Source organism: Hemitrygon akajei, chromosome 22 (genome assembly GCF_048418815.1).
Source record: "Hemitrygon akajei chromosome 22, sHemAka1.3, whole genome shotgun sequence".
NCBI lineage: Eukaryota > Metazoa > Chordata > Chondrichthyes > Myliobatiformes > Dasyatidae > Hemitrygon > Hemitrygon akajei.
In genome coordinates, this window is record NC_133145.1 from 65,443,366 (window position 1) to 65,515,454 (window position 72,089).

A 72,089-nucleotide genomic window follows, 5' to 3' on the forward strand; every position below is an offset into this window, starting at 1 on the left:
AACTACCTAATGTATTTATATTTGTTGTATTTTTTATTACTGTGTTCTTTATCTTTCATGATTTTGTGCTGCATTGGATCTGGAGTAACAACTATTTTGTTCTCCTTTGCATTTGTGTACAGGATAATCTTAAACATCAGTGGGCTAAGGAGGAATCCCCCTTGTGTCCTGACTGGCACTGATCCATTCCACATCCCCCCCCCCCCCCACCAGTTTCCTGAGCTCACTGTTCCTGCTCCAGCACCAGACCCTTCACTGGCTCCCGCCCTGACTCATTCCTCTCCCATTCCAATGTCGTCTTATTCCCAAGGCTATGATCTAGTTTTATAAAGAACATAGAGCATTACAGAACAGTATTGAAAGTTTTGTCATGAGAAGTGTTTGATGGCTCTGGGCCTCTACTCACTGAAATTCATAAGAATGAGGGGTGACCTCATTGAAATCTATCAAATGGTGAAAGGCCTTGATAGAGTGGATGTGGAGAGGATACTTCCTGTATGGGGGAGTCTAAGACCAGAGGACACAGATAGAGTGGATGTGGAGAGGATACTTCCTGTATGGGGGAGTCTAAGACCAGAGGACACAGATAGAGTGGATGTGGAGAGGATACTTCCTGTATGGGGGAGTCTAAGACCAGAGGACACAGATAGAGTGGATGTGGAGAGGATACTTCCTGTATGGGGGAGTCTAAGACCAGAGGACACAGATAGAGTGGATGTGGAGAGGATACTTCCTGTATGGGGGAGTCTAAGACCAGAGGACACAGATAGAGTGGATGTGGAGAGGATACTTCCTGTATGGGGGAGTCTAAGACCAGAGGACACAGATAGAGTGGATGTGGAGAGGATACTTCCTGTGTGGGGGAGTCTAAGACCAGAGGACACAGATAGAGTGGATGTGGAGAGGATACTTCCTGTATGGGGGAGTCTAAGACCAGAGGACACAGATAGAGTGGATGTGGAGAGGATACTTCCTGTATGGGGGAGTCTAGGACCAGAGGACACAGATAGAGTGGATGTGGAGAGGATACTTCCTGTATGGGGGAGTCTAAGACCAGAGGACACAGATAGAGTGGATGTGGAGAGGATACTTCCTGTATGGGGGAGTCTAAGACAAGAGGACACAGATAGAGTGGATGTGGAGAGGATACTTCCTGTATGGGGGAGTCTAAGACAAGAGGACACAGATAGAGTGGATGTGGAGAGGATACTTCCTGTATGGGGGAGTCTAAGACCAGAGGACACAGATAGAGTGGATGTGGAGAGGATACTTCCTGTAGTGGGGGAGTCTAAGACCAGAGGACACAGATAGAGTGGATGTGGAGAGGATACTTCCTGTATGGGGGAGTCTAAGACCAGAGGACACAGATAGAGTGGATGTGGAGAGGATGTTTCCTGTGGTGGGAGAGTCTAAGACCAGAGGGCACAGATAGAGTGGATGTGGAGAGGATACTTCCTGTATGGGGGAGTCTAGGACCAGAGGACACAGATAGAGTGGATGTGGAGAGGATACTTCCTGTATGGGGGAGTCTAGGACCAGAGGACACAGATAGAGTGGATGTGGAGAGGATACTTCCTGTATGGGGGAGTCTAAGACCACAGGGCACAGATAGAGTGGATGTGGAGAGGATACTTCCTGTATGGGGGAGTCTAGGACCAGAGGACACAGATAGAGTGGATGTGGAGAGGATACTTCCTGTATGGGGGAGTCTAGGACCAGAGGACACAGATAGAGTGGATGTGGAGAGGATACTTCCTGTATGGGGGAGTCTAAGACCAGAGGGCACAGATAGAGTGGATGTGGAGAGGATACTTCCTGTATGGGGGAGTCTAGGACCAGAGGACACAGATAGAGTGGATGTGGAGAGGATACTTCCTGTATGGGGGAGTCTAAGACCAGAGGACACAGCATCAGAATAGAGGGGCGTCCTTTTAGAACAGAGATGAGGAGGAACTTCTTTAGCCAGAGAGAGGTGACTGTGGAATTTGATGCCACAGGCAGCTGTGCTGGCCAAGTTTTTGGGTATATTTAAGGCAGAGATGATAGATTCTTAATTAGTCAGGACATGAAGGGATATGAGGAGAAGGCAGGAGATTGGGGCTGAGAGGGAAAATGGATCAGCCATGATGAAATGGCGGAGCAGACTTGATGGGGCCAAATGGCCTAATTCTGCTCCTATATGTTATGGTCAATAGCACAAGCCCTTAAGCCCATGACGTGGTGCCAGCCTTATAATTTACTATAAGATCAACTGACATACCCTCTACTTTTCTTTCATTAATATGCCTATCTCAGACTCTCTTAAATGTCCCTAATGTATCTGCCTCTACCATCACCCCTGTAGCATGTTCCATGCACCCACCACTCTCTGTGTAAGAACCCTACCTCTAACGTCCCCCCTGTACATTCCTCCAATCACCTTAAAATTATGACCCTCGTATTGGCCATTTCCACTGCGGGAAGCAGGCACTGGCTGCCCATTCGATCTCTGCCTCTTACACACCTCTATTAAGTCACCTCTCATCCTCCTTCACTCCAAAGAGAAAAGTCCTAGCTCACTCAGTGGAGACGGCAGATGCTGGAATCTGCAAGGACAAAACCTCCTTGAAAGCCAGGCATACTGTACCTAGAAGAGACTTCAGTGCAGAGCCCTGATCCAATGTTTCAGCCAAAAATGCCATTATTTCCTTTTCCCTTCTAAATGCTGCTCGACCTACCAGAAGATCATTTGCTGCTGTAATTTTACAACTCTTATAATTGTTCATTTGATAACTCAAATAATATAATTATTCTTATAGTTATTAATAATTATTCAGCCCTTTGGCCAAGAAAGCACTGCAGTGTCTCCTCTTCCTGAGGAGATTGGGTTCTTCCCCCCTCCCCCCATTATAACCAATCTTTTACGGGAGAACCATTGGGTGTGTCCTGACCTGGTACATCACCTTCTGGTAGGAGAATTGCAAAAACATTTGACTGCAAGCCCCTACAATGGATTGAGAGGACTGCTGAAAGGATCATCTGGGTCTCTCTTTAACCTATCATAGATATTTGTAAGCAGGGCCCTCAGCATTGTCAATGATCCCTTCCACCCGTCCAACAACCTCTTTGATCTCCTACCATCAGGAAGGAGATACCATAGCATTAGGACAAGAATGTTAGGATGGAAAACAGCTTCTCCCCCCAGGCCATGAGATGACTGAACACCCTGCCACCATCCGAGTCTAATCACACATGAAGTGCCAGTGTATTATACTGTTTACTTTTAACTTGTGTCGTAAATGCAGTTTATTATTTGTTAATTTATTTGTGGTAATATTACTTTTTGTGTTATACAGTATGTGTGAGTTATATGTACTGTTATGCATCTTGGTCTGAGGAACATTGTTTCATTGGGTGCATGTGTATGGTTGAGTTATAATAAACTTGCTTGCTTGAATCATTATCATCCCAGCTGCATTATTCACCCCCACATGTACCCACCAAGAAATAACATGGTGGGGGGCACCAATTTGGGGTAGAGGTTGATTTCGAGTGTCAGAGATAAAGGTGTGGATTAGTGGTGAGCCAAAGAGGAAGGGGTGGAACTGAAGGGGAGGGGGTTAAGTAGGAGGGGGAGGGGCAGGCCCAGCAGGGGGAGGGGGAGTCAGAGTCTGCCCAGGGTGGAGACGGCTGGATCGAGGGAAAGGTGTGTTATGAGGTAGGAGAAGCTTGAAATGGGAGGGGAGAGGAGCAAATGTTGGCCTGATTGTGGGGATAAGGGAGGGAGCCTGGTCAAGGGGTAGAAATTCTGCAAATCAGAACAGTAGAGGGCTGAACACACCATTCGGTTCAAGATGTTTCGCCAATCTTGATCCCAATTTATTCTAAATGTTCTCCTTCTGTGTATCATCCATTCCCCACATATTCTCCAGCCCTCACTGCCATCATATCTACGAACAAGGTAACACTACCTTGTTAGTCCTCTATATTGCACTATCTACTTTTGTAACTTATTATGTTGTGCATTGTACCGCTGCCGCAAAAACATTTCACAACAACTGTTAGTGGTGTTGATAAACCTAATTCTGATATGTCTATCTAAGAATGTCGGGGAGGAGGTACAGAAGCCTGAAGATACACACTCAGCGATTCAGAAACAGTTTCTTCCCCTCTGCCATCCGATTCCTAAATGGACATTGAACCCATGAACACTACCTCACTTTAACAACATATATTATTTTGTTTTTTGCACAATTTTTAATCTATTCAATATACATATACAGTATTGATTGATTGATTTATTTATTTTTTTTCTTCTTAACTATTATGTATTGAATTGAACTGCTGCTGCTAAATTAACAAACTTCACAACACGTGCCGGTGATAATTAATCTGATTCTGATCCAACACTTTCCCTTGACATCGCCTTTCAACTCCCCCTCTATATAAGGAGAAGGTGGGAGTGGAGGATGCTATCACGTATTTGCTGCACAAATCCCTCTCTCACCTGGATGGGGTCAGTGGTGCTGTGAGGATTACATTCCTGGACTTCTCTAGTGCCTTTAACACCATCCAGCCCAAGATCTTAAGGCACAAACTAACGGAGATGGGAGTAGACTCTCACATGGTGGATTGGATAGTGGACTACTTGACAGATAGACCTCAGTATGTGCGGTTGGGAGACTGTAGGTCTGACACAGTGGTCAGCAGCACAGGAGCGCCGCAGGGGACCGTGCTCTCTCCGGTCCTGTTCACCTTGTACACATCAGACTTCCAATATAACTCGGAGTCCTGCCATGTGCAGAAGTTCACTGATGACACGGCCATAGTGGGGTGTGTCAGGAATGGACAGGAGGAAGAGTATAGGAAACTGATACAGGACTTTGTGATATGGTGCAACTCAAACTACCTGCGTCTCAATATCACCAAGACCAAGGAGATGGTGGTGGACTTTAGGAGATCTAGGCCTCATATGGAGCCAGTGATCATTAATGGAGAATGTGTGGAGCAGGTTAAGACCTACAAGTATCTGGGAGTACAGTTAGACGAGAAGCTAGACTGGACTGCCAACACAGATGCCTTGTTCAGGAAGGCACAGAGTCGACTGTACTTCCTTAGAAGGTTGGCGTCATTCAATGTTTGTAGTGAGATGCTGAAGATGTTCTATAGGTCAGTTGTGGAGAGCGCCCTCTTCTTTGTGGTGGCGTGTTGGGGAGGCAGCATTAAGAAGAGGGACGCCTCACGTCTTAATAAGCTGGTAAGGAAGGCGGGCTCTGTCGTGGGCAAAGTACTGGAGAGTATAACATCGGTAGCAGAGCGAAGGGCGCTGAGTAGGCTACGGTCAATTATGGAAAACCCTGAACATCCTCTACATAGCACCATCCAGAGACAGAGAAGCAGTTTCAGCGACAGGTTGCTATCGATGCAATGCTCCTCAGACAGGATGAAGAGATCAATACTCCCCAATGCCATTCGGCTTTACAATTCAACCGCCAGGAGTAAGATATGTTAAAGTGCCGGGGTTAGGACTCAATGTATTTAAGTAAACTACTTAAGAACTTTTAAAAAGCTATTATTAATGCTTTTTGAGAGGGTGATTTTAGATGCATATCATATTTTTACTGAGTTAAGTATTGTATGTAATTAGTTTTGCTACAATAAGTGTATGGGCCATTGGAAAAAATGTTGAATTTCCCCATGGGGATGAATAAAGTATCTATCTATCTATCTAACCTTAAAAGTTTGTCCTGTGGTGGTAGCCATTTCTACTTATCTGTGCCTCGCATAACTTTAAAAACCTCTCGGAGGTCTCTCCTCAGCCTCTGTCGCTCTGTTCACATTTTGCAGATGTTGAAAACGAGACGTGAAAGCCGAGGCGCGGGGGCATTCGGCCCGTCGGGCGTTTACTGGATCATGGTGAAACAGAAAAGGGGGCACGCGCCACTCTTGATCACATGACACAACATATTTGACGCGTTGCTGAGCAACCGGGCATGCGCGTGGCAGGGGCAGGCGCAGGCGCCGTGTGGCTGGCTTGAGGCGCGCGGCAGGGCGGGACGGGCAGTGCAGTGTGGGAGCTTGCTAGACGCATCGCCATTTTACGGCGCCAACATGTTGTCGAACGCGCAGCTACTGGACGAGTTGATGGGCCGCGACCGCAACTTGGCCCCGGACGAGAAGAGGCAGAACGTCCGCTGGGATGACGACAGTGTGAGTTCCCCGGACGGTACCGGGCGGGAGGTGGTTAACGGACGTCCGGCCGCGTCTCGGGCCTGGGCCCGGGCCCGGGCCCGGGCCCTCGGGGCGGAGGGATGCCTGGAGTGGAACCGGGGTCGCGTCCGAGAGAGCGAGGATGGAGTATTAAGAAGACGGTCTGGCCTGGGACATTTGTTCCACTGAATCCCGGGCCGCGGGAGCCTTTGTGTGGAGCCAGTCCCTCATACTTGGGACGAGGGTGGATTGGGCGGGTGGTGGGGGGAGAGAAGTCATTAACACGGCGGCCCGGGGTGGGGTTGTTGACCGTTGTCCCTATTCCGCCTTCAGTGAGTTCCTTATTGATCCGTTCAACCGGCGGATTTAAAAACAACCGCAGAAACTCGACAGCTCCATCGGGAATTAAAGGAAAGTAAACTTCCTACTAGGGAATGTTTGATTCATTCATAAAAAAGAACCTATGTTCGCAACCTCCAGCTTGTATTCCTCATGGGATTTCTGATGTATTGGTTTGATTTTGAAACTTGTGTAATTTTCGAGACCTCATGTGGACCTGAGTTGACTTGTTCCTAGTAGTGCCTTGATCTAAATTGGGGGCGGTGGGTAGTACTGTCATTTGAACAACAGCAGAAAAGTTTATCACTATAACGATGAGCCCCACAAACCTGTGGCTAAACAGCATTTATGTAAAGTGACACCATTAATTTTTGAAATTGGTGACATTTCATCATACTGTTCTGAAGGTTAGTAATCTCAAAAGTGATCTATTCACAGATACTATTGCATGTAATTAGGGACGGGACTTCCTAGCCTACTCAATGCCTTAACATTGTTCTCTCCATATCTATCTCCTATCAGTTTTGTTTTTGTCTGAGTGAAGAAATTTCTCAATACTCCCCATGGCTTACCCCCATGTCTGAAGGCTGTGAAGTGATCCTAACCTCTGCTGCAGAAATCATCTGGAAACAACTACTGGCATCTTCTTTGTCTAATTGTTTTTCCCCCATTAGCTGCATTTTTTTTGCTTATTGATCAATGCAAACTTAGCTTCTCCTCTGATAGCAGATTTCTGAATGGTCAGTGAACACTACCTCATTGTTTTGCTGTTTTCTGAACATTTTTATATATATTCTTTTTGTAACACACTATTTTTATGTTTGCACTGCTGCTGCAAAGCAGCAAATTTCATGACATATGTTAGTAATGATAAGCCTGATTCTAGCTTTCTTTTAGTGCTTGGAGTAAGTCCAGGTGAATAAATTACAGAATACTGCAGATTCTGTGTGGTTTACCTTTTAATCTGTTAAATGTCTTGTCAGCATCATGACAGTGTTATGGTGTAACACCATAAAATACAGGAGCAGAAAGAGGCCACTCAGCCCATCAAGTCTGCTTTGCAATTCATTCATGGCTGATTTATTTTTAAAAAACCTCTTTCACCTGCCTTTCCCTGTAACCCTCAACTCACTTGCCAACCTCTACCTTAATTTCAAACTATGACTTGACCGCCAGCCTTCCATGACAACAAATTCGGCAGATCCACATGCATGTCATCTCTGCACTTCAATTGGGTGGCAGAGTGGAGGTACAAGGAGGTGTAAGGCATTCCTTCCCATGGGCAAGGTGTATCACATGCTTGTCTCTCCCAAACTTCCCTTGGATCAGGGTCACTTGAAGCCATGGGGGCAGGTGGTGCATATCACAGGTTCTGGTTATGCAACCACTGACGTCAGTCAGTCTCTGAAGAGTATTGATAATGGCTGGAGTCACCTGACTTGCAAAGAGACTGCCCAGAAGATGGCAATGGCAAACTGCTTCTGTTGAATTTGCCAAGAGCAATCACAATCATGGACTATTATCACCCACATCATACAACATGGCACATATAATGGTGATACTTTACTAGCTCACCCACAGCCTCTCTCTCAGCTTGTTATCAGTGTAGGCCTGCTCAGGAGCTGGGTGTGAACAGGGATCATAAGCAAGTTCTGTTAAACTAAGTTTCTTGCATTGGCACATCATTGTAACTTTGCTTTTATGTTGCAAGGCTTTTCGTTCAGTAACCTTCAGGGATGAGAGTTCTGTTTTCTGTTGATTTTCAGTCACTTCACTTGTCTTTACAACTGTATTTGTGTGTTCAGGGTATAAAACCTTTGAGAGATGACTAGTGGGTTAGGTGGTACCTGAAAATTCTTTAACTCACTTAGTTCCTGCAGCCGTTAATCTTTGAGCTTTAGTGAGAAGTTCCAGTGGATAGAAGTTACTGCCTCATTTGATAAACATCTTGGATATTTTGCACCACACAGTGTTAGATTAGATCTTATTCAATTTGCTGAATGATTCTGGCCTCTTACAACTTATAAACAATTATAAACTGGTACTTGGACACTTAAAGGGTGACAGTTGCTGGAGGGACGCAGCAGGCCAGGCAGCATGTATGGCGGGAAAACCAATTAGGGAACTTGATAAACACAAGAAATTCTGCAGAAGCTGGAAATACTGAGCAACGCACACAGTGCAGGAGGAAGAGGAATCCTATCAGATGCTACTTGACTTCCAAAGAGAAACTGATTTTTTTTCATTTATTGGGGATCATAGGGCCTGGGATTAAAATGTATCATTTACTGAGGACTCTTGATAGGGTGGATGTTACTGTTTAAAACAGGTCAGGCAGATGAGGAATTTATTTTGGTTCAATGTGCAGATCCTTGTAACTCTCCTGAAGGCGTGCTGTGAGGAAAGTCTTTGGAAAAAATAGATTCTGCATAAGCAAGAGGGGGAAAGGTTATGTGGCTAGACATCCCAGTGTGATCAGCCTTTAGAAATTCCTTCCTAGCTGATAGCTGTTCACTGCATTGGCTTTTGGTCCAGACTGGACAGCCTGGCTAGAATTGGCCAGGGTTTTCCATGAGGACCTTTCCTAGAACTAGTCATTCTATAGTTCAGATCTTGAATGTTTCTTCTCTCTTTGGACCTTTTATCATGGAGTTGTTGAGTGACTTGAGAAGGACAGTAGGACAGTTTACAGAGATGGGATGGGCAGCAGTGCAGAAAGTGAACACAAACTTACTGAGGCATGTCTTATCTTTACAGGTGTGTAAATACTTCCTGTGTGGATTCTGTCCAGCTGAATTATTTACTAATACACGTTCTGATCTGGGTAAGATTGCTTAATTTAGTAACTATTTTGTGAATGTTTAATGCTGAGGAAGTGTGTGGCTGACCTGCAATTTAAAACTAGCCATGGATTGGAGTGCGATAAGAGAATGCTGTGGGAACTGTATTGATAATTGGCACCAGTCCTGACCAATGTGTAGCAAAGCCCTGAGCGCTTGCGAGCTGCTGCTGCTCCCAGATGGACTGCATCAAAATTAAAGTTCCCAAAAAGTTTTACCTCCCCTTGTGATGAGCAACTATTGTCACTGTGGTGGGCTTCTTCTAGGTAGGTGTGAGGGGGTGTTTCCCTTGGGGAGGTTTGGTGTCTTCCTAAACTATAGAGCAGGGATTTGCAACCTGGGGTGCAAATCACAGATCCCTTGCTTAATAGTATTGGTTCAAGGCATTAAAAAATGTTGGGAACCTCTGGGAGCAAAGTTTTAGAATGAGGGATTTCCTACTTCAGACCAGGATGCAGGGAATTTCTTCCCGGATCACCGAGAATCTTTGAAATCCGCTACTTCAACAAGTGGAGACTGAATTACTGAATATATTCAGCACCGAAATAGACAGACCTTTGGCAGCCAACAACAAAGTGAGGCCTAGGTAAACGAACCTTGTGGTTGATGTCTTCTTCTGTGGGGCATCCCAGTGATGTATTGTCCACATCTCGGTCTTGAAACCAGTCCTTATTTTAACTTTGTTCTCTTTACTAGTTTGCTTACATTACAAAGATGTACGGTGTAAATAAGTTGTGAGGAAGCGATTCTTGTGGACGGTCCCCATTCATTCATCTTATTTGATCGGCATGTGCTTACTATCTGGTAGCAGAAGGATATGAAGCACATATTTGGATTGTGGTCATGAATGCAAACAGCACATTTTATTGTATGTTTTGTTCAAGTGACAAAGCTAATCTTTAATATTCACATCTTTCAGACATATGTAATACTTTAATTAAATTCTTCTCATTTTGCCAATTTATCTGTGTTTAGGGTGTCTATTCAATACCTATTTGTAGAGCAGCCCCTTTATCTAAAGGCTCAGACTCTGAATCCACACTAATGCAAACTAGTATATCTGCTGCCTCACGTTGCCAGAGACTGTTCAATCCTGACCTTGGGTGCTGGACTTCACACGTTCTTTGTCCTTCAGGTGCTCTGTTTTCCTCCCACATCCCAAAGATCTTTAACCAAGTCCTTTCTGCGGGGCTCAGCTGTTACATCCCAGCAAACAGTCTAATGACTAGCAATCTTAACAATTGTATGTCCCCAATATATAGGTGAGTGGTAGAATATGGGAAGAATAAAAAAATGAACATAAGATTAGTGTAAATGTGTGGTTAATGGTTAGTCATAGAACACTACAGCACAGAAACAGGCCTTAAGGCCCATCTAGTCCATGTCAAACCATTGACTTCCACCCAGCTATAGCCCTCTCATCCATGTACCCATCCAAATTTCTCTTAAATGTTGAAACTGACCCTACATCCACTACTTCTGCTGACAGCTCATTTCACAATCTTGCTGCCTTCTGAGTGAAGAAGTTCCCCCTCCTATTCTCCTTAAACATTTCACCTTTCACACTTAACCCATGACCTCTAGATGTAGTCTCACCCAATCTTAATGGAAAAAGCCGGCTTACCTTTATTCGATCTATACCCTTCGTGATTTTGTACACTCTATCAAATCTTACCTCAGTTTTCTAAGTTCTAGAGAATAAATTCCTGACCCATTCAGGCTTTCCCTATAACTGTCCTCAAGTCCTGGCATCATCGTTGTAAATTTTCCCTGTACTCTTTCAATCTTACTTGCATCTTTCCTGTACGTAGGTGACCAAAATTGCACACAATATTCCAACTTAGGCCTCACCAATGTCTTGTACAACTTTACCATTAAATCCCAACTCCTGTACTCAGTGCATTGATTTATGAAGGTTAATCTACCCAAAGCTTTCTTTACGATCCTGTCTACCTGTATCGTCATTTTCAATGAATTATGGGCCTGCATTCCTAGATCCCTTTGTTCTACCACACTCCTCAGTGCCCTACCCTTCACTGTGCAAGAGCTACTCTGGTTGGTCCTACTGAAGTGCAACACCTCGCACTTGTCAACATTAAATTCCATCTGCCATTTTTTCCAGTTCATTCATTCCACCAGCTGGTCCAGATCCTAATGCAAGCTCTGATTGTCTTTCTCGCTATCCACTACACCCCCAATCTTGTAGTCACCCACAAATTTACTGGTCCAGTTTACCACATTATCATCCAGATCATTGATATAGCACCAATCCCTGTGGCACACCACTAGTCACAGGCCTCACATCAGAGACAACCTCTCTGGCTTCTGCCACAAAGCCAATGTCTAATCCAATTTACTACCTCATCCTGAATGCTAAGTGACTGAGCCCTGACCAGCTTCCCATACAGGATGTTGTCAAATGTGTTGCTAAAGTCCATGTAGATGACAACCACTGCCTTCATCAACTTTCCTGTCAGCTTCTTTGGAAAAACTCTTAAGATTGGTTAGACGTAACCTACCACGCACAAAGCTGACTCTGCTGACTTAACCATAATCAGTCCCTGTCTATCCAAATACTCATATATCCAGTCCCTTCCAATAACTTTTTTATTACTGATGTTATGCTCTCTGACCTATAGTTTCCTGGTTCATTATTAGAGCTTTTCTTAAAAAGCAGAACAACATTAGCCAGTCATCTGGTACCTCAGCTGTCGCTAGTTTCTGCACTTGCCTCCCACAGGATCCGAGGGAACATCTTGTCAGGTCTTGGGGAATTAAACACCCTAAGTTGCCTCAAGACAGCAAACCCCTCCTTGTCTGTAATCTGCATAGGGTCTGTGATCTTGCTGCTTTGCCTCACTTCTGGAGACTTTCTTTGTGTAAATACAGATGCAAAGAATCCATTTTGGATCTCTCCCATCTCTTTTGGTTCCACACATGGGTGACCTTTCTGACCATCCGGTGGACCAGTTTTGTCCCTTGCATCCTTTTGCTCTTAACATATTTGTAGAATCCTTTAGGATTCTCCTTCACCTTGTCTGCTGGAGCAACTTCATGCCTTCTTTTAGTCCTTTTACGGTGTGGGAGTCCCAGTCAATGGAACCAACTTTGTGTTTCCTGCAACAGTCTGCGATTTCTACACATTTGTTCTTTTAAATCCCACAACTGTCGGACCTTTTTATAATGACCCCATTAATGTGGTCGTAAATTATTCCTCAGTTCCATCTTACCACTGTGGGTTTCCACTGCTGGATAATTTCTCCTCTGCTCCCCCCCCCCCCACCCCCGTTCACATAATTGCCACTCCACTTAAACCTAACTTTAAAATTGGAAACGAGAAAATCTGTAGATGCTGGAAATCTAAGCAATACACATATGCTGGAGGAACTCAGCAGGCCAGGCAGCATCTGCAGAAGGGATCTCTGCCCAAAACGTTGTCTGTATTTTTTTTCATATATGCTGGCTAGCTTGCTGAGTTCCTCCAGTATTTTGTGTTACTTTTTTAAAAAATTGGTTCTTGCCAACTGCCTAATTATGTGCAATCCAAAGTTTCCTCGGCACTGTGCACACAGAATGTGCCAAATGACCTGCTCACTGCTTTTCTCTTCTCTTCCTCCAAGCAAACTGATGTCTCCTCTGGACTGTGGTACATAAAATGGGTTGGAGTGGGCTGAAAAGTGTGTTTCATGCTATAATCACTGATACTATAACATTACTGTAGGTAGTACTCCAGGTATTTTCACTAGTCCTAGACTGCAGCAAGAGTTACCATCCAGCATGTAATCTGGGACATAGAACAATATAGGTGCTATAGCCTACGATGTTGTGCTAACCCTTCACACTCACATAGCCCTTTATTTTTCTATCATCCATGTGCCTGTCTAAGAGTCACTTAAATGTCCCTAGTGTATCTGCTTCTACCCCTGGCAGCGTGTTCCACACATCCAGCATTGTGTGTTGTTGAAAGAAACAGCAACAAACAAACTTGTCTCTAACATCCACCCTATACTTTACTCCATTCTCCTTGTATTAGCCATTTCATCCCTGGAGAAAGTCTCTGACCATTCGCTATCAGGCTCCCAATCTAGTGTCCATGGACCCCTTGGTTAATGTTGGGAGTACATGGCATAAAGTTTGGGAACCCTTGATCTAGTGTATACCTTATATTTTCCACTCCCCTTCTTTGTTCCTTCTGTTCACACCACCTGATGAGTGGCTGTGATTTTTATTAAGCTGTCCTCATTCCTTTAATTCTCTTCACTCATATTTAAATCAAGTTGTTCACTGATTTTTCTCAATGCTCATTGAAGTGGCTCATTAACTTCCTCTTTCCGTGGGGGCAACCTGACCTGTTTTATATTTTTCCTGTTTGCCCTTCCATCTTCTTTACCTATTTGCACGCCAGCCAGTCTTGTGCTGTCTGTATTTCCAGTGCTCTGTGCATCAGTGCTCGGTAATTTTATCACCAATTGAATCACATTGCAATGGCAATGTTACTGACTGGTTGGATCATTTTATTTTGCCAGCTTTGTAATTCACTTAACTCATTCACATCCCTTTGCAAGCTCTTTGTATCATCTTTAACCTTCTGGCTTTGCAAACTTCAGTGCAGAAGTTTGTCTTTTTATCTAAGTCATTAATACAGGTTGTAACTTTCTGAGGATACAACTCTGATCTCAGCAGACACAACATGTGGGAGTGGGAGAGACTTTTATTTCTGCTGTTTTCTTGTCCTGTGGTTGCTCTTCAACCAGTTTAACGTTCTGTACAACCTAATCAGAAACTGTGTTAAATACAAAACAATCATTGCACCTTTTTAATGCATGTTGTTACATCAGCTTTTTCCACTTATTACTATCTAGAGAGGGGGGAATTTGCTCCCATGACCTATTAAATGCTCCCAGTGGCGGCCTTCTCAAATAGTCTCTGACAGCCAAGTCCAGCTCCTGACCTTTTCTTGTTCCTTAGCCACTAAGCCCAGTAGAACAGTTTCTACTGACAGGAGAAAGGCAGGTTTACTGGCACCTTTAAACCAGTCACTTTGGGCAGATGGGACTCGTCAGCCACGGCTGGCAGCTCATCTAGGAGAAAGAAGACTCTGATTTCAAACCTCTGCTGCCTTGCAGCTGTGCCCACTTATGGGGAAGGCTTAGAGAGTAAACCCTGAGGGGGGGAAGCACAGCCCTACATTGAGTTCAACGCTGACTGGCAACTCCTGCGACGCTGCTGGCGCCAAACTATATTGGTCTCTGCTGCTCCTTTGGATTCATCAGCTATGTGGGAAGGGTGCGCCTACTACAATGGCCTCAGCTAGCTCTCCGTATTGTAGTGTTCTGGCTTGCGAATTACAGCTAGGATGCAGTATCCATGGCCGATCCTGACCAATGGATGGCCTTCAGACCAACCCCAAATTTGTAATGGGCATTGTAGTGGCAGTTCTATCAAAGTAAGGAGTTAAAAGCCAGCTTACCTTCTAGAGCAGAAAGTGTCTGTTTACTTTGCTGTAATAGTTATAATTGACTGTATCCATCATGTTTCCGAGAGGCAATGGCTACCTAGATATTTAATCAGGGTCAGGGGGAACAAATGCATTGCAATTTCCAGTACACATTATCATTACCTGGTTGGGGGAAGGGTCACAGAGGTATTTTAGTTGTCTTTATTGCAGTTGGCTGTTAAAAGTTAACGTGACATTTGCCGATATATTGTTGGGTTTTATTAATAATAAATCTCTGTATCAGTAGGTTTGGTACAGGCCCTCTGCCCTACAGTGTTGTGCTGTCTTGTTAATCTTCTCCATGAAGATCTCTCTATATTTTGCCCTCATAAAATTAATAGTTTTTTAAAAAAATCTGGCTGTAACTAAATTGTTTTGTTTCTCAGGGAACTGAGCATTTGAAACCTGGTCACTAAGCATGGAAAAGTGCCCTTTGCCCCAGCCTACCTGAACAGCCCCATTTGCTTGTTCAGCCATATAACTCTAAACCTTTCCTATCCACGTATATCCAAATGTATCTTAAAGGTTGTAATTCTATCGCTTCATTTGGTGTTTATGTTAACATTGGGGCTCACAGAAATCAGGTTGTTATTAGGCTGGATAAAGTCCTAGCTGTGTGAAAAGTATCATCGATGATTTTGATTTTTTGCAGGTCCTTGTGAGAAAATTCATGATGATAACTTGCGGAAGTAGTAAGTATCTCACTTTTTGAGGGCGGCCTTGGGACCTTGGGAGTGTATGCATGTGGAGCAGTCGTGTTATTGTTCTGCTTTCCTCACACAGTTATGAGAAGAGCTCTCGATTCATGAAGGTGGGCTATGAGAAGGATTTCTTGCGCTACCTTCAGAACCTGATGGCAGATGTGGAGCGGCGGATCCGTCGAGGTCATGCTCGACTCGCACTGTCCCAGAACACAACGACAGGAGCCACGGTAAGTCTGTAGAGGTGTGCGTTAGTGTGATTGTGGGGTGGTAGGAAGGGTGTTGTGATTACTACGTAGAGGTGGGGAAGAGACATCTGTGTTGTGGAGCTGGTTCTAGGGTCTTGCTAATGTTGGTAATTCTAGTTTTTCATTTTGTAGACTGGAGGGCCTGTGAGTAAAAATGAAGAGAAGGGTCAGGTCCTAACAGAGAAAATTGAAGAACTTTTGGAACAGGTAAGGGATCAGATTCCTCTTGGTCAAAACAAGCCATTGAATTTCCTGCACATTATTGCTGATTCATCTATTAAGCCGCTTGGCAGGAGGTGGCAAAGACTTCCTCTAGTTCATGGGTACCCAAGCTTGTGTCTGTGGGCTGTCAGTTATTGGTAGGAGGTCCTTAGTACAAAAAAGGTTAGAAACGCTGGCTCTAGTGAGACTTAAACAACTTGAGTTGATTGTGTCACTGCTTTGGTCAATAGAAGTTCTGCACATGCAAGAATGGGCTACAGGCTGATCTCACTGTTTTTGGGCAGTTCTTCAAGGTTGGTCTTAACTAATTTTGTTCATTCTTCTAAACTCTGGAGAGTACAGGCCCAGAGCCATCGTACACTCTTTATATACTAACCCTTTCTGGAATAATTCTTGTGAACCTCCTCTAGACTCTCTCCAATGCCAGCACATCCTTTCTTAGTTACGCTCACAATACTCCAGATGCGTTCTGACCAATGCCTTTTAAAGTTTCAACATACAAGTCTAAGAGACATAGGAGCAGAACCAGACTGTTCGGCTATTGGGTCTGCTCCACCAGTCCATCATTGTTGATTTATTATCCCTCAACCCCATTCTCCTGTCTTCTCCCTGTAAACTGAGTCTTGAATCAGATCTTCTCTCTTACTATTGTAATTTTCTTTACTCCACTGAAATACTGCTACATCAGACTTTTACTTTCTGCCTATCAAATTTCAGGTTGAACTCAATCATACTGAGACTTACTGTCTCCCGAGGGTTCCTTTACCTTAAGCTCCCTAAATCGTCTCTTGTTCATTGCATAACACCCAAACTGTTCTAAAAGGTCATCTTGTAAGTATTCAACAAATTCATATGAGATCCATTGCCGACCTACATGTTTAAAATCTTGTTGCCATTTTGACCTGCCTTTTCTCTTTCCCATTGTAAGCTGTAGTCCACATCCCAGCTATTGTTTGGAGGCCTGTATGTAACTGCTTCATGGTCCTTTTATTCTTGCAATTTCTTATCTCAGCCCACAAGGATTCAACATCTTCCAACCCTATGCCACGTCTTTCTAATGATTTGATGCCATTCTTTACCAGCAGAGTCACGCCATGAAATCTGCCTCCCTTCCTATTCTTCTGATGCAGTGTGTAACCTTAGACATTCAGCTCCCAATTACAGCCATCCTTCAGCCACGATTCAGTGATGACCGCAGCATCATACCCAGGTGTATGTAAAGGTGAAACAAGATCTTCCACCTTATTTTTTTATAGTCCGTGCATTGAGATATAACACTTTGAGCAAGACATCTGGCTGCCCCCTACCCCACTCTAAAAGGCTGTGGGTGTGATCCGAGACGTCTCTGACCTGGCATCTGGGTGGCAACATACCATCTGGGTGTCCCATTCATATCTACAGAAGCTCCTGTCTGTCCCTCTGACTATTGACTCCGCTCTCACTACTGCTCCCCTCTTTTCCATCTTTCCCTTTTGCACTACAGACCCACGCTTAGTGCTGGACTGGGTTAATTACCCAGTCTGGAATTTCTTGATCGTTCAAATCCTTGAATCCATTCTGAAAATCTTCTTCAGTGACTGCAGGTATAAGCAGTATTCTTATAAATCACCGTGAGTGAAAGAGAGTGCCATACTTTCCATGCAGGGAAACTGAAAACATTCTTTCAACAATGTTTTGCTTATATATTTCAAAATTTCCAATAAAAGTGGTCACTGCACTTTTTGCCTGGGTTAAATTGAAATTCTCACCCTGCAGTTTCATATTTAGGAAGGGTTTTGGCCCAAAACGTTGAATGTGCTATTTTCCCATTGATGTTGCCTGGCCTGCTGAGTTCCTCCAGCAGTTTGTGTGTGTTGCTCGGATTTCCAGCATCTGCAGATTTTCTCTTGTTCATATTTAGAATGTTCATTTTGTCATACAGATTGGCTGGGTATGCCACATCTCCAAGTAGAAGTTCAATCTTGTTTCCCAAGCTCTTGTTAACTTTGAGCAAAAATTCAACCACAATGTCAAAAGATCAAAGGAACATTTTAAACTGCAAACGAGGAAATCTGCGGATGCTGGAAATTCAAACAACAACACACACAAAATGTTGGTGGAACACAGCAGGCCAGACAGCGTCTGTAAGGAGAAGCACTGTCGACGTTTCGGGCCGAGACCCTTTTAAACAGCATCTTTTTGACAGCCAATGCACTTCAGTATGAAGAAGCAAGTATTTAAACTCTTCATTGTTACCTTCACATAACTGGTTAAAAAAAATGTCACTGGCTGTGGGATATTGATCAACAGACTTGGAATTTCTTTTCATAAATGCCACTAAACCACCATGGCGACAGATCATATTTGGTGCTCCATCTGTTGCACAAGGAATGTTCCTAATCGGAATACTTTCATCCTCTATATGCATTTTGAGCTTGTCTTAGATTGATTCTCCATTGATATTTGTTTTTTGCTTTTACAAAAGAAAATCTCTTCATAAACTTTTCCATTTTTGATGAACCATGCATATTCCATTGTTGTCTTGCACAATTGACTCATCCAATTGTGTCCCAAATTCTGTTCTTTGTAGCTCTGTGCATAGTTGATACACAATGTATTCACTTATTTTGTCAATATGACGAGCTCGAGAGTTATTACTCAGAGAAATTGATTTTAAAATACTGGTATCTATTTTGAGAACAGTGGTGAGCACTTCTGATACAGCCAGCATTATTAATCTTTCATCAATTGTATGAGATTTGGACACTTTGCTATCATTTTGGAAATGTTATAAGCAGTGAGACAACTATCAAGGTCATTTTTAGCTTTTGGTAAATGACTTGAGTGCAACACTTTTTAAATGTTTCTTTCCTCCTCTGGAGCTGAGAAATAGCAAAATAGCTTTTCTAGGGTGTCTTTTATGAAAGTGTTCCTGCAATCTTCATTAGGCAGGACAGTATTAGAAATAAGACACATGGGGCATCTCTGATCTGACGGGAATGGAATAAAACCATACTCCAGGTATGTAATGTTTTATTGACACACTTTGTAATTCAAGGCTTCACGACTTTCAGACTTGTAGAGGTGCACCGTGCGTAGTTATCCATCATTAATGGGGCTAAATTAAAATAAAAATTAACACAAACTGGGAATACCTATCAGATGTTCACATGGCATTGAGTAGACAGTCAAGTCTTGTGCCTCAAGTTAGGGTGTGGCTTACTGTACCCCCAACACACCAATCTTAACCGCCTCCCGACGATTGCTATTTCCCCTAATGCCCCTTTTGGACATGTAACCACCCCCTTAGGAATCACTGACCTAACATCCTTCAACTATGAGCATCTTAACCAAGACTGCTTTTAGGTAAGAGGTTTCATTTCAGAGATCATGCTATTTATTACAACACTGCTTTGAGCATTGTAATACTGATTGTGAGTAGGTATTTTCCTTGGCTAAATGTCTTGGAAAGTTCTGAGTTTGTGAGAAGGTGCTTTTGATGTATATGTTTTGCTTGCATGCAGATAGAGGAGTTGGGCTCTGAGGGGAAGGTAGAAGAGGCCCAGGGTATGATGAAACTCGTGGAACAGCTGAAAGACGAGCGGGAACAGCTACGATCTGCCAGTTCGGTGAGTCTTCTGTAGTTCACTGACATTAGTATCTCAGCTGTTTAGAAAAGTAATGTATGTTTTGTAAAATAATAATTGAATATTTCTGCAGACCATCGAGAGCTTTGCAGCCCAGGAGAAACAGATGGAAGTGTGCGAAGTATGTGGTGCATTTCTTATTGTGGGAGACGCCCAGTCCCGGGTTGATGACCATTTAATGGGAAAGCAGCACATGGGTTACGCAAAGATCAAAGCAACAGTGGAAGAACTGAAGGTTAGTCTGTAGTTGGGACGTTGTAGTGGTTCTGAACTGTGGCAAAGACATTCATGAGTCCAGCACATGTTCACCAGACTGATATTGGGCTAAAAGGAGTAATTTTCAGGCAATTTGTGTGAATTTGGGACTTTAAGTATAAAAATTTAATTATTGATCCAATGGAGATACTGAAGAGATGTGGAATTTTATAGGTCCTTGTGTTGGTCTGTGCACTTAATGTTTTGTGTTTATTGGTATGCTGGTTGTGTTTACTGTGTTGGCAAGCAGACCAGTGTGCATGGTCTGCTTTCTGTTGTGGAGGATTGTTTGGCATGTATTAATGGGATGTGCAGCTTGTATTGATTGACTTTATTACTTGTATCCTTCAGATACATGAGTAAAAATCTTTGTCTCTGTTCAAATGTGCAATTGTAGCAATTTATAATAAATATGTACAGCGGGTTAGTCAGTATAACATAGAAATACAGTACCGTCAGCATGAATTAATCAGTCTGATGGCCTGGTGGAAGTTATCCCGGAGCTTGTTGGTTGCCGGCTTTTATGCTGCAATACCGTTTCCCGGATGGTAGCGGCTGGAACAGTTTACGGCTGGGGTGATTTGGGTCTCCAATAATCCTTTGTGTTTCTTTTTGCACATCTGTCTTTGTAAATGTCCTGAATAGTGGAAAGGTCACATCTACAGATGTTTGCACCACTGTTTGCACCACTCTCTGCAGAGTCCTGTGAATGAGGGAAGTACAGTTGCCATATCAGGCAGTGATGCAGCCAGTCAGGATGCTCTCAATTGTACCCCTGTAGAAAGTTCTTAGAATTTGGGGTGGGGGGGCGCATACCAAACTTTTTCAAACGTTTGAGGTGCTGTTGTGCTGGTATATACAGATCACGTGAAATCCTTGGTGATGTTTATGCTGAGGAGCTTAAAGCTGTTCACCCTCTCAACTCCAGATCCATTTACATCTATAGGGGTTAGTCTGTCTCCATCCCTCCTGTAGTCCACAACCAGCTCCTTTGTTTTTGCGACATTGAGGGAGAGGTTGTTTTCTTGACACCATTGTGTCAGGGTGATGACTTCCTCTCTGTTGGCTGCCTCATTATTATCTGAGATTAAACCAAACAGTGTAGTGCTGTGGGTGGCAATACAGTCATGGGTGGACAGAAAGTAAAGGAGGGGGCTTAGGACACAGCCCTGAGGGGCATGTGTGTTGAGTAATCAGAGGGGCAGAGGTGAGGGAGCCAGCGATCTGACAGGAAGTCAGACTTACTGGGACAAGCTATGGCAGCCAGATCTCTGGCACTGAGTCTGGTTCTGCAGTGCAGAAGGGACGGGGGAGGAAGAGGAGAGCGGTAGTGGTAGGGGACTCGATAGTTAGAGGTACAGACAGGAGGTTCTGTGGTCATGACAGAGACTCCTGGATGGTTTGTTGCCTTCCGGGTGCCAGGGTCAGGGATGTATCTGATCGCGTGCACAGCATTCTGAAATGGGAGGGTGAGCAGCAGATGTCATGATGTAGGAAGAAAGAGTGAGGAGGTCCTGAGGAGTGAGTCTAGAGAGCTTGGTAGGAAGTTAAAAAGCAGGACCTCGAGGGTGGTAATCTCAGGATTGCTACCTGTAGATAAACTAGTGCCTATTTTTCTAATATAAATCCCACCTGTGATAGATGTAACGCTGAGGTGGCTACCTTAACTCATATGTTTTGGTCCTGTACAAAGTTAAATAATTTTTGGAGAGATGTTTTTAGAACGTTATCAAAAGTCATAGGTGTGAACTTACAACCTAATTCACTTACGGCAATCTTTGGGATTATTCCAAAGGAAGCAGGAAGTGTTCCTCAACATGTAATGGCCTTTTCAACTTTATTGGCCAATTGGCCAGGAGAGCTATTTTGTTATACTAGAAAGATTCTAATCTACCTACTGTTTTTTTGGCTCTCCTCCACTATGTCTTGTTTAAGCTGGAGAAAATTAGAAGTCGGACGTTTGATATATCTTTTAAATTTGAGCAAACCTGGTGACCTTTTATTCAATATTTTCATATGATCTAATTTTTTTTCCTTTTTTTAAGTAAAATATATATTTTTTTCTCTCTCTGCGAAGTTTCAGATCTGACCAGAAGGATGTTTTCTTTTTTCTTTTGTAATTTTATCCTCAAATGGACTGCTCAGTCTCTTTTTTTGTTTCCAGTCTTTTTTTTTGTATGAATTGCCAAGGGGAGTTGCGGTTCTTCGTTTATATATATAATAGTCCAATATAACATTTACATGACTTTGACAGTATACATCTCTTTCGTTGTTCTGTACATTTATTGCATTATGTATTTGATATAACTTCTTTGTATCTATTCATTTAAAAAAAAAATCAATAAAAAAAGATTGAAAATGAGGATTGCTACCTGTGCCACGTGCCAGTGAGGGTAAGAATAGGATGCTCTGGAGGATGAACACGTGGCTGAGGAACTGGTGTAGGGGGCAGGGTTTCAGGTTTTGGGATCATTGGGACCTCTTCTGGGGGCAGGTGGGACCTTTACAAGAAAGACAGGTTACACCTGAACTACAGAGGGACCAATATCCTTGCAGGGAGGTTTGTTAGTGCTATGGGGGTGGGGGGTTTAAACTAGATTTGCTGGGGGAATGGGAACCGGAGTGCCGGAGTAGATAGTGGAGTGGGGGTGAAAATAAATGATGTTAAAGGTTCATGCAAAGTCACAAATAGAAGGGTTGTGTGGTGGTAATAATCTTCTGAGGTGTGTCTATTTCAATGTGAGGTGTATTGTAGGGAAGGCTGACGAGCTGAGGACATGGATTGACGTGGAGTTATGACATTGTAGCCATTAGTGAAACTTGGCTACAGGAGGGGCAGGACTGGCAGCTCAATGTTCCAGGGTTCCGATGTTTCAGACGTGATAGAGGCAGAGGGATGAAGGGTGGTGGGGGGGTGGCATTGCTAGTTAGGGAAAATGTTACAGCAGTGCTCAGGCAGGACAGATTAGAGGGCTTGTCTACCGAGGCCATGTGGGTGCAGCTGAGAAACAGGAAAGGTATGACCACATTAATGGGGTTGTATTATAGACCACCCAATAGTCAGCGAGAATTGGAGGAGCAAATCTGTAGAGAGATAGCAGACAACTGCAGAAAACATAAAGTGGTGATAGTAGGGGATTTTAATTTTCCACATACTGATTGGGATCCCATACTGTTAAAGGTCTAGATGGGTTAGAGTTTGTAAAATGTGTCAATGTACACCGGGAGTGGGAGAGATTAAAAATGTTTAAACACACCTGCCAGTTGTGCCATGCACATGCTGAGTACTTGCCCTGGAATGCAGTCCAGACCCGCAGCCTTACAACTGTCCACCCATTGGAAATACCTGCGTACTTCGGCCTCAGATGACCAAGCTGCCAGTGGCATCTCCTGCAGGTCTCCTCGGGCTCAGTGTTGGTGATGTTGAATCGAGTGTGCTTTTAAAAAAAATTGCTCATCTGGGAGAGAGGCATTGATGCTGGAAACTCCACTGTGTTTAGCTTTGAAGTCTGCAATGGTGTGCAGACCCTGCGATAAAGCTGCATGTGTCGGTGGAAAGTTGAGTCTGAATCTTGTCTCTGTATTGTTTCACTGCCTTGATGACTTCGTGCAGATCGTAGCCACATTTCTTTAGCTCTTGTTGATTACCAGCAATGTAAGCTCTATGTCGTGCTCTATGAAGTGTTGATCCAGGTTTTCTGATTTGAAAAGACTCTGACCGATTTCGGGGGGCAACATCCTCGATGCGCTTCTGGATGACACTCGCGACCTCTTCCATGAACTCGGGAGACATCCTCATCATGGAAGATATTGCAGTCAATGTCATCAAAGCACTCCTGTAGTGTGGAGGCCGATTGGTTGGACCAACAGTGGATGGTTTTAACTATGGCCACCTCTTGTTTCAGCTTCTGACTGTACTTTGGCACCAGAAAAATGGAAAAGTGATCTAATTTTCCAAGCAGAGGGTGGAGGAGTGCTTTGTAAGCTTTGCGGAAGGGAGAGTAGCAGTGTTTGAGTATGCTATCTCCCAGTATGCTTACCTGGATGTGTTGGCAAAACTTTGGAGAGACCTTAGCGACGCTCTTTTAAAGTCTCCGATGCCGATGAAGAGAGCCTGTGATGGGTTATACACAGCTGTGAACTCCCTAGGCAGCCAGTGAGGTCTACACAGCAGCACCAGGTATTCCAGATCTGGGGAACAAAAGGATTTGAGGGCATTTACATTCTGGGAGTCGCACCAGGCATTATTGGCTATGCATTGTTTGGTGTGTATTCCAAACATAGAACCTTACAGCACAGGCCTTTCAGTCCCTGAGGTTGCACCAACCTTTTAACTTATTCCAATATTAATCTAACCCTTTCCTTCCACACAGCCCTCCATTTTTCTCTCATCTGTGTGCCAATGTAAGTCTCTGAAATGTCCCTCTACTGTCACCCCTGGCAGCGTGTTCCATGTACTCACCATGATGTACCTCCGGCACTGCTGTTACAGATCGGGGTGTCAGTTCAGAGACCAGTTCTGGCATCCCTTAGGGAATGTCTGTTGTCCTCCTACAGTCTGAAGATGTACAGGGTTGGTTAATTCGCCATTGTTAGTTGTCTTGTGATTAAATTTAGAATTAAATTGGGGTTGTCAGGGGTTGCTGGGTGGCCTGGTTCAAAGGGATGCATCTCTAGAAGATAAAATAATCTCCCCTATATTTCTCTCCAATCATCTTAAAATTATGTCCACTCATATTGGCTATTTTCATACGGGGGGGGGGGGGGAAGGTTTCTGGCTGTCCATTTGTTTTATGCTTATGCACCTCTATCAGATCATCTCTCTAGCGAGGGGAAAATGCCTAACTTCAACTTTCCTGATAAGACTTATTCTAATCCAGGCAGCATCCTGGTAAATCTCCTATGCACCCTCTTTAAAGTTTCCTGTGCAGTGACCAGAACTGAACTGGCATGTGTAACTGTGCTTAAGTGTTGATGAACAGGAGAATGTTTAGGCTACAACAGTGTACTGGGTGATAATTTGTGTTTTAGAAGAGGGTGATTATGATTGTGCAAGGGATGTGTTGGTTTGTATAAGTGGCTCGTATGCTCCTGTTCATGTGTTTCTTTCTGTCCAGGAGAAAGTTCGGAAAAAGACTGAGGAGCCAGAACGTGATGACAAATTAAAACGAGAACGGGAAGAGAGGGAGCTGGAACGTGAGCGAGAGCGCGAGGAACGGGAGAAGAAACGTCGTCGGGAAGAGGAGGAGAAAGAAAAAGAGCGGGAACGTGAAAGAGAGGCGCGTCGTCGGAGGAGTCACTCACGTAGTCGACACTCTCACTCCAGCCGAGCGTCTGAGCGGCGGCGGAGCAGATCACGAGAACGCAGGCGTTCCCGCAGCAGAGAACGAGAGAAGAAACGGAGCAGGTATTTCATGCGATAGCATACTGGAGAGGAGTGTCTGTCCTCTCTGAATCTCATGGTCAGTGGTCTCTTGTGCTTTCAAGTTTTCCAGGGTTCAGTATGATTCCCTTCCTGACAGGTGGAATGTGGCAGGGTCCCTGTTAGACTGCGGGGTCCCATCCTTGCGTGAGCACGTTACAGCAGACTACATGGAATGGGATCCATCTCTGTATGATTTCCTGTTTAGTCTTGTTCAGTGCCTGGATTCACAATCACATCGATTCAGCCTAGAAATAAAACTTGTTCTGCCTCAGTTACCTGCATTAAGCAGTGTTTAAGTGCTGTCTATGTGTACGGTCTTTTCAACCACTCTACCAACTTATGTGGCAATTTTGAGGGATCTATGAATGTGGGTCCCAAGATCCTTCTGTTTCTCCATGCTACTACCAGAGGGAGCCAGTGTGTCAGAACAGTTAGTGGAGAGGTTGTGGAGACGGATCTTGGTAAAACCTCAAACAAGGGTTGAACATGGTGCAACTAGAATCCTGAGCTGTTGTATTTCAATGCAAGAAGTATCATAGGAAAAGGGGCTTGAACTTGGCATGGGTCAGGCCAGCTTCTGAAATTGTAGCCATTAATGAGACTTGGTTGTGACTGGCAGCTCAATATTCTGGAGTTCCGCTGATTTTGGATGTGACAGTTTGGGAGGGATTAAAGGACAAGGGGGTGGTGTTACTAGTTGGAAAATGTCACAGCAGTCCTCGCAAGCCAGACTGGAGAACTTGTCTAGTGAGGCGTTATGAGCGGAACTGAGAAATAAGAAAAGCACGACCACATTAATGGGGCTCTATTACAGAGCTCTCAATGGTCCTAGAGATTTAGAGGAGCAAATTTGTAAAGAGATTGCAGACTTTTGCAAGAAACACAAGGTTGTTACAGTAGGTGATTTTTGACTTCCACATATTGACTGGGATTCCCATAACAACATAATGAAATATTTTGTCAAATGTTGAGGAAAGTTTCCTTCATCAGTGCATAAGTTCCAATGAGAGCATATGATACTGGATCAGCTACTGGAGAATAAGTTTGGGGAAGTGACCAAAGTTTATGTAGGGGAACACTTTGCATCCTGTGCCCACGGTGTCATTAGTGTTAATATGCCAAAAGATGGGTCTAGTCTGTGTTTGAGTTTCGAAATTGGGAAAAATGCTAATTTTCATGGTATCAAAGGATCTGGGAAGTGTGGATTGGGACAGGCTGTTTTCTGGCAAAGGTGTACTAGGTAAGTGGGAGGGAGTCATTCAAATGAAATTTTGGGAGTACAAGGTTTGTATGTGCCTGTCATAATAAAAGGTAAATATAACTCGTAGGAAACGTTTGTTTTCAAGAGTTGGTGTCCTGGTCAAGAGAAAGAATGTGCGTCGCAAGTATAGGTAGGTAGGAACAAATGAGGTGCTTATGGAGTATACGAAATGCAAGAAAACACTTAAGAAATCAGGACTAAAAGAAGGCACGAAGTTGCTCTAGCAGACTAGGTGAAGGAGAATCCAGAGGGATTCTACATGTGCTAGAGCAAAAGGATTGCAAGGAAGAAAGGTGGTCCTCCAGAAAATCAGAATAATCCATGTGTGGAGCCAAAACAGATGGTAGAAATCTTTAAAATTTTAGATTTGTATTTACTCAGGAGATAGATACAGTCTATAGAAGTGAGGTCATGTAGCATCAACTTTATGGACCTTGTACAGACCACAGGAGGAGGTATTTTGCTATCCTGAGGCAAATCAGTGTGGATAAATCCAGAGGGCCTCAAGTGCCGAAATTGCTGGGGCCCTAGTGGAGTTAACTAAATTACCCTTCGTGACAGGAGAGTACCAAAGCATTGGAGAATAGCCAATGTTGTTCTGACTAGGAAGTTATAGGCCATTGAGTCTGACATCAGTTGTGGGAAAGTTATTGGAAGGTATTCTAAGGGACAGGATATAAGTATTTGATAGACATGGACTGATTAAAGATGGTCAGAATGGCTTTGTGCATGGTTGGTCATGTGTCTGGGTTGCGAATGAGATCCATTCCCAAGTCTGTCTTTAAGTCGGATTTATACGTACATCGGAACAGATTAGCCTATCCTTTGATGCCTTATGCCCTGGTGCACATTTTTCCTCTTTTGAAATGTAGGTTCTTTCAGGCATAAGCCAGTCTCATCTACATTAAGTATTTGGTCTGGCAAATAACCTCCCTCCCTCCCTCAATTTTTTATAACATTTCAGGAAAATCACTCGCTGCTTCACCTTGCACTTTAATATTATGTAAATTTGCCCTCACTTTGAAACGATTGAACCAACCCCTACTTGCAACAAATTCTTCGTCACGGAAATAAACACTAGATGGGAATTGTGAATCCATAATTTTAACTCGTTTACCGTGTCAGTCAACGGAACAGAAGCACTGCGGATTCAGCAGCAACCGCGGGTGGCGGGTCCTAAAGTCTACCGGCACTGAGACAGCTTAAATGGGACACACTCAACACAGTGTTAATGGCAATGTGATCCGACTTAAAATGGCAGACAGCGTTCTCCTTCCTTGAGCCGATGAGTTTTTAATATAATAGGCTTATGGCAGGCCGTTCGTAAGTACGACTTGTTTGTAAGCTGGACGTTGGTAACTCGGGGACTGGCTGTAGAGTTTTTCTAGGAATTTGCCAGGGAAGTGGATGAAGGCAAGGCGGTGGGTGCTGTCGAGAGGGACACTAGCAAGGCGTTTGATGAGGTCCCGCAGGAGAGGTTGGTCATGAAGATTCAGCGGCTGAGCATTCATGATGAGGTAGTAAGCAGGATTAGACATTGGCTTTGGGAGTAACCAGAGAGTGATAGTAGGTGGTTGCCTCTCTGACTGGAGGCCTGTGACTACTGCACTACAAGGGATCGGTGTTGGGTCCATTGTTTGTCATCTATATCAGTGATCTAGATGATAATATGGTTAACTGGATCAGCAAATCTGTAGATGACACCAATATTGGGGGAGTAGTGGACAGTGAATAAGGCTATCATGGCTTGCAGAGGGAGCTGCATCAGGTGGAAAAATGGGCTGAAAAATCTAGACAAGTGTGAGGTGTTGCACTTACAGAGGACAAACCAAGGTAGAATTTAGTAGGGCACTGAGGAGTGCAGTAGAACAGTGATCTGGGAATACCTGTCTATAATTCCTTGTAAGTGGCATTATAGGTAGGTAGGTTCATAAAAGAGAGTTTTGGTAACTTGGTCTTAAACCAAATATTGAATACAGTATCTGGGATATTGTGTTGAAATTATTTAAGGCATTAGTGAAGCCTAATTTGCAATATTATGTGCAGTTCTGGTCACCTACCTGCAGAAAATATTTAGATTGAAAGATGCAGAGGAAATTTACAATGGTTTTGTTGGGACTTGAGAACCTGAGTTATAGGGAAAGGTTGAATAGGTTTTGACTTTATTCCCTGGATCATAGGAGAATGAGCAGAGATCTGATAGAGGAGTATAGAAGGGTAAATGCAAGCAGGCTTTTTCCAGTGAGGTTGGGTGAGACTAGAACTGGTGGTCGTGGGTTAAGGGTGAAAGGTTTAAGGGAAACTTGAGGGAGAACACTTCACTCAGGTTGGCGACAGTGTGGAACAAGCTGCCAGTAGTGGTGGTGGATGTAAACGACCTTCTATAATATCCACAACTCCTCCAACCTCCCACCCTTTCACTTCTTTATCCAAGTTATCTGTAAAAATCACTTACTGAGCAGTATAGCTTGGATTACTTGTGGTAAATAGTTTTAAGTTACTTGTTCACTGGCTCCTCTCTATAACTACTCCAGTTTTGGTCATTGCATGTCTGAATTTTAAATATCCCTCAATTAGATCTGTCTTCAGCTGTCTGGATTCTAGTTTCCCTCTATCCCTTTGAGATGCTCCCTAAAAGCTAATTTCTCCTTGTCTGGCTTACTCCAGGTTTTATGTCTAATGCATCTGTGGAAATTTGGGACATTGTACTGTATTGTGTGATCTGGGTCTGCTGTTGTCTCTTGGAAGTTGTTGACTTTAAGTGTTCACTGTGGCTTTTCCTTTTACAAAAGGGGTGATGATCGTTGGAGCAGGGACCGGTCGGAGAGGAAGCACAGGTCCCGGAGCAGAGATCGCCGCAGGTCACGGAGTCGTGACAGGTCTCACAGACACAGAAGCAGGAGCCGGGAGAAGGAGAGGAGGTCAAAGGACAAAGGTACAGAGATGGGTCTCCCTTGCTTGTGACTCACTAACAGATTGGTCTCTTGCACATCCCAGTGTGATGCATTGCTAAGAATGGCTGCAAGAAAGATCCCGAGGCACTGCACGGGAGCTTTCCTGGTCTAGTGAGGATTTCATTCTTGAATACACAGTATTCGTGTTCATTTTAAGAACAGAACAGAACAGTACAAGCCCTGGGCCCCACAATGTGCTGACCTTTCAACCTACTCCAAGGTCAATCTAACCCTTGCCTCCCAGATACAGTAACCCTCCATTTTTTTCTTACCTGTTGATATAAATGTGTGTGTTCTTTCCCACATGCCAGCAGTCTGATTGTGGCAACAGTGGCCTGGGTTCAATTCCCACCGCTGTCTGTAAGGGGTTCCTTCCCCCTGTGACCCTGTGGGCTTCCTTTGGATGCTCCAGTTTCCTCATTCCCAAGATGTATGGGCTAGGGTTACTGAGTTTTGGGTATGCTATGTTAGCGCCAGAAGCGTAGTGTCGTTTGTGGGCTGCCCCAGCACAGCCTTGGACTTTGGGTCTTTGATACAAACAAGATATTTTACTCTGTTTTGATATACATGTGGCAAATAAAAATGATCTAATCTGATTGAGTATGTATTGGAAAGCAGTTTGTACATCATATGTTACAGTAAATGGAGGTGTAGAGTACAACGGCAGGGAAGCTATACTGAACCAGTGTAAGCACAGATGATTTCATACCTAGAATATTGTGTCACTTCCACTCAGCCACAGGTTAGGAAGGAATGAGAGAGGGTGCAGAAAAGAGTTACTTGGGTTCCACTGGAATGAGGGATTCCAGCAACCGGAAAAGCTGGACTGATTCTCCTTGGAGCAGAGGATGGGAGAGGATGTGGTGGAAGTGGACGGTTTACTGAGGTCAGAAACTGTACTGAGGAAGGGGTGGAAGAGGTTAAAAAATGCAGATGGTGGGAGGAAGGAAAGGGGATTGTTTTGATGTTGCTGAAATGCATCAATATTTGTGGGATGTCCCCAGCACTTCACTTGGGTTGAGTTGGTGGTTAACACAAATAGTTTTGATGTACATGTGATAGATGAATCTGAATGAGTTCAATTTTATTCACCATTGAGCAACATGCAACAAAAAAAATTCAACAATTGGAAAGAATTGCAAAGTGGAGGTTAAAGTTCGTATATAGAATAAAATGCATAAATACCAGCGTGTGTTTCCAGTGTAATTAACATTGTAAAACATGGTTTAAAGCGCTTGCTGTGCAGTGATAGCTGGTAGTAGATGGTGGGGTGGACTAACTAGAATGATTAACTGCCTGGGGTTGTGACTGAAGAAATTGTTAAGATGTGTTGCATGTCTGGAGTTGTATGTTTGGTGGTTGTGTTGCAGAGAGGAGAGATTCTGATGAAGCGAGGAAAAGCAGCCGCAGATCGAGTCAGACAGACAGAGAGAGTGCAGCGTCCCGTGCAGACCCCATGGAGGTGGATACCACTAAAAGCGAGGTCAATGGGAGAGATGAAGACCTAAAATCTGAAGGTGACACTCAGTCCAATTAAAACTGATCTGATTTGACCTCAGATCAGGTCAAGGTAAGCGTGACTGTTGTGTCCCTCGGTTAGTTTGCTGTTTCTTTTCGTTTACTTTAGCAGTGCAGTGTAAGTATTCCGACTGAAGATGAAGAGACTAACCAGCAAAAACCCAGAAGGTATACTTTATAAAACGCCCAGCGACGACGGACAGACTAGTCTTGGCAGAATAAGAGGCAAAACATGCGTGTTGGAGACTCTAGGTACATACTTTACCTCTGTATATTGTAACGTACTGAAACCTGGGCCCCATTTCTGTTCCTTTGTGGATCCTGGTGAATGGGTTTGTGTTTTTAAACTAAGCATTTTAAAATCTGTCAAATTTGGGGAATTGGTTGGACTGTGTGGGATCGGTTACTGGGAAGTATAATAAGTTTAGAGTTCGTAAATTTTTGGCAGAGAATGAGTGTATTTTTGCTGTTTCTGTAACTGCATCTAAGGCATATTTGAAAGATTTTTTTTTTAGTTTTAACCAGTCTGTTAATGTCACAGATGTTGCAGTAGACTTTTTGTTTTTTTTTTGTTTTTAAAAAAATCTGCCTTGCACTCTAATGGAGTCTTTCTGTAACTCGAGCCAGTAGCTTGGATTGATGGAAGTGTAGGGTTTATGACTAAGTGACCCTGAGAACCATATCTCTCACTGCGCTGGTCTTGTGAGCCGCCCCGAAAGCAAATTAAAAAGCAAGGAATCAGTGAATGAATTGCAGGTACACGTGCCAGGTACACACCTTTCTCTACCCACCTCCATGTTTGAATGTTTTTGCCTGTTGTCTTTTCAATGAAATCTTTTAAAGCTTGCTGTTTCATATTGTATTTGCTGAACGATGTATACACAGGATTTAAATATTCATTCCTGTCACAATGTTCTGTTGAAATTGTGGAATTGTTTCTGTGCAGATGTGTTACAGAATTCTCTTCAAATTGCAGGGGATGGAAGGGAGTTTTCAAGAATTAACTTTACTTTTCACATAATTTTTATTTTTAAAAAAGCATATGAAAAGTTGTTTCAGCCTTCTGTTTGCGACAGTACATTACAGGCCCTAGCACAGAGGTACGAATTCCGCGTTCTATGCTGCTCCCGTTTCCCTTGCCCCCACCCCCACCCCATCTAATGTTGAGTGAGCTGTTCATCTGCTGACACCCTACCACAATGATGAAATTGTTTATCCTCAATATTAAACTTATGAGACTGAATTAGTGTCTGTGGTTACAACTGTGGAAATGAAACGTCAATATTAATTCTTTGCTTGTGACCAGCTTCCTTCTGATGGGGAAGGATATTGTAAGTCTTTAGCGGTCCTTTGAGGGAATTGGGAAAAGTAGAGTTATAATTCCTGAGCAGTGTGTACCTGACACACTACCAGACCAGTGTCCCAGCTCTGCTCATCTGTAGTCCTGTGGCATCGCCAAGTTTGCTTCCTGCTTAATCTGGGCCTCAACCCCACGGCCTATGAGATGCTGTTGTACCCAGTACCAATCTCCCTGTACTGGTGCCATTACTTAGTGAGCTTGTTCTCGTGGCTTTGCCCACTTTCCCATGGTCTACTCATTGACTGTCCCCAGTTGGGAACTGAGTCTGAACTATCTGCCATCTCTAGTATCTTACATAGATTTACTTGTCCTGTCCTTTGGTTTCCTCAGTCATACATCTCCCCCTGAAGTGAGTCTTTGATTGGGAGCAGAGTTTGAATCCCTTGGGACTGGGCTGCTTTCAGATGTCACTCCTGGGGAAGAGCACGAGGTTTCAGTCAGTAATTCGGTGGGTAATTGATGTCTCTGGCATTCCCACTGACTGCCTGACATGGTTTGTTGGTGACGGTGACTGTATCCCAGTGCTAAATCACATTTCTTCTCAAACCCTTCACATCAACATTTAAAAACATCACAACTTGCTATTTAGGGTCTTGTATTAATGGGGTGTGTTCTGCGGTTATAGAGTGCCCCTTGAGCACTTTGAAATGAATATTTGTGAAGGTTAGGCTCTGTTATATTCCGAATGCAGTGTCTATGCAGTTGGATGCCACAGATGTAATGTGGCATTAACGGGGTGTACTGTTTGTAATGTTGACTGTAAGGGATTGATATTGTATGGGTCACTGGGAAACTTTCATGGGGAGCAGCTGGCTCAGCGTTAACACTGGGGCACCATCTCTGAAAGCGTGGGCTCTAGCAGTACAGCACTGGCAATGTTGGCTCAGTTTGGGGAGGGGTCTGATTGCCTGGTGAGAGAACTGCTCACCAGGTTAAAGCTGTTTGCTTGCCTGTCCCATCTGTGGAAGTAGTGATGGTACAGGCTTTGTCACCCATAACTGCCCCTGTGAAACTGGGCACTTAAACAGCCAGACCAACCTGTTCCAACTCCTCAATTCACCCTGGCTGCTGGCTGTCTGAAGGACAACCAGAGGTTGTTGGCTGTTGGGTTTGAGCACAGTAGCGGTGGTCAAGTTTAGGAGGTGCTCAGGGAGCTAGCTATCTGCTGTTATAAAGGTGCACTTTCATTAACTTGTCACACAAGCACATTACTGGGAATTTCCAGTATTCTGTCTTACGCACCCAATAACTCAAATTCCTTGTTTTGGTAGCACATTCTTTTCTACAGTTATACAATGGGAGAACTTGGCACAGAAGAATGGTAAATGTGGTTATTGTGGCCTGGGGGCAGTTTGATTGGATTTGTGTGTGTGTAAAGGGTGGATGATGAGATTGTGGGGAAGTAGAAAAGATGAACTGCTTAAAATGGAGCAGTAGACATGATTTTGAGTTGTGTACGGAGCCTGGGGTGGGGTTATGGAGGATGGGAGTGTTATGATTTGGGAGGCTGGAGATTGGGAAGAATGTGATTGATGCTGGCTCGGTGGGATGAATGGCTGTTTGCCATTCTACGCAGGTCTTAATTTGCAAGCTGCCTTCATATTGCCGTGCAGTGTGTGGCAGGTGTAACCTGGGTAAATGATGAGATGCACTAACCAGTTTGCTATCATCCACAGCCACACATCAAGGGCAGCTTTCCAGTAAAGAATTAATATTGACATGTGGGGAAAATCAAATGTGTACAGAAAATGTGAAGTTACTGCCCTTGGCAAATTGATGTATGTTAAATCAGTGACAACTCTGTATGCTGTCTGTATTACAGATGGGAGATTACAGTAAATGACATGGATACAGTAGAGGTGGGCTATTTACAATCTGAGAAAGGGTTTCCTTTTCTAGGTTAGAGCTGTAGCCAGTCGTTAGCAGAAATGCCAGAAGACGAGCTCTGTAGGGCAGTAGGAAGTCTCCAAGAGGTACTTGCTTGCCTTTTGCCTTTTTTAAAAAAAAAAAGACCTGGTTGTATCTGAAGTGTGGCTGTCCGTTTCCTCATTTCTAATTGTGTGCTCTTGAATCTTTCATTTCATAGGAGTGGCCATTTAGAAGACGTCAAGGAATCCAGTGAAGATTTGACTGCCTGTTCTGAAGGCTCTGCCCCATTAAAACAAGGTGAAAGAAAGCTGTGTAGTGGTGTAGAGGGGGAGAGAAGTTGTCATTTTTAAGCAAAAAAAAGTCCAGAAATGAATTTGTATGGTTAGTTTCCCTGAGGAGTTCCCATTTCTTGTGCTTGCAACACTTTACCAATAGTGAGCTCGAGTGCTGTTTTTTAAACCACAAATGTGTCAGGCTAAAGTGAGCAGCCCAGACTGTGACTTGCATTTGTACCCAAGGTTTTCCTTGACGATTAAGTTTGTAGTGACTGCTCTGTAAATACCAGGCAGGTTGAGTTGTATAGAGCTGTTTTGATCAAGGCTGATCTATCTTGTGGCCACCATTTTTATTTTGGTTTTCATAGTGCTAGCCTGCAGCCTGTTCCTTCCTTTCCCATCCAACTACAAGGACGTGTTGAATTTTTCCCTGCCCTGCTGTTCCTGTACTTTGAATATGGTTGCTGTAATTTGCAAATTTTAGTGTCAACTATGAATAAAATTTTTTCAGTAAACATTCCTGGAGCTGGTATTTAATTGTTGGGTTTGTCAGCCAGTAGTTGGGTTATACATGGAAAAAGGTCCTTCAACCATTTGGCCCATACTCACCAAGATTCTCACTTCAGCTAGTCCCATTTCCTGAACATCTATCAGTCCAACTCTCTTATTGTACCTATCTTCCTGCCCTCAGATTAAAACCCCTTCCTAATCTTGAACTGATTCCTCCTTTTTGATCCCTTACCATGACAGGGAAAAGGGTAAAGATTTATTTGTCAAATGTGCATTGAAATATACTGTGAAATGTCTTTTGCATCAGTGACTAACACTGAAGATGTGCTGGGCTACTTGCAAGTGTCAGACTTCTGGCACCAACATGACATGCCCACAACTCACTAACTCTAATTGTACATCTTTGGAATGTGGGAGGAAATTGGAGCACCTAGAGGAAACCCATGCAGTCACAGGAGAACGTAGAAACTACTTACAGTGATGTGAATTGAACGCTAATAAATGGCAATCACACCTGGTCCCTCTCCAGCGCAGCTACATCCTTCCTATAGTGTGTGGGGTGACTGGAGCTCCACGTGCAGTGTAACCAGTGTTTTGTTAATTTGCAACATGTTGTATTCTGTTCCCCACTATATAGCCATACATTTCATTTTTAGGAACTAGAGTTGAATGTGTAGGTCTCCCTGTTCTTTGTGCCCTGGCATTCATGCTGTATATTCCACACAGTTCCCATGGTGATAACCACTCCCAGCTCACTGAGCTATGAGAGAGCAGTGAACGCAGGCACACCCACCCACATTACTGCTGCTGGCTTATGCAGCTGATTGATTAAGGCAAGTTCCAGATCAGTTTAGCAAACAAATCATTTTATTTAAACTACTGGCTACCTTAATGGATTATACTGCAGCTGCCGTTCACAGTAGTAGTTACAAAATAATTCAAAATAAATGCTTAATGTATAAATACATCAAGTACAAAAATAGAAAAAATGCTATTAGAGATTTTATTCCACACCCCCCCCCTCCCCCAATCATGCCCATCTTGTTTCTGCGTGCTCCAGCGGCAGCACTCTCTTGAGCTGATCTGTACAGCCATTGCATTGACTTGGCTCTGCCTCATTTTACATCTGGGTGTTGTTACACCAGTCCGGCATCTTTGGCCATGCTGTAAAATATCCCTTTCTGTGCAATGAGGTTGCTGGGCGAGTCAAACTCTGCGATCTCCCCTTTGTCCAGCACCAACACCCTGTCCAAGAGGGAAGAAGACTAGTTAACACAAAGATTGAGCAGCCATTCAGAGCAAAACTTCCTATTGAGGGCAATACACAAAAAGCTGCCAGTTCGGTCAGCATCTATGGAGGGAAATAAACAGTTGATGTTTCAGGCTGAGACCCTTCATTGGGACCAAGGGATTGAAAGCTGCTTGTGACAGGGTTTCCACTGAATGGACCTCTGCTGTAGAAGCTCCTCTACATTGGCAGCAGTTAGCTTTCTCTGAAACCATTTTTTTTAATGCCCCCTTCTCCTTATATTTGAAAGTGACTTTAAAACAAGGTGCTAGCCCCCAAGAGGGGCAGAAGGATCTCTCCTTGTCTCACAGCACTCCAGTACTGCCTGTATGTCAGCTGTGAGGGGAGCTCTGTACCTGTTGTAATCCATGATTGTGTTGAGGCGATGTGCAATTGTGAGGACAGTGCAGTTCTCAAACTGAGTCCTGATGGTGGACTGAATCAGGTCGTCAGTCTCCAGGTCGACAGCAGCAGTGGCTTCGTCGAGAATCAAAATCCGTGTCTTCCTCAGGAGAGCTCTGGCAAGGCACACCAACTGTCTTTGGCCCACACTGCAAAAAGGGAAAGGATTAACGTGAACAATACAACGGCTTCCATCCTGAAAGCACATACCACCAGGCTCAAGGACAGCTTCTATCCCAGACTACTGAATGGACTCCTCACTATCTATATTGTTATAAACTTGCAGTTTATTGTTTGCTTGCACATTCTCTGTCTGTAACTGGAACACTATTCAGCTCTGTTTTCCCTCATACCACCACAATGCACTGTTATAATGAAATGATCTGTGATATGGATGTAAAGCAAAGAGTTTCCACATGAGACAAAAATAAACTCATTTACCCACAAGCAGTTTACAAAACTAACTCATAGATTTGAATTTGCCAATGGTAGCTTACACAGTGTACATTCACAAACAACTTACTTTGAAAACACTAACCCAATGAGTTGTTATAAAACTCACTGGCTACAGATGACTTGGGACACCACGTCTCCCTCATTTCAGCTCATGAATGCTCTGTGACCTATGTTCTACAGAGAGGGAAACATTTGCTTGAAATGGGTGACTCTACCCGCCCCCCACCCAATCTGCTTACATTTCTAATTAATCCTACAATAGGAAATTGGACTTGATATTGTCTGATTTTAGTCTTCCCTTCTCAGTCTTACAAAAACCTGCCATTTTCAGGTGTCAGCTGGGGAAATCACTGTCAATGCATCGGAGACCAGCGGTGTGCACTGCAGCCTGGTCCAGTCTCTCAAACCTTCCTACTCTATTCAGTTCCCCCCTACAATTAACATTAACGCTGGTAGCTTGTCTAATTACACACTGTAGAAGGTGACTTTGCGAATCATGCACTGGATAACCAAATCTTTCGCAGCTCCATTTCTCACTATGGGGGGAGGGGGGGGGAGAGAGAGAACATTAAGCAGTTCACAAACTATTTGCCCCTCTAGAGGATACTGGGAGTTATAGAGCATCCTGACTGTCGGCATCACTGCCTGATATGGGAACTGTACTTCCCTCAATTGCAGAACTCTGCAGAGAGTGGTGCGGACAGCCCAGCTCATCTGTAGATGTGAACTTGCCACTATTCAGGACATTTACAGAGATGGGTGTGTAAAAAGAGCCCAGAAGATCACTGGGGACCCGAGTCATCCCAAACACAAGCTTCCAGCTTCTCCCACCAGCCCATTAGACTGATTAATTCACGTTGATACAATTGTATTTCTATGTTATATCGACTGCCCTGTTGAACATACTATTTATTACAAATGACTATAAATAGCACATTTAGATGGAGACATAATGTAAAGATTTTCACTCCTCGTGTATATGAAGGATGTAGGTAATAAAGCCAATTCAATCCAGAAACTGCCTTTGGCCCATCCTAATTGTGATGTCTGCATCCAAGCTAGTCCTGTGTGCCAGCGTTTGGTCAGTATCTGACAAAATTCATGTATCTGGCCAACTGACTTCTAAAGGTTAGTGTACCTGCCTCAGTCACTTCCTCTGCAGCTGCTTCCTTTGTGTAAAGAAAAAAAAAGTTGCCCTTCAATTCAGTCCTAATGAAAGGATTGAGTTCATTTAAACTATCCACACCTCATGATATTATTCATCTCAAATACTCTTGCGCTCCGAGAAATAAAATCCTAACTGGTCCAAACTCTCCTTTTGACATAAGAACATAGCCACTCATCATAATGGTTGACCTCTGCACGACCAGACCCAGCACCAGGGTTGGATCTTTCATGACTTAATAACCATCAGATCATGTGTTGCAGGATTTTCTGGGATAATGCTCACAACTGGCCTGATTTTCTGTAATTTAAATTCTTGTGACAGAGTAAGCACCTTGAACTGCTGACATTTCTTACCCTGAGCCACTTTCAGCTGCAAGCGCGCACTCCTCCCAACCCCCCGCCAGTTCTAGACAGTCTTGCTGACCTTGAAAGACCAGCCAAGCATGACCTCGCTACCCAGGCTGGGCTCCGCAATGCTTCCTTCACTCTGATGAAAGCCTTTAGGAATAAGGGCTGTGTGTACATACAGGAGAGAGCAGGCACATGGCACTGAGAACTGGGCTGGACTGATGCACCCCACCTGCCCCACAGCACTCCTTGATTCCTGCTGGCAGGTTACCTGAGGTTCTCTCCTCCTTCGGAACACTCATGTTCCAGTCCAGCCGGCTGGTTGTGGACATACTGCTTCAGGTGAGACAGCTCCAATACCCTCCACACTTCCTCGTCCGAGTACTGATCAAATGGATCGAGGTTCATCCTCAGGGTGCCAGAGAACAGCACGGGGTCCTTGTACAAAGTATTGGACAGCCTGTTAGTTATCCAGCAAAGAGCCCCCAAGCAAAGGGAGGTGCATTCCCACAGTGCAAGCTGGATTTAGAGTGTACATGGAAACATACAGTGAAAAGTGTTGTTTGCATTAGCAACCAGCATGCCCAAGGATTTGCAGTGGGCACATATTCCAGCAGCATAGCACGCCCACAATGCTCAGCAGCAACGCCAGCAAAACAAAACGAGACCCACCTGCCCACTCAGACAATCCTCCAACCCCATGTTCTGCAGGCAGGGGGAGGGGCTCAAAGGACCCCAGGGGGCTGCCCAGGAAACTAATTGGCCATCCTTGCTGTGTAGATTGATGGCGGTGGGGAATAAGTGGTGGTAATGACGGTGTGGTGCTTACCTGGGGAATGATGGTAAGCCTTGATCTAAGGTCATGCAGCCCAATGTTGGCGATCTTTATCCCGTCGATGCAGATCTCCCCTTCTGCTGCTTCAATGATTCGGAAGAGGCAAAGAGTCATTGAGGACTTGCCGGCACCTGTCCGCCCAACAATGCCAACCTACAGAGCACACCTAGGTGTCAGTTAGATCCAGGACAGGCATGACAAGCACTCCAGAGCTCAACCACTGGGCATACTTGAGAAAGGTGATGTGACCCTGCCTGATTAACATGATCCAGTCTGCCCTGGTCTCAGAGCCACAGGAATCTGCTCAACACCCAGAGTATTGTGTTCAGTTTTGGTCATCTCATTATAGGAAGGCGGTGGAAGCTTTGGAGAGGGTACAGAGGAGATTTACCAACTTTGGAGTGAAGGAAATTGAAAAGTGATTTGTTAGAGGTGTACAAGATGATATGAGGGAAAGATTAAATGGACAGCCAGAGACTTTGTCCCACGGTGGAAAAGCTAATGTGATAGGGCATAATTTCAAGGTCAGAGACGCACACACAATAGGCAAATGATTATGTGGGAGGGAAGGTTTAGATTGATTTTGGAGTAGGCACAACATGGTGGGTTGAAAGGCCTGTTCTCAGATCATTTGTCCCATCATTCATGCTATTGCTACTTTGCGCTGATTTCCTGTTTCCCCTTCAAGTATTTATCCAATTCCACTCTGAAAGCTCTTGTCACATTTGGATCCCAATGTCCTTTGAAACCAGAAGTTCCAGACCTTCATCAGAGCACTAGCCAACATCCTGGACTCAAATCTTATTAAATAGCAGGACAACGCTGAAAGCAGTTATCTCACAGTAGGCATGTATGAGGAGGAACAGTTTGAGGGATAACCTGATCAAAAGCATCTTCAATTAGGTACAGACATTCCCAATGGTGGGAACATGCCAGGACCTGGGCTAAGGTAACAGAACTATTGATAAATCTGGTCAGGAATTTGGGAGGAAGATGAAGCCAGAGGCTGTGAAAATGTAGGGCTCTGACAGTGGGGTGAAGAGTGACAAAAGGGAACCAGGAGAAACAGGCAAAAGGGTGGGGACAGACTGAAAATCCACACCATTTAGTGCACGGAACTCTGCCAGACTGGGGTATCGCCACAAACCTTTTCTCCGCCACTGATGCTCAGGTTCAGTCTCTTCAGCACCAGGTCCAGGCCCTCTCTGTATCGGACACTGTATCCCTTGAATTCCACCTTCCCCATCTCTGGCCATGATTTGGCCGGGCGATTGGCCTCAATCTCCCAGGGTGCCTGCAATGAAGCAACAGTAAAGGCTCAGGGTAACAGCGGCCTCTCCTGGTGACTCCCCATCAGTGCATGGCCACCCACCAGCACCACCTCCCCACTGAACATCCTACGAGAACCACAACATCACAATTTGAAGTGAGGGCCAAGGGACCTGCTCCAAACAGTTGTGGAGGCACCAGTGCACAAGATCAGAGAAAGCTGCTGAGGCTTGTAAACTGAGTCAGCTTCATCATGGTTATCAGCCTCCTCACCATTGAGGACACTTTAAAAAGGCAATACCTCAAAAAGGCAGCATCTGTCATTAAGGGTTCTCATCAGTTCCATCAGAGAGGAGATGCAGGAACCTGATGACAACATTTTAGGAAGAGCTTCTTTCCCTCTGCCATCAGACTGCTGAATGGTCCATGAAATCAACCTTAATATTTTGGTCTCTTTCTGCACTATTTATTTTTAAATATATATTCTTACTGCAATTTTTATGTATTGCACTGTAGAATCCTAGAGAAGTCCACAAGAGAAACAGGCTCTTCAGCCCATCTACTCCATACCAAAACCATTTAAACTGCTTACGTCAACCTGCACCAAGACCATATCCCTACCATCCACGCATCTGTCCAAACTTCTCTTAAACTTTGAAAGCAACCTTGCATGCACCACTTGTGCTGGCAGCTCATTCCACGCTCTCATGAGTAGGTTCCTGTAAGTAGGTGACTAAAACTGCACATACAATACTCCAAATTAGGCCTCACCAATGTCTTATACAACTTCAACATAACATCCCAACTTCTGTACTCAATACATTGATTTATGAAGGCCAATGTGCAAAAGATTTCTTTACAACTCTATCTACCTGTGATGTAAAGTTCAATGAATTACTGACCTGTATTCCCAGATCCCTTTGTTCTGCCACACATCTCAGTGACCTACCATGGTTGGTCCTACCAAAGTGTACAACATCGCACTTGTCTGCATTAAGTTCCATCTGCTATTTTTTCAGTTGATGTAGATCTCTCTGCAAGTCATGAGATCACTGTCCACTACACCCCACGATCTTGTTGTCATGTGCAAATTTGCTGATCAATTTGACCACATTATCATCCAGATCATTGATACAGAACAAATAACAAAGGACCAGCACCAATCCCTGCAGCACAACTAGACACAGGCCTCCAGTTAGATAGGCAACTATCTACTGACACTCTGGCTTCTCCCACAAAGCCAATGCTTAATCCAATTTACTACCTCATCTTGAATACCAAGCAACTGAACATTTTTGACCAACCGGGGCCTTGTCAAATGCCTTACTAAAGTCCATGTAGACAACATCCACTGCTTTGCCTTCAACCACTTTCCTGGTAACTTCCTTGAAAAAAATTGTAAGACTAGTTAGACATAACATGAACTAGTTAGACGTTAGTTTGACATGCACAAAGTCATATTGACTATCCTTAAGCAGTCTATGTATATATCCAGTCCCGTAGAATGCCTTCGAATAACTTTCCCTGATGTCAGACTCACTAACCTATAATTTCCTAGTTTATATTTAGAGCCTTTTTTAAACAGTGGAACAATATTGGTTATCCCCCAGTCCTCTGGTACCTCTCATGTCGCTAAGGATGATTTAAATATTTCTGCTAGGGCTCTGGCAATTTCTGCATTTTTTCCTGTAGGGTTCATGGGAACACCTTGTCAGACCCTAGGGATTTATCCATCCAGATTTGCCTCAGGATAGCTAACACCTCCTCTAATCTGTACAAGATCCATGAAGTTAATGTCGTATTGCCTCACTTCTATAGATGTCCATCTCCTGAGTAAATACAGATGCACAAAAATATTTCAGATCTCCCCCACCTGTATTGGCTCCACACATAGATTACCATTCTGTTCTTCCAGAGGACAAATTTTGTCCCTTGCAATCCTTTTGCTCTTCGCTTATCCATAGAATCCCTTGGGATTCTCCTTCACCTTGTCTATTAGAGCAACGTAATGCCTGTCCCAATCCACACTTGGCAGATCTGATAACATCAAAATTGGCCTTACTCCAATTTAGAATCTCAACCCTTGGGCCAGGTCTACCTTTTTGCATATTTACTTTGAACCTAATGGCATTCCCCTACACAAACTTCTGTCACCTGCTCTGCCTCATTCCTAATAGCAGATCCAGTATCTCGCTCTCTCTCGTTGGGACTTCTACATATTGATGAAGGAAACTTTCCTGAGCACATTTGATAAACACTGCCCCATCTAGTCCTTTTACAGTATGAGATTCCCAGTCAATATGTGGAAAGTTAAAATCACCTATTATAACAACCTTATGTTTCTTGCAACAGTCTGATCTCTCCACAAATTTATTCCTCTAAGTCCCCAGGACTGTTGTGTGTTCTGTAATGGAGCCCCATTAACATGGTCATACCTTTCTTATTTCTCAATTCCACCCATAATGCCTCATTACAGGAGTTCTCCAGTCTGACTGAGCACCGCTGTGACATTTTCCCTTACTATCAACGCCACTCTTCCTCAGGGGTCACCAATGGTCACAGAAGCCCAACTGGCCTGGCTATATTACTGCACTGACTACGAGAGATCAGTACTGGGTACCGGACAGGGAGTGACACTCCAAGGCCTCTGCACCATCTGCAGGGCATTTGGGGAGATCTGCCAGGAAGTAGATGGGCAGAACAATTCTCCACCTGTGTGGGTAGGAGCCAGAACCAGGGTTTCTGCATTCATACTGATCTTACAATAGGTTAAAGGATTGGCACAACACGGTGGGCTGATTCTGGTGTCACTTTACCTCTGTGGCAGTTTCCGAATACTCCTTCACCCTCTCCACTGCCACGATGTTGGATTCCAAATCTGAGGTCATTCTCACCATCCAGTTCAAGGACATGGTCACCTGTGATCAGACAAAATTCCTGCAAGTGTGATCTGGAATATCTCAAGGTCCTCATACTCCCACCAACCACAACCCTGCAGAGCTCACCCATTGCTGAGGGGAGGGGCTACTATCATGTTTGTGTATCAAATTAGTTTTGACAGAGTTCTTGTGTCACAGTCACATTGGTGATCTGGAGGTTGGAGGCCTAGAGGTGGCCTGTCCTGGGTCAGAAAGCGGTTGCTCTGTTTTTGTTGCTTGTGTTGTTCGTCTGAACACTGTGACACCCGTGGGCTGTGCCCAGCTCAGAATGGGTTTTATTAGTTGTTAACACAAATAACAAATTTTGCTGTACGTCTCGATGTATACGTGGTAAATGAACCTGAATCTGTATCTGCACGATGACTAGTTTTGACAGAAAGACAATGGCTTGCAGCCCTTGGGATATCCCGCAGTGGGAGCAGGGTTGGAGGCACGTTGTGAGTGAGGTCTTACCTGCAGAGCATAGGATACAGAGAGACCCACAATGCCAGCACTGAGGGAGGTTCGGCCAATCACAGCAAACAGTGCAGCGAAGAGGACAACACAATTCCCAATGAACTCGATCCGGACCCCCAGCCACCTGAGGTGGGGTTAGAAATAGAGTGAAGAGTGGGTACTTCCCCAACAGCTTCTGTCACCACCCCCCCCAATCTCAGGAAAGGTCAGGTGGGCAATGCAGAAACCAGGCTATAGGAAGGTGGGTAAAAGCAAGGTGACAGGGTGCGAGAAGATGATCCAGCAGAAGTAGAGCTGTGGGGTGATCTGTCTGCCCTCCTCTGTGTCTGGCCATCTGTCTGTGTGTGTCTTGGTGCTGGTGGCTCCCGTGTTTGTCAGGGGAAGAGGTCCTGTGTAGAGAGTATAGAGTGTTGGAGAAGAGACTAAAGAACAGGACCTCCAAGCAATCACTGGATTGCTGCCAGTACTGCGTGCTAGTCAGGGTAGGAGTAGGATGATAGTACAGATGAACGAGTGGCGAATCTATAGAATTCATTACCACAGATGGCTGTGGAGGCCAAGTCATTGACTATATTTAAAGCAGAGGTTCACAGGTTCTTGATTAGTCAGGCATCAGAGATTACAGAGAGAAGGCAGGAGAATGGGTCTGAGGGGTAAAATAAATCAGCCATGGTGGAATGGTGGAGAGGTTTGATGGGCCCAATGGCCTCATTCTGCTCCTATTTCTTATGGTCTTCTTAAGTGACTCAAAAAAAGGGCAATGTCGAGGGGAGGTGTAACTCAGTGGAGGCTGGATACTGACGGATCCATGGGAAGGTTGGGCAAAAGAAGGGGAGAGGAACAGGACGTAATGCAGAAGATTCAGCAATAAGTTGAGAAGCAGAACGATCTGTGTGTGATTGATATAGATTTATAAAATACACACACAAATATTATTTATTTATTTATCTATCTAGCCAACTATCTATCTGTCTACGATTCTATTTATCTATCTCGGTGTCAGTGACTCACCTGTTAGACACAATGCCCGGGTAGTAACTCTTCTGGTTGGCATCCACTTTAATGTTGTTAAGGAGAATAAAGCTCTTCTCTCGGCCGTAAGCTCGGATCACGCTGGAGCCAGTGATTGTCTCCGAGAAGTGGGAGTAGATGGGTGAGCGGCTGACGGACTCCAGGCGTTTCAGCTGCCGCGAAGTGGCCACGTAGAAACGCTGCCGGGGGAGAGGAGTAGTGGTTGGAGACGGGGCCATATACATCACCTCAATCTTTGGCCAGTCAGGCCAGGTCACTTAGGCCGGGGGTGGGGTAGCAAGGGACATGTTAGCAGATGGTGACACCCTCAGAGACACTAACCACACAGTCTGGGCTGCAACACAGTGGGGCAGATGCAGTAACCAGTGTTCCCTCCCCATAGGGAAAAGACCCTGGGAACGACGGGGCCAACACACACACACACACACACACACACACACACACACACACACACACACACACACACACACACACACACACACACACACACACACACACACACACACACACACACGACACCTGCCCCCTCCTACTTGCTACCATCAGGAAGAGGAAAACGAATCTCCTTCCTCAGCAGCTCCTCCCTGCACTAACCCTGTGCCCCTTCCTATCCAAATACACAGAGTGACCAAGCCTTTGGCTACTCCGCCAATCCACTCCAGTCTGGCTGAGGATTTCTGTCTAATATCCGTTCCTTACATTGAGACTCTGCCCTCTAGTTCTGGACACCCATCTTTCCCATCTACATGTAAATATCCTGCACATTCCAATGATATCACTTTTTCTTCTAAACTCTAGAGATCTCAGTGCCCAAATTGTTGAACTCTATCTTGGTACAACTCCCTCCTCTCAGGAATTGATGTGCGAGACTTGGCCACACTCCCTCAATGCCACAGCTGACTTTGGATTCTATCCCTTTGCAAGCCGTGGATCCTGTGGTTTGATTCACTAAGTAAATATTGGTTGTAAATTTCAGGATTGTGTGCTCAAATTAACTAGTCATCTTCAGAACTCCTGAACTTACTTCATTATCAATGGTAGCAAGGCCAGACCAGTGCAGAGAGATACAGGAGAGGTCCCTCTATAACTCCTGATGAAAAGTCTTGGCCTGAAATGTCAACTGTTTATTCCTTTCCATAAATGCTACCTGACCTGCTAAGTTCCTCCAGCATTTTGTGTGTGTTACCCTCTATAACTCGAGCAGGACATCTTGCCTCTTGCAATAAAGGCCCACATATTATTCCCTTGCAAAGACTGGAGGCCCGGAGTTGGCTGTCCTGGGGTTGGGGGCCTGTCTGTGTGAGAGAATGGGAAAAGGGGCTTGTTTTATGTGTGTTCTTTTGGTATTGTTGCTTGTGTTCTGCTGAACATTATGGGCATGCTATATTGACATTGGTATATGTGCCAATACTTGCAGGCTGCCCCCAGCACATCCTTGGTTGTGCTGGTTGTTGCATTTCACTGTGATAAGTAAATCTGAATCTGAATCTAATCATTTCCCAGACCTCAATGATTCGTATACAACTGTTCTAATTTCTTGTACACAATTGTTGATACACTGGAGCTCTTGGACACATGCACTCACACAGTCAGCAGGACAGGAAACACTACAACACAATTAGTAATTTTTGCCATCCAGTATGGAGTTGAAGGATCAGTAGGGGATCAGCTCTTGCTTACACACTGACTCAGAGTTGGCTTTAATACCAAACGCCCTCAGGCACTGCATTCCAGACTATTAACTGTCAGGAGTTATTTGTCTGTTCAATCTGCCAACATTGTCTGGTGTGATTCCACCGGTCTGCTGGCACCCAGTGAAACAGGCTGAGTTCTGTGCAGGTGCACCAGGCTCCGCCTCAGCCTTCCCCATCACTGTCCACAGCGTCGTTCAAACTAGGACAACTTGCACCTTCAGTGTGTCTGAGACAGATGTGGTGTCAGAACAAGTGATCAAAACAACAGTCAGAGGGTTCTGAAGGAGGGGTGAGGAGGAGGTAGGATGGGGGAGAAGGTTTCATGCATGTAACTCCAGAACTTTGGGCCCAGACCACTGAGGAAAAGGCTGACGGCCATGGAGCATTTGAATCTGGAGACCTGAGGCCAAAACCAGAGATCAGAGAGTTGATTTACCAGGAGTGAGTGTGGAGGCTGTAGAAATGCTGAACCAGGAACCCACATCGCTCAGACAATAAGGACTGATGGTGAACCTGTGGGCAGACTCAAGGATTTGGAGCCATTTCCAGCCCTGGGAACTCAGTCAATGGGGGAAGGAGTCAGTGAGTGGCCATCAGGGTAGTGAGGCAATCTTGAGTCAGGTCAGGAGTCAGGTGAGATGGAGATTGATGGGGTGATAATATAAAGATAATAAGGATAATATGGGAAATATAAAACAGTGAGTCGTACATAACTAGTAGGCTAACTATTGGAGAGGATTCTTAGAGACAGGACTTCCGAGTATTTGGAGAAGCAGAGTCTGACTAAGAACAGTCAGCATGGCTTAGAGAGGGGCAGGTCATCCCTCACAAGCCTGATTGTATGTTTTGAGGATGTGACAGAATACATTGATAAATGTAGAGCAGCAGATGTGGTGTATCTGGATTTTAGTTTGGCGTTTGACAGGATTCCCCATGGTAGGCTCATTCAGAAAATGTGTTTTTTGTAAACGATTTACATGAAAAAGCAGAAAAATGGGTTAGTTGATTTGCAGATGTCATGAAGGTTAGTGGTGTGGTGGACAGGACATTAACAGGGTGCACAGCTGGGCTGAGAAGTGGCAGAAAGAATTCGATCCAGAAAAGTGTGAAGTGATTCACTCTGGGAGGTTGAACCTGAAGGCACAGTACAGGGTTAATGGCAGGGTTCCTAACCACGTGGATGAACAAAAGGATCTCCAGGTCCGTAGCTCCCTCAAAGTTGACCCATATGTTGATCGGGTGGTTAAGAAGGCCATGTTGATCATCATTAGTCAGGGGATTGAGTTCAAGGGCAAGAAGGTTATGTTACAGCTCTATAAAACCCTGGTTCCACTACACGGAGTGTTGTGTTCAGTCCTGGTTGTCTCATTATAGGAAGGATGTGGAAGCCTTGGAGAAGGTTCAGAAAAGATTTACCAGCATGATTACAGAGCATGTCTTATTGAGGATAGGTTAATTGAGCTAGGGAGAGAGCTATGTGGGAGGGAAGGGTTACAGTGATCTTAGGCTAGATTGAAAGATCAAAACATGTGGACCAAAGGGCCTCCGCTGTATTGTTCTATATACACATCTCTCTCTCTATCTCCCTCTCCCCACACTCACTCACTCACTCAAACACACACACACACGCACGCACGCATGCACGCACACTATGAACCATGCACAGGTTCCGGCTAAATTATCAACTGTAGTGTGACAGTGAGTGGGGGGTTTGTGTCGTGTGACAGTGAGTGGGGGGTTTGTGTCGTGTGACAGTGAGTGGGGGTCTCTGTGTCGTGTGACAGTGAGTGGGGGGTCTGTGTCATGTGACAGTGAGTGGGGGGTTTGTGTCGTGTGACAGTGAGTGGGGGTCTCTGTGTAGTGTGACAGTGAGTTTGGATTCTCTGTGTCGTGTGACAGTGAGTGGGGGTCTCTGTGTAGTGTGACAGTGAGTGGGGGTCTCTGTGTCGTGTGACAGTGAGTGGGGGTCTGTGTGGTGTGACAGTGAGTGGGGGGTCTGTGTAGTGTGACAGTGAGTGGGGGTCTGTGTAGTGTGACAGTGAGTGGGGATTCTCTGTGTAGTGAGACAGTGAGTGGGGATTCTCTGTGTCGTGTGACAGTGAGTGGGGATTCTCTGTGTCGTGTGACGGTGAGTGGGGGTCTCTGAGTAGTGTGACAGTGAGTGGCGGGTCTGTGTAGTGAGACAGTGAGTGGTGGGTCTCTGTGTCGTGTGACAGTGAGTGGGGGGTCTGTGTCATGTGACGGTGAGTGGGGATTCTCTGTGTCGTGTGACAGTGAGTGGGGGGTCTGTGTAGTGAGACAGTGAGTGGGGATTCTCTGTGTCGTGTGACAGTGAGTGGGGATTCTCTGTGTCGTGTGACAGTGAGTGGGGGGTCTGTGTCGTGTGACAGTGAGTGGGGATTCTCTGTGTCGTGTGACGGTGAGTGGGGGTCTCTGTGTAGTGTGACAGTGAGTGTGGATTCTCTGTGTCATGTGACAGTGAGTGGGGGTCTCTGTGTAGTGTGACGGTGAGTGGGGGTCTCTGTGTAGTGTGACAGTGAGTGGGGGTCTTTGTGTAGTGTGACAGTGAGTGGGGGTATGTGTGGTGTGACAGTGAGTGGGGGTCTCTGTGTAGTGTGACAGTGAGTGGGGGTCGCTGTGTAGTGTGACAGTGAGTGGGGGTCTCTGTGTGGTGTGACAGTGAGTGGGGGTCTGTGTAGTGTGACAGTGATTGTGGATTCTCTGTGTAGTGTGACAGTCAGTGGGGATTCTCTGTGTAGTGTGACAGTGAGTGGGGATTCTTTGTGTCGTGTGACAGTGAGTGGGGGTCTCTGTGTAGTGTGACAGTGAGTGGGGGTATGTGTGGTGTGACAGTGAGTGGGGGTCTCTGTGTAGTGTGACAGTGAGTGGGGGTATGTGTGGTGTGACAGTGAGTGGGGGTCTCTGTGTAGTGTGACAGTGAGTGGGGGTCGCTGTGTAGTGTGACAGTGAGTGGGGGTCTCTGTGTGGTGTGACAGTGAGTGGGGGTCTGTGTAGTGTGACAGTGATTGTGGATTCTCTGAGTAGTGAGACAGTGAGTGGGGGTTCTGTGTAGTGTGACAGTGAGTGGGGATTCTTTGTGTCGTGTGACAGTGAGTGGGGGTCTGTGTCGTGTGACAGTGAGTGGGGATTCTCTGTGTAGTGAGACAGTGAGTGGGGGGGTCTGTGTCGTGTGACGGTGAGTGTGGATTCTCTGTGTAGTGAGACAGTGAGTGGGGGTCTCTGTGTGGTGTGACAGTGAGTGGGGGTCTCTGTGTAGTGTGACGGTGAGTGGGGATTCTCTGTGTCGTGTCACAGTGAGTGGGGGTCTCTGTGTCGTGTGACGGTGAGTGTGGATTCTCTGTGTAGTGAGACAGTGAGTGGGGGTCTCTGTGTGGTGTGACAGTGAGTGGGGGTCTCTGTGTAGTGAGACAGTGAGTGGGGGTCTCTGTGTAGTGTGACAGTGAGTGGGGATTCTCTGTGTCGTGTGACGGTGAGTGGGAATTCTCTGTGTCGTGTGACAGTGAGTGGGGGGTCTGTGTAGTGTGACAGTGAGTTGGGATTCTCTGTGTCGTGTGACAGTGAGTGGGGATTCTCTGTCGTGTGACAGTGAGTGGGGGTCTGTGACATGTGACAGTGAGTGGGGTCTCTGTGTAGTGAGACAGTGAGTGGGGATTCTCTGTGTCGTGTGACAGTGAGTGGGGATTCTCTGTGTCGTGTGACAGTGAGTGGGGGTCTGTGTGGTGTGACAGTGAGTGGGGGTCTGTGTAGTGAGACAGTGAGTGGGGGTCTCTGTGTAGTGTGACAGTGAGTGGGGATTCTCTGTGTCATGTGACGGTGAGTGGGGATTCTGTGTCATGTGACGGTGAGTGGGGGGTCTGTGTCATGTGACGGTGAGTGGGGATTCTCTGTGTCATGTGACGGTGAGTGGGGATTCTGTGTCATGTGACGGTGAGTGGGGGGTCTGTGTCATGTGACGGTGAGTGGGGATTCTCTGTGTCGTGTGACAGTGAGTGGGGTCTCTGTGTAGTGAGACAGTGAGTGGGGATTCTCTGTGTCGTGTGACAGTGAGTGGGGATTCTCTGTGTCATGTGACGGTGAGTGGGGGTCTCTGTGTGGTGTGACAGTGAGTGGGGATTCTCTGTGTCGTGTGACGGTGAGTGGGGGTCTCTGTGTAGTGAGACAGTGAGTGGGGATTCTCTGTGTAGTGAGACGGTGAGTGGGGGGTCTGTGTCGTGTGACAGTGAGTGGGGTTCTCTGTGTAGTGTGACAGTGAGTGGGGGTCTGTGTCATGTGACAGTGAGTGTGGATTCTCTTTGTCGTGAGACAGTGAGTGGTGGGTCTCTGTGTCGTGTGACAGTGAGTGGGGGTCTGTGTCATGTGACAGTGAGTGTGGATTCTCTGTGTCGTGTGACAGTGAGTGGGGGGTCTGTGTGTAGTGTGACGGTGAGTGGGGGGTCTGTGTGTAGTGTGACGGTGAGTGGGGGATGGTTAGCTGTGTGTTCTCAGAAACTCTTGCATCGCTGATTGTGAGGGCTGAGCCTGGGAGAGTGGCACACAGGTGCCATCTCACAATCTGACAGCACAAAGGCTGTGGGCATTGTTCGAGGTCACGCTGTGGGCAGGATTGAGGATACAGGTGTGAGAACTGCTGGGTGGGTTAATGAAGGGGTGAGGAGAGGAGTGTGCTGGGCCCTCCCATTGTTCTCCCCAGCGTTTTCCAGTCCATGAGTGAGGCTGACTGTCCAGCGCTCAGACCCATTACCTGAACCACACAAAAGACGACCAGCAAAAGGACTACCACAATCAGGAGGGCAGGATTCAGCGCCGAACAAATGGACAGAACAGTGAGCGTGTACCACACACAGAGGATCCAAGTGCCAAGGCTCTCAGGGATGCTGACGTCAACTGTATCCATATCTTTACCAAAGCCGTTCAGCACTCTCCCAGTGGGAGTCGACACGAAGAATGACAGAGGACAGCACAGGATATGCTGAAGCAAGTGGAGATGCAACAACTGAGATGCCTTGAGCATGCAATAACCCCGGCTCAGAGCAGTGGACAGCAAAATGAGCAGGCCTGTGTGTGATGACAAGACAGTCAGCGGAGAAAGGCACAGAGCAACACTACCACAACACAATTCCTCAGATGGGCAGCTCACTATGAACAAGTCGCACTGAAGGCCCACGTACTGCCCCACTGTGCTGACCATAAGACATAGGAGCAGAAATAGGCCATTCAGCCCATTGAGTCTGCTCTGCCATTCCATTACAGCTGAATTAGTTTCCCTCTTAACCCTATGCCCCTGCCTTCTGTCTGTAACCTTTGAAACTTGACTAATCAAGAACCTATCGATTTTCACTTTAAATATACCCAATGACTTGGCCTCCACATCCATCTCTGGCAATGAATTCCACAGATTCACCACCTTCTAGCTGAAGAAATTCCTCCTCATCTCTATTCTGGATGGTTTTCCCTCTATTCTGAGGCTGTACCTCTCTGTAAATCTGTAACCGGTGGGGGGGGGGGCAGAAAAGGGCATCATGTGGGCATAGCATAGCAGCAGGCAAGAATACCTACTGGTGGGCAGATCACCTCCTGAGGCAGGTTGCTGACCCAGAACACCAACCACCCCCTGCCTTTACAGGTGCAGACTGTCTTGCCTGGTTCCTCCAGCTGTAAAGCAGGCTGGGGCCCAGGTTAGAACTGGACAAACCCACTCGTTCCAGGGAAAATCATTAAATCCTCGGACGCTTAACAGCCCAGTTACACTAAGACAGATTGAGGGGCTCCTTCCAATAGGGGTTGGTGTTGGGACCATGTCTTCTAATGCTGTATATAGATGATGGAATAGATGGCTTTGTTGCCAAGTTTGCAGATGATACAAAGATTGCTGGAGGGGCAGATAGTGTTGAGGAAACAGGTAGGATGCAGAAGGACTTAGAGAGATTAGGAGAATGAGCAAGAAAGTAGCAAATGAAATATAATGTTGGAAAATGCATGGTCATGCACTTTGGTAGCAGAAATAAATGTGCAGATTATTTTCTAAATGGGGAGAAAATCCAGGAATCTGAGATGCAGAGGGACTTGGGAGTCCTTGTGCAGAACACCCTAAAGGTTAACTTGCAGGTTGAGTCGGTGGTGATGAAGGCAAATACCATCTTAGTGTTCATTTCAAAAGGTCTAGAATACAAGAGCAGGGATGTGATGCTGAGGCTTTATAAGGCACTGGTGAGGCCTCACCTTGAGTACTGTGAACAATTTTGGGTCCCTCATCTTAGAAAAGATGTGCTGGCATTGGAGAGGGTCTAGAGGAGGTTCACAAGGAAGATTCCAGGAATGAAAGGATTATCATATGATTTGATGGCTCTGGGTCTGTACTTGGTGGAATTCAGAAGTTATAAGAGGGGGATCTCATTGAAACCTTTCAAATGTTGAAAGGCCTAGGCAGAGTAGATGTGGAAAGGATGTTTCCCATGGTAGGAGAGTCTAGGACAAGAGGGCACAGTCTCAGGATAGAGGGGCGCCCTTTCAAAACAGAGATGCAAAGAAATTTCTTTTGCCAAAGGGTGGTGAATTTGTGGAATTTGTTGCCACATGCTGCTGTTAAGGCCAGTTTGTTGGGTGAATTTGAGGCAAAGAGTGATAGTTTCTTGATTGGACATGGCATCAAAGGTTACAGGGAAAATGCCAGAAATTGCGGCTGAGGAGGAGATTTTAAAAAGAGGATCAGCCATGATTGAATGGAGGAGCAGTCTTGATGGGTCAGAAGCCCTAATTCTGCTCCAATGTCTTATGGTCTAATACCAGGCACTCCTCAAACTGAGCAGTTTATGGAGGAGTGGGAAAGTGCCTCTAGCAACAGAACGGAGAGAAGCAGGAGGGAGGAGCGCCGGACAGGAGGAGGAGGAGACATGAGTGAACGAGAGGGAGGGACATGGCCGTGGTAGCATAGCAGTTAGCACAACACTATCACAGCTTGGGGCGCCAGAGTTCAGAGTTCAATTCCAAAGTCAGCTATAAAGAGTGTAATCCACCCCATGGAATGTGGACATTTCCTCTGGGTGATCTGGTTTCCTCCCACAGTGCAAAGATGTACCAGTTAGTAGGTTAACCGGTGATTGTAAATTGTCCTGTGTTTAGGCTAGGGATAAATGGCGAGTTCAGAGGGCTGGAAGGTTGTATCTCTGAAGCTTAATAAAAACATCCATAAGTGCATCTTCCTTGAATGACCACAGCTGCTTTGACCCAGCCACCCACGGCCCTCACACTAGACCGGAAGTTACTGGATATACTTGCTATCAGAAACTAATACAGAAGGGTTGGTCCCTCCCCGCAGAGACCCTCACACACCGATTCCCTTTCAAACAGCAGCTTGTTTAAAATGTTGAATAAATAAGGGGAAAACAGTTGCAGTGGGTTCACAGTCAAAGTGTCCCTCAGCTTGAGGGTTTATCCCTTGGCTATCTGTGATGGTCCCAGTGCTGTCTAGGGGCTGCCCTCTTCTACCAGTCCCTCCCCCCACCACCCCCCGCCCCCAACCCCAGGCTCCCCTAGTACCTGCAGACAGAAGTAGAGGCAGGCAACAGGAAGAGACGGCAGCATGCTGAGTGGGATGAAGTAAGCCAGCACTAGCAAGGTGGACAAAACGTCAAAGAGGCAAAGCAGGAAGTCCTCCGCACAGGCCGGGATCCGGTCGTCGATGGTGTCCATGTCCTGTGAGAAGCGGTTCACCATTCGGCCGGCTGGGGTCAGCTCAAAGAACTGCATGGGACAGCGGAGGGTGTGGTTAAGCAGGTGAGCATGCAGGAGTCTAGAGGCACGGATACAGCACACTGCAAATAGCAGCTGTGACGCAATGTAGGACAGCACGCCTGTTGGACGAGAACAGCGTGTTACTGCCCCAAAAAACCATCAGAGGATCTGAACAATACCCAACAATACCTTGCGCTCTCCACGGACACTGACAGGGAGATGGGCATAACTTTGTCTGCCTGTTTTCTTACAAAAACATACAAATTACATTCTTCAATACCACAACAGAGACAAAGACTGAGTAACAAAAACTAAATTAAAATATTCCCATCACAAACAAGAGAAAACCTGAAGATGCTGTAACTCCAGAACAACACACACAAAATGCTGGAGAAACTCTGAAGGTCAGACAGCATCGGTGGAAAAGAGTGAACAGTTGACGTTTCAGGCTGAGAACTTTCATGAGGACCTGATGCCCAAAAACATCGACTGTTTACTCTTTTCCACAGATGTTGCATGCTTCCTCCAGCATTTTGTTTGGGTTGCTACTATACTCCCATCCCTGTCAAGAATGGCATTTATCCCCTGCAGTGCCCAATGACCACAGAATTCCTCCTTGGTACTCATGGACACTGTTGTGCCCTCTCCACAGCTATGCAGGCACAGAAAGTGCATACACTCCCCCCCCCCCCCCCAAACAACTGGAACTGAACCAACAGTCCCATCTACACTCCCCCCGAACCACCAGAACTGAACCAACAGTCACATTTACACTCCCCCCCAAACCACCGGAACTGAACCAACAGTCACATCTACACTCCCCCCCCAAACCACCGGAACTGAATCAACAGTCACATCTACACCCCCCACCAAACCACCGGAACTGAACCAACAGTCACATCTACACTCCCCACCAAACCACCGGAACTGAAACAACAGCCACATCTACACTCCCCCCCCAAACCACCGGAACTGAATCAACTGTCACATCTACACTCCCCCCCAAACCACCAGAACTGAACCAACAGTCACATCTACACCCCCCACCAAACCACCGGAACTGAACCAACAGTCACATCTACACTCCCCACCAAACCACCGGAACTGAATCAACAGTCACATCTACACTCCCCACCAAACCACCGGAACTGAATCAACAGCCACATCTACACTCCCCCCCCCAAACCACCAGAACTGAACCAACAGTCACATCTACACCCCCCCCCAAACCACCGGAACTGAACCAACAGTCACATCTACACTCCCCCCCAAACCACCGGAACTGAACCAACAGTCACATCTACACTCCCCCCCAAACCACCAGAACTGAAACAACTGTCACATCTACACTCCCCACCAAACCACCGGAACTGAAACAACAGTCACATCTACACTCCCCACCAAACCACCGGAACTGAAACAACAGCCACATCTACACTCCCCCCCAAACCACCGGAACTGAACCAACAGTCACATCTACACTCCCCCCCAAACCACCAGAACTGAAACAACTGTCACATCTACACTCCCCCCCAAACCACCGGAACTGAATCAACTGTCACATCTACACTCCCCACCAAACCACCGGAACTGAAACAACAGTCACATCTACACTCCCCACCAAACCACCGGAACTGAAACAACAGCCACATCTACACTCCCCCCCCAAACCACCGGAACTGAATCAACTGTCACATCTACACTCCCCACCAAACCACCGGAACTGAAACAACAGTCACATCTACACTCCCCACCAAACCACCGGAACTGAAACAACAGTCACATCTACACTCCCCCCCCAAACCACCGGAACTGAAACAACAGTCACATCTACACTCCCCCCCCCAAACCACCGGAACTGAATCAACAGTCACATCTACACTCCCCACCAAACCACCGGAACTGAATCAACAGTCACATCTACACTCCCCACCAAACCACCGGAACTGAATCAACAGTCACATCTACACTCCCCACCAAACCACCGGAACTGAAACAACAGCCACATCTACACTCCCCCCCAAACCACCGGAACTGAATCAACAGTCACATCTACACTCCCCCCCCCAAACCACCGGAACTGAACCAACAGTCACATCTACACTCCCCCCAAACCACAGGAACTGAACCAACAGCCACATCTACACCCCCCCCCCAAACCACCAGAACTGAATCAACAGTCACATCTACACTCCCCACCAAACCACAGGAACTGAACCAACAGCCACATCTACACCCCCCCCCCCCAAACCACCGGAACTGAATCAACAGTCACATCTACACTCCCCCCAAACCACCGGAACTGAACCAACAGTCACATCTACACTCCCCCCCAAACCACCGGAACTGAACCAACAGTCACATCTACACTCCCCCCCAAACCACCGGAACTGAACCAACAGTCACATCTACACTCCCCCCCAAACCACCGGAACTGAACCAACAGCCACATCTACACTCCCCCCCAAACCACCGGAACTGAACCAACAGTCACATCTACACTCCCCCCCAAACCACCGGAACTGAACCAACAGTCACATCTACACTCCCCCCCAAACCACCGGAACTGAACCAACAGCCACATCTACACTCCCCCCCAAACCACCGGAACTGAACCAACAGTCACATCTACACTCCCCCCCAAACCACCGGAACTGAATCAACAGTCACATCTAAACTCCCCCCCAAACCACCAGAACTGAATCAACAGTCACATCTACACCACCCCCCCCCAAACCACCGGAACTGAATCAACAGTCACATCTACACTCCCCCCCCCCCCCAAAACACCGGAACTGAACCAACAGCCACATCTACACTCCCCCCCAAACCACCGGAACTGAACCAACAGCCACATCTACACTCCCCCCCAAACCACCGGAACTGAACCAACAGTCACATCTACACTCCCCCCCAAACCACCGGAACTGAACCAACAGCCACATCTACACTCCCCCCCAAACCACCGGAACTGAACCAACAGTCACATCTACACTCCCCCCCAAACCACCGGAACTGAATCAACAGTCACATCTACACTCCCCCCCAAAACACCAGAACTGAATCAACAGTCACATCTACACTCCCCCCCAAACCACCGGAACTGAATCAACAGTCACATCTACACTCCCCCCCCAAACCACCGGAACTGAACCAACAGTCACATCTACACTCCCCCCCAAACCACCGGAACTGAACCAACAGCCACATCTACACCACCCCCCCCCAAACCACCGGAACTGAATCAACAGTCACATCTACACTCCCCCCCCAAACCACCGGAACTGAACCAACAGTCACATCTACACCCCCCCCAAACCACCGGAACTGAACCAACAGTCACATCTACATTCCCCACCAAACCACCGGAACTGAACCAACAGTCACATCTACACTCCCCCCAAACCACCAGAACTGAACCAACAGTCACATCTACACCCCCCCCAAACCACCGGAACTGAACCAACAGTCACATCTACACTCCCCACCAAACCACCAGAACTGAACCAACAGTCACTTCTACACTCCCCCCCAAACCACCGGAACTGAACCAACAGTCACATCTACACTCCCCCCCCAAACCACCGGAACTGAACCAACAGTCACATCTACACTCCCCCCCAAACCACCGGAACTGAACCAACAGTCACTTCTACACACCCCCCCAAACCACCGGAACTGAACCAACAGTCACATCTACACTCCCCCCCAAACCACCGGAACTGAACCAACAGTCACATCTACACTCCCCCCAAACCACCGGAACTGAATCAACAGTCACATCTACACCCCCCACCAAACCACCGGAACTGAACCAACAGTCACATCTACACTCCCCACCAAACCACCGGAACTGAACCAACAGTCACATCTACACTCCCCCAAACCACCGGAACTGAATCAACAGTCACATCTACACTCCCCCCCCCCCAAACCACCGGAACTGAACCAACAGTCACATCTACACTCCCCCCCAAACCACCGGAACTGAACCAAAAGTCACATCTACACTCCCCCCCCCCCAACCACCGGAACTGAACCAACAGTCACATCTACACTCCCCCCCCCCCAAACCACCGGAACTGAACCAACAGTCACATCTACACTCCCCCCCAAACCACCGGAACTGAACCAACAGTCACATCTACACTCCCCCCCAAACCACCGGAACTGAATCAACAGTCACATCTACACTCCCCCCCCCCCAAACCACCGGAACTGAACCAACAGTCACATCTACACTCCCCCCCAACCACCGGAACTGAACCAACAGCCACATCTACACTCCCCCCCGAACCACCAGAACTGAACCAACAGTCACATCTACACTGCCCCCCCCAAACCACCGGAACTGAACCAACAGCCACATCTACACTCCCCACCAAACCACCGGAACTGAACCAACAGTCACATCTACACTCCCCCCAAACCACCGGAACTGAATCAACAGTCACATCTACACTCCCCCCCCCCCCAAACCACCGGAACTGAATCAACAGTCACATCTACACTCCCCCCCAAACCACCGGAACTGAATCAACAGTCACATCTACACTCCCCCCAAACCACCGGAACTGAATCAACAGTCACATCTACACTCCCCCCCAAACCACCGGAACTGAATCAACAGTCACATCTACATTCCCCAGCCAAACCACCGGAACTGAACCAACAGTCACATCTACTCCCCCCCCAAACCACCGGAACTGAATCAACAGTCACATCTACACTCCCCACCAAACCACCGGAACTGAACCAACAGTCACATCTACACTCCCCCCCAAACCACCGGAACTGAACCAACAGTCACATCTACACTCCCCCCCCCCCCCCCAAAACCACCGGAACTGAACCAACAGTCACATCTACACTCCCCACCAAACCACCGGAACTGAATCAACAGTCACATCTACACTCCCCACCAAACCACCGGAACTGAACCAACAGTCACATCTACACTCCCCCCCCCCCCACCAAACCACCGGAACTGAACCAACAGTCACATCTACACTACCCACCAAACCACCGGAACTGAATCAACAGTCACATCTACACTCCCCACCAAACCACCGGAACTGAACCAACAGTCACATCTACACTCCCCCCCCAAACCACCAGAACTGAACCAACAGCCACATCTACACCCCCCCCCCCCAAACCACCGGAACTGAACCAACAGTCACATTTACACTCCCCCCCAAACCACCGGAACTGAACCAACAGTCACATCTACACCCCCCACCAAACCACCGGAACTGAACCAACAGTCACATCTACACTCCCCCCCAAACCACCGGAACTGAACCAACAGTCACATCTACACCCCCCACCAAACCACCGGTACTGAACCAACAGTCACATCTACACTCCCCCCCAAACCACCGGAACTGAACCAACAGTCACATCTACACCCCCCCCAAACCACCGGAACTGAACCAACAGTCACATCTACATTCCCCACCAAACCACCGGAACTGAACCAACAGTCACATCTACACTCCCCCCCAAACCACCGGAACTGAACCAACGGTCACATCTACACTCCCCCCCAAACCACCGGAACTGAACCAACAGTCACATCTACATTCCCCACCAAACCACCGGAACTGAACCAACAGTCACATCTACACTCCCCCCCAAACCACCGGAACTGAATCAACAGTCACATCTACACTCCCCACCAAACCACCGGAACTGAACCAACAGTCACATCTACACTCCCCCCCCCCCCCCCAAACCACCGGAACTGAACCAACAGTCACATCTACACTCCCCACCAAACCACCGGAACTGAATCAACAGTCACATCTACACTCCCCACCAAACCACCGGAACTGAACCAACAGTCACATCTACACTCCCCCCCCCACCAAACCACCGGAACTGAACCAACAGTCACATCTACACTCCCCACCAAACCACCGGAACTGAATCAACAGTCACATCTACACTCCCCACCAAACCACCGGAACTGAACCAACAGTCACATCTACACTCCCCCCCCAAACCACCGGAACTGAATCAACAGTCACATCTACACTCCCCACCAAACCACCGGAACTGAACCAACAGTCACATCTACACTCCCCCCCCCAAACCACCAGAACTGAACCAACAGCCACATCTACACCCCCCCCCCCCCCCCCAAACCACCGGAACTGAACCAACAGTCACATCTACACTCCCCCCCAAACCACCGGAACTGAACCAACAGTCACATCTACACCCCCCACCAAACCACCGGAACTGAACCAACAGTCACATCTACACTCCCCCCCAAACCACCGGAACTGAACCAACAGTCACATCTACACCCCCCACCAAACCACCGGTACTGAACCAACAGTCACATCTAACACTCCCCCCCAAACCACCGGAACTGAACCAACAGTCACATCTACACCCCCCCCAAACCACCGGAACTGAACCAACAGTCACATCTACACTGCCCCCTCCCCCAAACCACCAGAACTGAACCAACAGTCACTTCTACACTCCCCCCCAAACCACCGGAACTGAACCAACAGTCACATCTACACTCCCCACCAAACCACCAGAACTGAACCAACAGTCACTTCTACACTCCCCCCCAAACCACCAGAACTGAACCAACAGTCCCATCTACACTCCCCCTGAACCACCAGAACTGAACCAACAGTCACATCTACACTCCCCACCAAACCACCAGAACTGAATCAACAGTCACATCTACACTCCCCCCCAAACCACCGGAACTGAACCAACAGTCACATCTACACTCCCCACCCCCCCACCAAACCACCGGAACTGAACCAACAGTCACATCTACACCCCCCCCAAACCACCGGAACTGAATCAACAGTCACATCTACACTCCCCCCCTCCCCCAAACCACCGGAACTGAACCAACAGCCACATCTACACTCCCCCCCAAACCACCGGAACTGAACCAACAGCCACATCTACACTCCCCCCCCCCAACCACCAGAACTGAACCAACAGTCACATCTAACACTCCCCCCCAAACCACCGGAACTGAACCAACAGTCACATCTACACTCCCCCCCCAAACCACCGGAACTGAACCAACAGTCACATCTACACTCCCCCCCGAACCACCAGAACTGAACCAACAGCCACATCTACACTCCCCCCCCAAACCACCGGAACTGAACCAACAGTCACATCTACACTCCCCACCAAACCACCGGAACTGAATCAACAGTCACATCTACACTCCCCCCCCAAACCACCGGAACTGAATCAACAGTCACATCTACACTCCCCCCCGAACCACCAGAACTGAACCAACAGCCACATCTACACTCCCCCCCGAACCACCAGAACTGAACCAACAGTCACATCTAAACTCCCCCCCCCCAAACCACCAGAACTGAACCAACAGTCACATCTACACTCCCCCCCAAACCACCGGAACTGAACCAACAGTCACATCTACACCCCCCCCCAAACCACCGGAACTGAACCAACAGTCACATCTACACTGCCCCCTCCCCCAAACCACCAGAACTGAACCAACAGTCACTTCTACACTCCCCCCCAAACCACCGGAACTGAACCAACAGTCACATCTACACCCCCCCCCCCCCCAAACCACCGGAACTGAACCAACAGTCACATCTACACTCCCCACCAAACCACCGGAACTGAACCAACAGTCACATCTACACTGCCCCCTCCCCCAAACCACCAGAACTGAACCAACAGTCACTTCTACACTCCCCCCCAAACCACCGGAACTGAACCAACAGTCACATCTACACCCCCCCCAAACCACCGGAACTGAACCAACAGTCACATCTACACTGCCCCCTCCCCCAAACCACCAGAACTGAACCAACAGTCACTTCTACACTCCCCCCCAAACCACCGGAACTGAACCAACAGTCACATCTACACTCCCCACCAAACCACCGGAACTGAACCAACAGCCACATCTACACTCCCCCCCCGAACCACCAGAACTGAACCAACAGTCACATCTACACCCCCCACCAAACCACCGGAACTGAACCAACAGCCACATCTACACTCCCCCCCCCCCCAAACCACCGGAACTGAACCAACAGTCACATCTACACCCCCCCCCCCAAACCACCGGAACTGAACCAACAGTCACATCTACACTCCCCCCCAAACCACCGGAACTGAACCAACAGTCACATCTACACTCCCCCCCAAACCACCAGAACTGAACCAACAGTCACATCTACACTCCCCACCAAACCACCGGAACTGAACCAACAGTCACATCTACACCCCCCACCAAACCACCGGAACTGAAACAACAGTCACATCTACACTCCCCCCCAAACCACCGGAACTGAATCAACAGTCACATCTACACCCCCCACCAAACCACCGGAACTGAATCAACAGTCACATCTACACTCCCCCCCCCACCAAACCACCGGAACTGAACCAACAGTCACATCTACACTCCCCACCAAACCACCGGAACTGAACCAACAGCCACATCTACACTCCCCCCCCGAACCACCAGAACTGAACCAACAGTCACATCTACACCCCCCCCCCCCCAAACCACCGGAACTGAACCAACAGTCACATCTACACTCCCCCCCCCAAACCACCGGAACTGAACCAACAGTCACATCTACACCCCCCCCCCCCCCACCAAACCACCGGAACTGAACCAACAGTCACATCTACACCCCCCCCGAACCACCGGAACTGAACCAACAGTCACATCTACACCCCCCCCGAACCACCAGAACTGAACCAACAGCCACATCTACACTCCCCCCCCAAACCACCGGAACTGAACCAACAGTCACATCTACACCCCCCCCCGAACCACCAGAACTGAACCAACAGTCACATCTACACTCCCCACCAAACCACCGGAACTGAATCAACAGTCACATCTACACTCCCCCCCGAACCACCAGAACTGAACCAACAGTCACATCTACACTCCCCCCCCCCCCCAAACCACCAGAACTGAACCAACAGTCACATCTACACCCCCCCCCCCCAAACCACCGGAACTGAACCAACAGTCACATCTACACCCCCCCCCCCCCCAAACCACCAGAACTGAACCAACAGTCACATCTACACCCCCCCCCCCCGCAAACCACCGGAACTGAACCAACAGTCACATCTACACCCCCCCCCAAACCACCAGAACTGAACCAACAGTCACATCTACACCCCCCCCCCCCAAACCACCGGAACTGAATCAACAGTCACATCTACACTCCCCCCCAAACCACCGGAACTGAATCAACAGTCACATTAACCCCCCCCCCCCCGAAACCACCAGAACTGAACCAACAGTCACATCTACACCCCCCCCCCCCCGCAAACCACCGGAACTGAACCAACAGTCACATCTACACCCCCCCCAAACCACCGGAACTGAACCAACAGTCACATCTACACCCCCCCCCCCCCCCCAAACCACCGGAACTGAATCAACAGTCACATCTACACTCCCCACCAAACCACCAGAACTGAACCAACAGTCACATCTACACCCCCCCCCCCACCAAACCACCGGAACTGAACCAACAGTCACATCTACACTCCCCACCAAACCACCGGAACTGAACCAACAGTCACATCTACACTCCCCACCAAACCACCGGAACTGAACCAACAGTCACATCTACACTCCCCACCAAACCACCAGAACTGAACCAACAGTCACATCTACACCCCCCCCCCCACCAAACCACCGGAACTGAACCAACAGTCACATCTACACTCCCCACCAAACCACCGGAACTGAACCAACAGTCACATCTACACTCCCCACCAAACCACCAGAACTGAACCAACAGTCACATCTACATTCCCCCCAAACCACCGGAACTGAACCAACAGCCACATCTACACCCCCCCCCCCCACCAAACCACCAGAACTGAATCAACAGTCACATCTACACTCCCCACCAAACCACCGGAACTGAACCAACAGTCACATCTACACTCCCCCCCGCAAACCACCGGAACTGAACCAACAGTCACATCTACACTCCCCACCAAACCACCGGAACTGAATCAACAGTCACATCTACACCCCCCCCCCCCAAACCACCGGAACTGAACCAACAGTCACATCTACACTCCCCCCCAAACCACCGGAACTGAACCAACAGCCACATCTACACTCCCCCCCCAAACCACCGGAACTGAACCAACAGTCACATCTACACCCCCCCCCCCAAACCACCAGAACTGAATCAACAGTCACATCTACACTCCCCCCCAAACCACCGGAACTGAACCAACAGTCACATCTACACTCCCCCCCCAAACCACCGGAACTGAACCAACAGTCACATCTACATTCCCCACCAAACCACCGGAACTGAACCAACAGTCACATCTACACTCCCCACCAAACCACCAGAACTGAACCAACAGTCACATCTACACTCCCCACCAAACCACCAGAACTGAAACAACAGTCACATCTACACTCCCCCCCAAACCACCGGAACTGAATCAACAGTCACATCTACACTCCCCACCAAACCACCGGAACTGAACCAACAGTCACATCTACACCCCCCCCCCCCCCCCACCAAACCACCGGAACTGAACCAACAGTCACATCTACACTCCCCCCCAAACCACCGGAACTGAACCAACAGTCACATCTACACTCCCCCCCAAACCACCGGAACTGAACCAACAGTCACATCTACATTCCCCACCAAACCACCGGAACTGAACCAACAGTCACATCTACACTCCCCACCAAACCACCAGAACTGAACCAACAGTCACATCTACACTCCCCACCAAACCACCAGAACTGAAACAACAGTCACATCTACACCCCCCCCAAACCACCGGAACTGAATCAACAGTCACATCTACACTCCTCCCCCCCAAACCACCGGAACTGAACCAACAGTCACATCTACACTCCCCCCCAAACCAGCAGATCTGAATCAACAGTCACATCTACACTCCCCACCAAACCACCGGAACTGAATCAACAGTCACATCTACACTCCTCCCCCCCAAACCACCGGAACTGAACCAACAGTCACATCTACACTCCCCCCCCCCCCACCAAACCACCGGAACTGAACCAACAGTCACATCTACACTCCCCCCCAAACCACAGGAACTGAACCAACTGTCACATCTACACTCCCCCCCAAACCACCGGAACTGAACCAACAGTCACATCTACACTCCCCCCCCCCACCAAACCACCGGAACTGAACCAACAGTCACATCTACACCCCCCCCCCCCCACCAAACCACCAGAACTGAACCAACAGTCACATCTACACCCCCCCCCCCAAACCACCGGAACTGAACCAACTGTCACATCTACACTCCCCCCAAACCACCAGAACTGAACCAACAGTCACATCTACACTCACCCCCCCCCCAAACCACCGGAACTGAATCAACAGTCACATCTACACTCCCCCCCAAACCACCAGAACTGAACCAACAGTCACATCTACACTCCCCCCCCAAACCACCGGAACTGAACCAACAGTCACATCTACACTCCCCCCCCAAACCACCGGAACTGAACCAACAGTCACATCTACACCCCCCCCCAAACCACCGGAACTGAACCAACAGTCACATCTACACCCCCCCCCCCCCCCCACCAAACCACCGGAACTGAACCAACAGTCACATCTACACCCCCCCCCCAAACCACCGGAACTGAATCAACAGTCACATCTACACCCCCCCCCCAAACCACCGGAACTGAATCAACAGTCACATCTACACTCCCCCCCCCCCCCAAACCACCAGAACTGAACCAACAGTCACATCTACACTCCCCACCAAACCACCGGAACTGAAACAACAGTCACATCTACACTCCCCCCCAAACCACCGGAACTGAACCAACTGTCACATCTACACTCCCCCCCAAACCACCGGAACTGAATCAACAGTCACATCTACACCCCCCCCCAAACCACCGGAACTGAATCAACAGTCACATCTACACTCCCCCCCCCCCAAACCACCAGAACTGAACCAACAGTCACATCTACACTCCCCACCAAACCACCGGAACTGAACCAACAGTCACATCTACACTCCCCCCCAAACCACCGGAACTGAACCAACAGTCACATCTACACTCCCCCCCCCCCAAACCACCAGAACTGAACCAACAGTCACATCTACACTCCCCACCAAACCACCGGAACTGAACCAACAGTCACATCTACACTCCCCCCCAAACCACCGGAACTGAACCAACAGTCACTTCTACACTCCCCCCCAAACCACCAGAACTGAACCAACAGTCACATCTACACTCCCCCCCAAACCACCGGAACTGAATCAACAGTCACATCTACACTCCCCCCCCCCCCAAACCACCAGAACTGAACCAACAGTCACATCTACACTCCCCACCAAACCACCGGAACTGAACCAACAGTCACATCTACACTCCCCACCAAACCACCGGAACTGAACCAACAGTCACATCTACACTCCCCCCCAAACCACCGGAACTGAACCAACAGTCACTTCTACACTCCCCCCCCCAAACCACCAGAACTGAACCAACAGTCACATCTACACTCCCCACCAAACCACCGGAACTGAACCAACAGTCACATCTACACTCCCCCCCAAACCACCGGAACTGAACCAACAGTCACATCTACACTCCCCCCCCCCAAACCACAGGAACTGAACCAACTGTCACATCTACACTCCCCCCAAACCACCAGAACTGAACCAACAGTCACATCTACACTCCCCCCCCCCCAAACCACCAGAACTGAACCAACAGTCACATCTACACCCCCCCCAAACCACCAGAACTGAACCAACAGTCACATCTACACTCCCCCCCAAACCACCGGAACTGAACCAACAGTCACATCTACATTCCCCACCAAACCACCGGAACTGAACCAACAGTCACATCTACACTCCCCCCCAAACCACCGGAACTGAACCAACAGTCACATCTACACTCCTCCCCCCAAACCACCGGAACTGAACCAACAGTCACATCTACATTCCCCACCAAACCACCGGAACTGAACCAACAGTCACATCTACACTCCCCCCCAAACCACCGGAACTGAACCAACAGTCACATCTACACTCCTCCCCCCAAACCACCGGAACTGAACCAACAGTCACATCTACACTCCCCCCAAACCACCGGAACTGAACCAACAGTCACATCTACACCCCCCCCCCCCCCCCACCAAACCACCGGAACTGAACCAACAGTCACATCTACACTCCCCACCAAACCACCGGAACTGAATCAACAGTCACATCTACACTCCCCCCCAAACCACCAGAACTGAACCAACAGTCACATCTACAACTCCCCCCCAAACCACCGGAACTGAATCAACAGTCACATCTACACCCCCCCCCCCAAACCACCGGAACCTGAACCAACAGTCACATCTACACTCCCCCCCAAACCACCGGAACTGAATCAACAGTCACATCTACACTCCCCCCCGAACCACCAGAACTGAACCAACAGCCACATCTACACTCCCCCCCAAACCACCGGAACTGAACCAACAGTCACATCTACACCCCCCACCAAACCACCGGAACTGAACCAACAGTCACATCTACACTCCCCCCCAAACCACCCGGAACTGAACCAACAGTCACATCTACACTCCCCCCCCCCAAACCACCGGAACTGAACCAACAGTCACATCTACACTCCCCCCAAACCACCAACCAACAGTCACATCTACACCCCCCCCCCCCCCCCCCACCAAACCACCGGAACTGAACCAACAGTCACATCTACACTCCCCCCCAAACCACCGGAACTGAACCAACAGTCACATCTACACTCCCCCCCCAAACCACCGGAACTGAACCAACAGTCACATCTACACCCCCCCCCCCCCCCACCAAACCACCGGAACTGAACCAACAGTCACATCTACACTCCCCACCAAACCACCGGAACTGAATCAACAGTCACATCTACACTCCCCCCAAACCACCAGAACTGAACCAACAGTCACATCTACACTCCCCCCCAAACCACCGGAACTGAATCAACAGTCACAATCTACACTCCCCCCCGAACCACCAGAACTGAACCAAACAGCCACATCTACACTCCCCCCCAAACCACCGGAACTGAACCAACAGTCACATCTACACTCCCCACCAAACCACCGGAACTGAATCAACAGTCACATCTACACTCCCCCCCCAAACCACCGGAACTGAATCAACAGTCACATCTACACTCCCCCCCGAACCACCAGAACTGAACCAACAGCCCACATCTACACTCCCCCCCGAACCACCAGAACTGAACCAACAGTCACATCTACACTCCCCCCCCCCCAAACCACCAGAACTGAACCAACAGTCACATCTACACTCCCCCCCCCCCCCCAAACCCACCGGAACTGAATCAACAGTCACATCTACACTCCCCCCCCAAACCACCGGAACTGAACCAACAGTCACATCTACACCCCCCCCAAACCACCGGAACTGAACCAAGCAGTCACATCTACACTGCCCCCCCTCCCCCAAACCACCAGAACTGAACCAACAGTCACTTCTACACTCCCCCCCCAAACCACCGGAACTGAACCAACAGTCACATCTACACCCCCCCCCCCCCCAAACCACCGGAACTGAACCAACAGTCACATCTACACCCCCCACCAAAACCACCGGAACTGAACCAACAGTCACATCTACACTGCCCCCTCCCCCAAACCACCAGAACTGAACCAACAGTCACTTCTACACTCCCCCCCAAACCACCGGAACTGAACCAACAGTCACATCTACACTCCCCACCAAACCACCGGAACTGAACCAACAGCCACATCTACACTCCCCCCCGAACCACCAGAACTGAACCAACAGTCACATCTACACCCCCCACCAAACCACCGGAACTGAACCAACAGCCACATCTACACTCCCCCCCCCCCAAACCACCGGAACTGAACCAACAGTCACATCTACACTCCCCCCCACAAACCACCAGATCTGAACCAACAGTCACATCTACACCCCCCCCAAACCCACCGGAACTGAACCAACAGTCACATCTACACCCCCCCCCCCCCAAACCACCGGAACTGAACCAACAGTCACATCTACACTCCCCACCAAACCACAGGAACTGAACCAACAGTCACATCTACACTCCCCCCCCCCCCCAAACCACCGGAACTGAACCAACAGTCACATCTACACTCCCCCCCAAACCACCAGAACTGAATCAACTGTCACATCTACACTCCCCCCCCCCCCCAAACCACCGGAACTGAACCAACAGTCACATCTACACTCCCCCCCCAAACCACCAGAACTGAACCAACAGTCACATCTACACTCCCCCCCCCCCCCAAACCACCGGAACAGAACCAACAGTCACATCTACACTCCCCCCCAAACCACCGGAACTGAACCAACAGTCACATCTACACTCCCCCCCCAAACCACCGGAACTGAATCAACTGTCACATCTACACTCCCCCCCCCCCCAAACCACCCGGAACAGAAAACCAACAGTCACATCTACACTCCCCCCCAAACCACCGGAACTGAACCAACAGTCACATCTACACTCCCCCCCAAACCACCAGAACTGAACCAACAGTCACATCTACACTCCCCACCAAACCACCGGAACTGAACCAACAGTCACATCTACACCCCCACCAAACCACCGAACTGAAACAACAGTCACATCTACACTCCCCCCCAAACCACCGGAACTGAATCAACAGTCACATCTACACCCCCCACCAAACCACCGGAACTGAATCAACAGTCACATCTACACCACCCCCAAACCACCGGAAACTGAACCAACAGTCACATCTACACTCCCCACCAAACCACCGGAACTGAACCAACAGTCACATCTACACCCCCCCCCCCCCAAACCACCGGAACTGAACCAACAGTCACATCTACACTCCCCCCCCCCAAACCACCGGAACTGAATCAACAGCCACATCTACACTCCCCCCCGAACCACCAGAACTGAACCAACAGTCACATCTACACCCCCCCCCCCCCCCCCAAACCACCGGAACTGAACCAACAGTCACATCTACACTCCCCGCCCAAACCACCGGAACTGAACCAACAGTCACATCTACACTCCCCCCCAAACCACCGGAACTGAATCAACAGTCACATCTACACTCCCCCCCCCCCACCAAACCACCGGAACTGAACCAACAGTCACATCTACACCCCCCCCGAACCACCAGAACTGAACCAACAGCCACATCTACACTCCCCCCCGAACCACCAGAACTGAACCGACAGTCACATCTACACCCCCCCCCCCCCCCCAAACCACCGGAACTGAACCAACAGTCACATCTACACTCCCCACCAAACCACCGGAACTGAACCAACAGTCACATCTACACCCCCCCCCAAACCACCGGAACTGAACCAACAGTCACATCTACACTCCCCCCCAAACCACCGGAACTGAACCAACGGTCACATCTACACTCCCCCCCCCAAACCACCGGAACTGAACCAACAGTCACATCTACACCCCCCCCGAACCACCAGAACTGAACCAACAGTCACATCTACACTCCCCACCAAACCACCGGAACTGAATCAACAGTCACATCTACACTCCCCCCCGAACCACCAGAACTGAACCAACAGTCACATCTACACTCCCCCCCCCCCAAACCACCAGAACTGAACCAACAGTCACATCTACACCCCCCCCTCCCCAAACCACCGGAACTGAACCAACAGTCACATCTACACTCCCCCCCCCCCCAAACCACCGGAACTGAATCAACAGTCACATCTACACTCCCCCCAAACCACCAGAACTGAACCAACAGTCACATCTACACTCCCCCCCCAAACCACCGGAACTGAACCAACAGTCACATCTACACTCCCCCCCCCCCCCCAAACCACCGGAACTGAATCAACAGTCACATCTACACTCCCCCCAAACCACCAGAACTGAACCAACAGTCACATCTACACCCCCCCCCCCCAAACCACCAGAACTGAACCAACAGTCACATCTACACCCCCCCCCCCGCAAACCACCGGAACTGAACCAACAGTCACATCTACACCCCCCCCCAAACCACCAGAACTGAACCAACAGTCACATCTACACCCTCCCCCCCCAAACCACCGGAACTGAATCAACAGTCACATCTACACTCCCCACCAAACCACCAGAACTGAACCAACAGTCACATCTACACTCCCCCCCCAAACCACCGGAACTGAATCAACAGTCACATCTACACCCCCCCCAAACCACCGGAACTGAATCAACAGTCACATCTACACTCCCCCCCCAAACCACCGGAACTGAACCAACAGTCACATCTACACTCCCCCCCCCCCCACCAAA

The 72,089-nt window shown here is 47.4% G+C and overlaps 2 protein-coding genes across 5 annotated transcripts; one reads left to right on the top strand and one right to left on the bottom strand.

Moving 5' to 3' along the window:
* Positions 1 to 6,029: 6,029 nt before the first annotated feature.
* luc7l3 (LUC7-like 3 pre-mRNA splicing factor) lies at positions 6,030 to 35,094 on the top strand. 2 transcript variants are annotated; one of them, XR_012096006.1, is made up of 11 exons: positions 6,030 to 6,189; positions 9,286 to 9,352; positions 15,518 to 15,557; positions 15,649 to 15,796; positions 15,947 to 16,021; positions 19,540 to 19,644; positions 19,736 to 19,897; positions 25,035 to 25,324; positions 29,396 to 29,538; positions 30,928 to 34,408; positions 34,522 to 35,094. XR_012096006.1 is itself a non-coding variant. In XM_073026495.1 (11 exons), the coding sequence occupies exons 1-10, from the start codon at positions 6,091 to 6,093 to the stop codon at positions 31,092 to 31,094; spliced, it is 1,296 nt and encodes a 431-aa protein (XP_072882596.1). In that variant the 5' UTR covers positions 6,031 to 6,090; the 3' UTR covers positions 31,095 to 31,127; positions 34,522 to 35,094. The 2 variants fall into 2 exon arrangements, 1 of the variants encoding a protein (XP_072882596.1); XM_073026495.1 differs by having other exon boundaries at positions 6,031 to 6,189; positions 30,928 to 31,127.
* Positions 35,095 to 35,938: 844 nt separating this feature from the next.
* Positions 35,939 to 54,942, bottom strand: LOC140714839 (ATP-binding cassette sub-family C member 3-like). Of its 3 annotated transcripts, XM_073026493.1 has the most exons (10): positions 54,533 to 54,642; positions 51,738 to 52,051; positions 45,261 to 45,460; positions 44,247 to 44,373; positions 43,671 to 43,772; positions 40,733 to 40,879; positions 39,580 to 39,738; positions 39,022 to 39,188; positions 36,734 to 36,928; positions 35,939 to 36,334 (listed from the first exon to the last, which is right to left on the bottom strand). In XM_073026493.1, exons 2-10 carry the CDS (start codon positions 52,005 to 52,007, stop codon positions 36,226 to 36,228), a joined length of 1,476 nt encoding a protein of 491 aa, XP_072882594.1. In that variant the 5' UTR covers positions 52,008 to 52,051; positions 54,533 to 54,642; the 3' UTR covers positions 35,939 to 36,225. The 3 variants fall into 3 exon arrangements, with proteins under 3 accessions (XP_072882594.1, XP_072882595.1, XP_072882593.1); XM_073026494.1 differs by lacking the exon at positions 51,738 to 52,051 and having other exon boundaries at positions 54,533 to 54,942; XM_073026492.1 differs by lacking the exon at positions 54,533 to 54,642 and having other exon boundaries at positions 51,738 to 52,349.
* Between the last annotated feature and the right edge of the window lie 17,147 nt (positions 54,943 to 72,089).

Bases quoted from the DNA above. Each gene is read 5' to 3' on its own strand.
- luc7l3 (XM_073026495.1), top strand. From the start codon at position 6,091: ATGTTGTCGAACGCGCAGCTACTGGACGAGTTGATGGGCCGCGACCGC. The intron at 15,558-15,648 runs GTAAGTATCTCA...TTCCTCACACAG, and splicing joins GATGATAACTTGCGGAAGTA to TTATGAGAAGAGCTCTCGAT. The intron at 29,539-30,927 runs GTACAGAGATGG...GTTGTGTTGCAG, and splicing joins GAGGAGGTCAAAGGACAAAG to AGAGGAGAGATTCTGATGAA.
- LOC140714839 (XM_073026492.1), bottom strand. From the start codon at position 52,241: ATGGAATGGCAGAGCAGACTCAATGGGCTGAATGGCCTATTTCTGCTC. The intron at 40,880-43,670 runs GTAAAGTGACAC...GCTTCATTGCAG, and splicing joins ATTCGGAAACTGCCACAGAG to GCACCCTGGGAGATTGAGGC. The intron at 39,739-40,732 runs GTTTGTGGCGAT...TGTGCTCTGTAG, and splicing joins GCATCAGTGGCGGAGAAAAG to GTTGGCATTGTTGGGCGGAC.